This window comes from Mauremys reevesii, linkage group 17, assembly GCF_016161935.1.
Source record: "Mauremys reevesii isolate NIE-2019 linkage group 17, ASM1616193v1, whole genome shotgun sequence".
In the NCBI taxonomy this organism is placed as follows: Eukaryota; Metazoa; Chordata; order Testudines; family Geoemydidae; genus Mauremys; species Mauremys reevesii.
The window spans coordinates 10,139,060-10,189,679 of record NC_052639.1 but is presented as its reverse complement, the minus strand read 5'-3'; the positions used below and the strand labels follow the sequence as shown (position 1 = coordinate 10,189,679).

General features: G+C 52.8%; 7 non-coding genes across 7 annotated transcripts; 4 read left to right on the top strand and 3 right to left on the bottom strand.

Annotated features, from left to right (window-relative positions):
• Positions 1–6,191: 6,191 nt before the first annotated feature.
• On the top strand, positions 6,192–6,273 carry TRNAS-UGA. Its single transcript has one exon. It is a non-coding gene; the product is annotated as a tRNA-Ser (tRNA).
• A 1,516-nt stretch (positions 6,274–7,789) lies between these two features.
• Positions 7,790–7,862, top strand: TRNAF-AAA. The gene has a single exon. It is a non-coding gene; the product is annotated as a tRNA-Phe (tRNA).
• A 15,627-nt stretch (positions 7,863–23,489) lies between these two features.
• TRNAE-UUC lies at positions 23,490–23,561 on the bottom strand. The gene has a single exon. It is a non-coding gene; the product is annotated as a tRNA-Glu (tRNA).
• Positions 23,562–24,214: 653 nt separating this feature from the next.
• On the bottom strand, positions 24,215–24,287 carry TRNAK-CUU. The gene has a single exon. It is a non-coding gene; the product is annotated as a tRNA-Lys (tRNA).
• An 11,289-nt stretch (positions 24,288–35,576) lies between these two features.
• TRNAK-UUU lies at positions 35,577–35,649 on the bottom strand. Its single transcript has one exon. It is a non-coding gene; the product is annotated as a tRNA-Lys (tRNA).
• Positions 35,650–38,157: 2,508 nt separating this feature from the next.
• Positions 38,158–38,230, top strand: TRNAR-CCU. The gene has a single exon. It is a non-coding gene; the product is annotated as a tRNA-Arg (tRNA).
• Positions 38,231–44,726: 6,496 nt separating this feature from the next.
• Positions 44,727–44,820, top strand: TRNAI-UAU. Its single transcript has 2 exons — positions 44,727–44,764; positions 44,785–44,820. It is a non-coding gene; the product is annotated as a tRNA-Ile (tRNA).
• Positions 44,821–50,620: the final 5,800 nt, after the last annotated feature.

The window sequence follows — 50,620 nt, the reverse complement described above, 5'->3', positions numbered from 1 at the left end:
GTCAGAAGACTTTGTGTGTGTGTGTAGGGGGGGAATTGTAATTGCAGTGCATAGCCCACAGTACCATGGTACAGACTTGGGGGCAGGGTCAACTGCAGGGCACACACAGACTGCAGTCACTAGGCACCAGGGTCAGTCTGTGTGGTGTATGCTGCCCCGGGTCTTTCGTTGATGTGTATGCTTGTCCAGGGTCCTGGTGCCTGCCATCCCCGAATGTAAAGGCAGGCTTCCCTTAACATGCACTTCGACCGTAGCCACGATCCTCCCCGCTGCCCTGAGCCCCAAAAAGAGCCCTCATCCAGGGACAGATACTCACCCTTCCCCCACACCCCTCACCCCTTCCAACGCCCAAACCCACAGCCCACAGCCGTCATGCAAACCCCTATCCAAAGACGGCACCCCTCGCCCCTTCCTGCAAACCCACCCCTACATGCACAACCACCGTAAACCGTCCCCCACCCCACAGACCTATGTAGGAGCAGGAGGCTGTCCGTCCTGTTTTGGACAACCGGTCTGTACATCAGTGCACACTGAACCCAGCACAGTATGCTTCCGTGTTTCAACCAAGAAACAAAAATGCAAAGTCAACGAAAGATTTATTATTAATTACTGTAACATTTCATTAGTTTTAAATCGTGCTTTGCAAGTGGGGGAAATTTGGAGAACCGGGTTTGTGAGCTCAGATCTAACTCGACACATACAGACACAGGCCCATGATCAGGCTCTCTTAAAATCAAGTGGACAGTCACAGGTTACCCTGCTCTGCGAGGAAACTAGCTTTCAAAGCCTCCCGGATGCACATCGCTTCCCGCTGGGATATTCTCTCGGCACGGGTGTCTGGCTGATCGTAAACAGCAGCCAGGCGATTTGCCTCAACCTCCCAAGCGGCCAAAAAGGTCTTGCCCTTGCTCTCACAGAGATTGTGGAGCACACAGCAAGCAGCAATAACTACGGGGATATTCTTTTCGCTGATGTCCGAGCGAGTCAGTAAGCTCCGCCATCTCCCCTTGAGACGTCCGAAAGCACACTCCACCACCATTCTGCACTTGCTCAGCCAATAGTTGAAGAGTTCCTTCTCACTGTCCAAGGCGCCTGTATAGGGCTTCATGAGCCAGGGCATTAGTGGGTAGGCCGGGTCCCCGAGGATCACTGTAGGCATCTGCACATCCCCAACCATTATTTTGTGGTCCGGGAAGAAAGTACCTGCCTGGAGGCATTTGAACAGACCAGAGTTCCTGAACACACGCGCGTCATGAACCTTGCCCGCCCACCCGACGAAGATGTTGGTAAAACGTCCCCTATGGTCCACCAGAGCTTGCAGCACCATTGAAAAGTAGCCCTTTCAGTTAATGTACTCGCTGGCCTGGTGGGCTGGTGCCAGGATAGGGATGTGAGTCCCATCTATAGCCCCACCGCAGTTTGGGAATCCCATCGCGGCGAAGCCATCTATGATGACCTGGACATTTCCGAGAGTCACTACCTTTGAGAGCAGTTGCTCAACGATTGCGTGGGCTACTTGAATGACAGCAACCCCCACGGTAGATTTGCCCACGCCAAAGTGGTTCGCTACTGACCGGTAGCTGTCTGGCGTTGCTAGTTTCCAGAGAGCTATGGCCACTCGCTTATGCACACTCAGGGCTGCTCGCATGCGTGTGTCCTGGCGCTTCAGGGCAGGGGACAGCAAGTCACACAGTTCAAGGAAAGTGCCCTTACGCATCCTGAAGTTTCGCAGCCACTCTGTGTCATCCCAGACCCGCAGCACTATGCGGTCCCACCAGTCTGTGCTTGTTTCCCGGGCCCAGAATCGCCGTTCCACACCATGAACGTGACCCATTGCCACCATGATCTCCACTGCCCGGCGTACCCTGCTTTCTGAGAGGTCTGCGCCACTCTCCTCACCGCGCTGCCGGAGCCTCCTCGCCCGGTTTCTCAGCAGCTGACTGTGGAAGAGGTGGACGATAAGGTGCGAGGAGTTGACAACGGCCATAAGTGCAGCGATGATCGCAGCGGGCTCCATGCTCGCAGTGCTGTGGCGTCCGCGCTGTAACCGACCAGACAAGGGCGCGAACAGATTTCCCGCTGGCGCTTTCAGGGAGGGAGGGCGTGATTGACGGTTCAATGACGACAGTAACCCAAAACCACCCTCGACACATTTTTTCCCCCAGCAGGCATTGCGAGCTCTACCCAGCATTCCAATGGGCAGCGGGGACTGCGGGAACTGTGGGATAGCTTCCCACAGTGCACCGCTTCCAAAGTCGACGCCGGCTCCCTTAATGTGGACTCAGAAGTTCGAATTACTGTATTTAGTGTGGATACACAAATTCGACTTCATAAGGTCGAATCCACAAATTCGACTTAAGTAGATTCGAAATAGTCTTGTAGTGTAGACAAGGCCCCAGGCTCCAGCTGTAAACTCTGCTGGTCAGTTCTAGTCTTTGGCCACACGGGGGCGGCACTAACAGTCCCATCTAAACGCTGTTTGGTTCGGCCCTTCGGATCGCAGATTGTAACCCGCAGGCAGATCTCTGAGTGCAGCCAAATCCCTCCCCAAACTGAACATTGAAGCAGCAGCTCCCGTTGGAAAGATCAGGATTTTTGCCTTTAAAAACAAGGGAAATGTCTACAGTGAGAGACTGAAGAAGCTCAATTGATTTCATTGACTCCATGAATGTTCCTCTGTGTCCCCCTAGGAGTCATGCCCCACATTTTGGGGACCACTGAACCCTACTCGCTAATCAGGGGCTAGTGATGCCAAAGCCCAGGGAAAGGGAGAACAAGTGCGGGGCTCCCAGCACTGGAACAAAGGGGGGCACAGGAGGGGGCAGGAGTTAGGGGTGAAGGAGGCGCAAGGGTTGGGAGTGCAGGAGCTAGCGGTAAAGGGGGAGGGGATCGTCCAGGGGCAATGGGGAAGTGCCAAAGTACAAGCTTTGCCCAGGGCACCATTTCCCCTAATGCTGGTCTGAGCAAACAATTGGAAATGACCCTTCAGTGAGACCAGAACCATCATGTAGAAAAGTCCTTTTGTTAAGTGGTGGTGGCTGAGGGCTTAGGGAGATGGGTTAAAAAGCAACAGGTACTTGTCTGTGGAGGTTTGATTCTTGCCTGCTAGGCCAGGCTGGGGTGTGGTGTCTCCATGGCTTTACTTTCAGTGTCTGATCTACCTCAGGGAGCCAAGTCTAGACATACTCAGAGGCTCTATGCCAGGGTTTTTCAAACTTCCTTTCACGATAACCCCTTTTTGCCCCCCAAAAAACAAAAAACTTACTACATGACCCTAGAAAGAGGGACCAAGCCCCTCTACACTGGGCACAGGCAGAGGAGACAAAGCCTGAGCCCTGCCCCAGTTGGGGGAGGGCAAAACCAGAGCTTGAGGGATTCAGCCTTTGGTGGTGGAGCTCAGACTTTTGGTTTCAGCCCCAGGCACCAACAAGTCTAATGCCAGCCCTGGCGACCCCATTAAAACAGGGTTATGACCCACTTTGGGGTCTTGCCCCACAGTTTGAGAACCACTGCTCTAGGCTGATGGGAGAGAGTTTTCCTGGGGGTGTAGTTAATCCACTTCCCAAGAGGTGGCAGCTATGTCAGTGGGAGAAGCTATATCGGTGGGTGTGCAAGCTGTGGTGTTTACCACATTTAAGAAGTTTAATCAAACCCCATTTTGAAAACCACCTGTGGTCTGGGAATGGCAAAGGAGCTCGATGAATCAGGGTTTGTCCTTCAAAGTCCTGGACATCACGATTCCATACTCCTGTTGTCATTGGGGATATTGCTCAGTGTTAGAGTGCTTAACTGCAGTTTTCACGTAGTCCTCAGTTCAAACCCCCATGTTCTCTTATAACCTTCTTTCTTTTTTTAAAAAAAAGTTAAACATTTTCATTTCCATTCTCCATTCTGTTCAGGGGCTCCTCTATACAGGAGTGCTTGATATCAATGTAAACACTCAACATTTTGCTGTCCAAATGCATAAAAACCTAGCAAAGCTGTCCATCAGCTGAAATCAGATCCAATCCTCTAAGTGTCTAGTTTATGTTTTCATCAGTTAAACAAAGGTATCATACGAATGTACATTTGCAGATCCCTCTTCTCCAGGAGCTATGTTGTGCAGAAGAACAAGAACCACATCCAGCTGCAGTTCAGGAATCTGATGACCAAAGAGCCACGAAGTGTTCTGAGGGCTGGAGAAAAATGCCTTCTAGTGAGCTATTGAACGAGCTCAACCTGTTTAGCTTATCAAAAGAAGATTGAAAGGTGACTTCATTGAAGTGTTGAAGGGCCTTAATGGAGAGAAAAGATGGGGCATTAAAGGGCTCTTTAATCTTGCAGAGAAAGGCATAGCAAGACCCAATGGCTGGAAGGTGAAAAGAGACAAATTCATATTACAACTAAGGCACAAATATTCAACATCGAGGAAGATTCACCACAGGAACAATCTCCCAAGGAAAGTGGTGGATTTGCCATGTCCTGATGTCATTTCATGAAGACTAGCTATCTTTCTGGAATGTGTTTGCCCCCAAAGTAGATATTGTGTCATACAGGAGGCCTGTGATATGCAGGGGGTCAGGTTAGATGCTCTAATGGTCTCTTCTGGCCATAAAGTCGACTAATTTCTGAAAAACTGAGTGTAGCATTGGGAGCAGCATCTGATGTTTTCCCGTCTAGCCAGCTTGCTGCCTAGAACAAAGGCTCCTTGAGTGGGGTGATCCACAGGGAGTAGCTCAAACCTCCAAAGTGCCTGGCCAGGGGCAGGACATTAGCACAGCAAGGGAGGGATGTGGCAGTGACATCACAAAGGCCTTTTGCAGGACCTCAGACTATTGGTCAAAGGTGGTGGGGAGGTGGTGACCTCACAGAGAGATGCTGACATCAGCCAGGCAGGACAGGGGCGAGGGGCCAGGGAAACCTCAGAGACCCCTGTGGCTTTGCTTCAGCAAGTCTCCTTCTCCAGGTCTCTCTTTGAGGACTGAGCGAGTATTCGGGTTCACGGACATGAGTGCCAAGAGGAACCTTTTTCGAGTTTTCTCCTTCCCTTTTCCTGATTTTACTAGAAAACAGCCATCCCTGTTTAGAAGGTTGAAGCTTCCTCGAGGTTTGAAACCTGTTCAGTCTGATCCATCTGGTGACAGTTGAATTCTAGGCATGGAAAACACGAACTTAAGGAGGCAGAATTTTATTCCGCACCTGGGATTTTGTCCCTTAGAATCAGTGGGGACATTAGGGTTTGTCCTTTCTGTTTCACCTTTTCCTCCATCCATCCCTCCCTCCTTTCTCTTTGTCTCTTGCTTCTTTTGTCCTTTCACCTGTTCCCCTCCCAACACCAGGAGCGGGTGTGTGTGTGTGTGTGTGTGTGTGTGTGTGTGTGTGTGTGTGTGTTGCAGGAGTGCTCTGCAGCTCCCACTGTGGGAGGTCCACCCAAAATGTGGGGCTGAAATAGTGCTCAGGCAGTGATCCCCACCAGTGACCTGGGCCATCCTTTGGGCTCTCTGGTGAGAACCCTCAGCCTCCCGTCCTCAGTCTCTACCCTGATTGGCTAAGCAGGGGGTTATTGACAGGGAGGAGATTCAGGTCCTTGTTGTTCTCTTTAAAGACCAAGGAAATAAGTCATAACCTGTTATATGTTGACAAATTTTGCTGCTTTGCTGCATTAATGGTCTCTGAGCAGTTCATGATTCTCTCTAACATTGCAGTTCTCCTCAAATACTTGCTGAATAATTACTGTGAACTGTTGTTGGTCTGGAGCTCATCTGAGAGCACTTTATTCAGGTCATTCAGTGTTTGAAATTCACGATCTGATGGTTAGTTTCAAAATCAGGGCTCTTGGGTCCTATTCCCAACTCTGCCACTGGCTGGCTGTGTGACCTAAGACAAGTTGATTCTCCTTTCTCAGCCTTAGCTACTCCCTCTCTCAAGTAGGGATAATGATGATCCGCTCCTACCTAGCTCAAGGTGGGTGGAGGATGGGGATCCATTGGAGAGTGTCACTAGGAGTATCAGAGGGGCTGTGCTAGTCTGGATTTGTAAAAGCAGCAAAGACTCCTGTGGCACCTGGCTAAGCAAACAGAACAAACCCCAAATCCCCCCTGTGCTTTGGGAGCCAGGTTTGCTGTGGGAATCCTGTAGTTCAGATGACTTCACACCTGGGCATTGTGATTCTTTACCAGTTTCTCTGGCATTGGGGCAGTTTTGTGCTCACAGCTGTGATGGCCGAGTGGTTAAGGCGTTGGACTTGAAATCCAATAGGGTTCCCCTGCGCAGGTTCACATCCTGCTCACAGTGAGGCCTGTGTTTTAGCCAGTCCCTCACCCGGGCAATATCTCTGTACAACCCCCTGAGACACTCTCAATTCTCTCCCCACCCCAAGTAAATTCTGTTCTGCTCCTTTCATCGAGATGCCTGGGACACCACCTCACACTGTGTCCCTGAGGGGTCAGGCAAACTCTCAGCACCTGAAGCCTCTGCCACTCACCTGGTGCCCCATAGATCAGCCATAGCCCTGGTTCTGCTCCTCTCTCTAGCATGTGAAAGGAGCTGAGTCAGCGACTCCATGGGAGCTACGGGGCTGCAGAACCAACAGAGAGAAAAAAAGGTGCTCAGTGCCCACTGGAAGCCAGCTCCCCCACCCACCCACTACAGGCCTTGCTGACAAGCTCCTCACACTTGCCAGTGATCAGCTGTTCAGTGGGGTGCAGGAGGCGCTGGGGGGGAGGGGGAGGAGCAGGGAGAGTGGGAGAGGGAGAGGAATGGGGCAGGAAGGTGCAGGGCGGGAAGAGGTGGGAGGGTGGGGGCTTGGGGAAGGGGTGGAGTGGGGCAGGGCCTGGGGAGGAAAGGGGGATTTGTCCCATACCCCGGATCCCTCTAGGGCTGGGCCTGAAGGGAAGCACTGACTATCACAGTGACAATACAACTGACCAGCCTTGTGGGGGAGGCTGAGGGAGATCCGCACTCACCAGGTCTCTTCTCTCCCCCACGGTGAGCCAGACACTGCTCTCTCCTGGCTCTCACTCTAGCAGCTGGACACCAAGGAGCCATTTCCCCTCAGGAAGTGCATTGAGTGCCCCTGTGGTGCTGGGGGGCTGGCGCTGCTGCTGCCTGTGGGGCTGGCAGGGGGGCTGATGTCTGCACAGACTCTCAGCTGCCAGGCCGGAGGGGGCACTTGGGACCTTACCAGACTGGCTCAGTGAAGACGGGGGGTTGACAGAGCTATACAGACGCTCTCCAGAGCACGGAGCAGCAGCCGCCCATGCAGCCAGGCAATGAGCATTTCCCACAGCCTGGAGCCGAGGGGGAGGCGGCAGCTGCTGTTCCAGCTCCTCGGGGACAGGCCCTGTCAGCCAACAGCCACTTCTTACTCCCCACAGCTAAGGGCATTGGGTTCCTCCGGTGGGGGTGTGGAGCAGCCGTTCGTTCTCCTGTTCGCACTCCTCTGCGGTATGAAAATCGGGGAGGGGAGGCGGAAGCCCCACTTCCCTCCCGAAATGACGCCCAGTGGGGGAAGCCAGGACAACAGGGTGGGGCGGCAGGTGGTGGCCAGACTCTCACTGCCACGGTCTAGTCTAGCTCTGGGTCCAGCTCAACATCCTCCCCGCGCCACTGGCCCCCAGTCCCCTTCCACCACCAGGTCAGCCCGGGCACTAGGGCAGGAACAGGGTGAGGCAGCAAGTCAAGCTGAGCAAGGCAGGCAAAAGTGAGTCTTGTCTTCATGGGCACCTCACAATGACGTCCTTTTTGAGTGCGACTGCTGCAAAAACCTCCCGGGCAGAGAAGCAACAGGCCAAACTACTGCTATACAGCTGCCAAAGTAGCTCGATTGCGAGAGCGTTAGACTAAAAATCTAAAGGTTCCTGGTTCAATCCCAGGCTTTGACAGGTTCTTTCATTCTCTTTGTACAGGGGGGCAGCTTGTTCTCTGGCAGCCCAGTAGTACTTGCACCCCAAGGTGAGCAGAGCTGCCATGGGGCAAAGCAATTAAAAAAAGTGGCAATACTGTATTCTCATGGGGCCCCTGTGGGGCCTGGAACAAATTGCCCCACTTGCCTTCCCTCTGGATGGCACTGAAGGTGAGTCTCTGATCTTGGGCTCTGCAGTAGGAAAACATAGAATGGGCTTCTGCCCCTAGGTGGCCCACCTGACTTTTAACGATGAGAGCTGTCTTTCCCAACACGGCAGGAAGAGAGCAAGGCAGGGTGACCCTCAGGAATGGTGCCAGAGGGCTGCTGGGCAGTGACAGGCAGGGATTGGGGATGAAAACTCCTCTGTGCAGCTGAGCAAGGGCAGTGCCAGGGAAGGGGAATCTGTAAAAGTGGCCTTGTGGAAGGTGGAAGGGATTTGGGGGCCCAGGAGGAGGCGCTTGATGTTCAGTGCCTTGGAGCAGCTGGACTTGGCCATGGTGGGTGTTCAGGAAATGCACATTAACAACTCTAGGGTAGCTCAATAGGCAGAGGGTGATTGGAGGAAGGGCCTCCTGGCCAGGGAAGAATGATGGGGCTGGAGTCTTGTTCTTCACATTCGCGGTGCGAGTACAGAAGGGGCTGGAGCTCCGACCAGGGAGGGCATTACTGGTGGGCTTTGTGCTCTGTGGCACTGGTTACTGCTATATTAGTGTGTATGGTCCCCAGTTAAGGCATGAGAGGGAAGATCAAAGGCTCCCTTCCTCTGGACTGCATGATGTTTGGTGTTGGGGGGGATTTTAATTGTGTCAGCCGGCCTGAGCACCGCTGGTCCCGTTTTCCCAACCTTCAGAGGAAACATTTTTACAATGAGCACTACCTGGCGCAGGTCTGTAGTGAGGTCGGCTTAGAGGAGCTCACTCCAGCCACAGAGGGGGTTCACCTTTCTGCAGGGACAGACCAGGACTTGCATTGACCGGATTTATGCTCAGCTTTTGTGTCTTTAGCGTGTTGCTTCTCAGATACTTTCTTGGCCTGACTTGTTACACTTTGACACTTAACAGGCCAGAGTTTGTGCACCTTCCTATTATCCTCACTAGGATCTGATTTCCAAATTTTGAGGAATGACTTTTTGCCTCTAACAGCCTCCATTACTCGGCCGTTTACCCAGAGTGGCGTTCTGCTGGTCGTCCTATTGTCGATTCTGATTTAGGGCAAACGTTTCATCTGAGCCTCTAATTGCAGTGTTTTTAAATGGTCTGCATGCTGCTTGCAGGCACCTAACACTTGTGACAGCAGCTCCTTTTAATTCCCACCTAACGATCTGTACTTATGCCGATAGGTCGACTTTAGGTCTTTAACTTTGAGCGGTAGCTGAGAAGATGGTAAATCGGGCAGAAACCCATTTGACAAACCTCTTCATTTCCTTGTTATTTCCTGACTTCTTCATTCATCCCCTTTTCCTTATTTCCTGGCTGAGGCGGCGGCCTGCCAGGGAGCTCCCTGGCACCTCTGGCTGCCTGGGCTGAAGGCAAGAGGCAGGCCTGGGCGTGGCGAGGGCCTCCTGTCCTGGAATGAGGCTGCACTGCTTCCTGGTCCCCTTTTCCCACCCACACCGGCAGGCGGCTGCTGCGGGAGAACACGAGGGAGGCTCTCGGGATGCTAAGCAGTGCTGTGTGGCTGTCAGGGGAAAGAGCCTTCTTCTCTAAAGATGGCTGGCAGAAAGGTGGTGCTCAGCTCTGTAAGCAACCTGCCCAGTAGCCTCGCTGCCAGGGGATGCAGACATTTCTGTAAGGTGCAGAAAGAGGGTATTTGGCTTCCAAGTTAATATGAGAAATATGCATTTAGGAGATTGAATTTCCATTCTTTCATAGGGCCCCAGTGGCCTAATGGACAAGGCAATGGCTTTCTAAGTCAGAGATTGTGGGTTCACGTCCCATCTGGGGTGAAAAACTGCTTCTATATTGCAAGGAAACCTTGACCTTATTTTCACCAAGGAAGCTGGGAGATGTTTGAACACAAAATACTGGATCTTGGGAAAAATGCCCCAGAAATGGGCATCTTGACAAATGCTTTCTAAACTCCTCAGTAGCAAACAATTAATGCTAGTGTTCGTCTGAGACTAGAGGGAAGGGGAGTGTTTACTCCCACACCTCAGTGAGTGAAACAGACGGAAAGAGCAAGGCCGTCCTGAAAGAGAATGGATCTGTCTGGAGACAAAGCAGCCCCTGAGAATGAGCAATGGTGTGAAAAGAAGGGGTTCAAATGGGTGTTAGATGTAAGTTAGTGTTAGAGGGTTTATCCCTTCACCCTCCAATTACCGCGTCCTTCTTGCGTACACACAGAGCAGCAATACCCAAAGTCCCAAGGTGCAAACAATTAGATGCTTATTGGATTAAACTTGTAGCAAGCAACGATTCCAGTTTCCTTCCTCAGTGTCCCCATCCCAGCCCTGACGCCACAGAGCCTTGCCTGTGGCCCTGTTCCCATTCTCCCCCTTAGCAAGACATAGGACATATGGTGACACATTTCCTGATCGGGCCAGGCATCAAGGTGGAAGGTGCTGATATTCCATTTGTCTCACTGCCCTGTGCGTAGTACAGTGCCCTGCACCTTCTCTCCTACGGACGTGCCACACCTGTTCCAATTAGCGTTCCAGACTTCCCACTATAGTTGGGTCCAGGTTGTCTAGTACAGGGGGGAGGGGCTTACTCCATTACTTCTCGGTTATTTCCATAGGCAATGTAACACAAGTATACTTAGCAATACACCAGCCGCTGTAATAATCCACAGCAACACCGAGAGACCTGAGCACTGCCGCATGGTCCAACATCCGGGCCACCACCGAAACACCTCCTCTCCTCCTTCGACGGGGTCAAGCTCTTAACGTGTCCAGTTGCTGGCAGTTGCAATACGCTGCCGCTGCAGATTTTCGTGCTTTTGTCCATATCATTAGTCCATTGAATGTCCACAAGGAAATGGGTTATTGTCCAAACCAACTTAACCACATGGTGTGGAATCAAGCTGTATGCGCTGGTTCGATTATTCACAGCAGTAAGATTCACAGATCTATCTGTGCACCAAAGCCCAGAGAGCAGTGTGTAGTGTGGAATTTGGTTAGGGGCTGGTGTAATTGTGCCCCCAGTAATATGTACATTTCCAGCAAAACACCTCGTACACAGTACACCCAATTGTCCACCCCTTGCCACGGGCAATTGGGTGTGCTCCTCCATGGCCATCAGGGAGGGGCACATTCAAACATCTTCTCTGGATTTACACCATTTTACACACCCATCCATTGATTCCCAGCGAGCAAATCCCCTTCTCATTATTCCCATACAGCTTGTGAGGCCCACCTTAGCTGCCGATTCACTTCCAGATACCACGGTAGCTATTACACAGGTGCTGGCCTCCTAGTCGAGCATTTTGAATTTCCATACACATCTTCCCCCAGGTCAGCCTTTTGAAGCCATCCTCACCCATGTCATGAGGTTTTCTGTTCATTGAAACACAACAATGCTAACAACAAGACAAACACCACAGACAAACAACACAAAACATAGATTCATGGTATTCTGGGTTAGTCTTTTGCTGGCACCAGCTTGTTTGTAGAGTGTCTTAGAAACAAAAGAAACAATTTCCACACACACACCCCGGTGGGGACAGATAAGTGCTTAATAATAATACCACTTCCTTTTACAAATTTCCTTGCTGATTGCAGGAAAAACAGAAGAATTCCCTCCAGGCTGTCCTTATTTAGTTCTATAGTCAGATAGTGAATTACCCCACTCGCTGGTCATTTATGAAATTCATGAGGTGGTGTGCCTCAGTTTCCCCTCTTGTACAACAGACCCAGTTTGCAATAGTTTCTCTGCTGTACCAAGCTTTAAGTTTATCCTCAGGTAAGAGCTGAGAGACAGCTTTAGATTTAGCTTTAGCACTGTACATACACCCACACACTCCTTAGGGTTAACCTGTCCCCCTTATTTTCAGGCTTGACTTGTTTTTTCACCTCCCTTTCCTGGAGGGCCACAATCTGAGTCTTCCAGTAGCTTTTTTGCTGACCAGATGTATTTATTATTTGCAGATCCTTTGTGCTGCCACTGATGGGCAGTTCTCTCCTTCCCCCATCAGCTAGGTCATTTGCATTCACACTGGCTTTTGGTCTTGCTTTTGGATCCAAAGCCATCAGCAGCTCAGAGACTGTCTTAAAAGGGACACAATCAACTTCCACCGGAGTTCTGATTACTTTCCACTTTCATCTTCTGCTTCAAAACACACAGATCTGAAAAAGAAACCACAACCTATTGTGGCTCCCTTTGGAGCCCTAATAGGGTTTGAATTAAGTACCATGTTTTGTTTGCATTTCTTTTACCCCTTCTCCAATATACACTGCACACTTCCTGGGAAAATGCACATTCCTTCCATAGTTTAACCTTCATAACATTATATTACAAACCATAAGTCTCAGTTTAGGTTTTTAAAACCTTACACAATTACACACAACATTTTGTTTTGTCTAACAGCCCTTGCACTGCAATAATTTTTTTTACACAACTGTACCCCGATTACACGTCCATCTTGTACAACCAGAGCCAGCCAGGGGCAGGCAAGTTAAGTGCCAATAGAAACCCCTGACATTCCTTTAGTGATTTTGCTTACATTACCCAGGAGTCAAATCATTTTGATGAGATTATCTCTCCGCCTGCTGCCTGCAGCCGTCCCCTATAGACCATTTCTGTGGGCAAAGGGCCCATTTCCCCTCAGAATGGCTGTAAAGGCTTCTCGGGACAAAACAGAGTGATGGTAGCAGCCACTTTACCTGACCCTCTTGTATAATTTAATTACTAAGCTTCCATCCAACGTGAATGCACAGAGCTGCACATACAGTTACATTTATATAACTGGGTTTTATTATTAAACCAAAAACTGCCTTCTTGTAACACCACAACTGTTGCCTTTACTATTTCCACAACTCACAAATGTTTACTTTCCTCCTAACTCTGTATTATTAATTTTTGCAAAGCCCTGAGCAGCTGCACTGCAGCGCTGGGGTGACTGCAGGTGGAGAAGCTGCTGTGGAGCAATGTAGAGCAGGTGCAGGAAGGAGACAGGGTCACTATTCACATTCTTAACTGCACAATTTTCGAAATTTGGGAATGTCCGAGAGGTGAATGCAGAGCAGTGACACTGGAGATGCCCAGACCTCCAATGGGGGCGGCATGGAAATTAATAATGGGAAGATCATTTGCGAAATTAGTCGTCACTGACAAGGTTTGTCTCTGTTCTTATTTCACGTTGTGGTGTTATTTAGCAGAACCAGGACATAGTTTTACTGTATTAATTAAACACTTAATTTTATTTAACTAAGCCAAAAACTTAGTGTCACTTATTTTTTCTCTGTCCTAGCAAGAACTAAATGAATTTTGTGACTTTCTGGAAAGTGCAGCGAGATTAAATGTGGAGAATTCAGTCTCTGTGTTTGTGAGCTGATGTTTTCCTCTCACAGGTCAGTGCCTGCATTGAAATACCAAGAGGGATCTAAGGGCTGGTGTATGCTGGGCACTGAACTGGCAGAGCGACGTCTCTCAGGGTGTGACCCCCCCCCCAAAACCCATAGAGTTAAGGTGACCTAAGCCCTGGTTAGATAGTGCTAAAGAAAAAGGAAGAATTGTTCTGTCAATGCAGCTATTACAGGGATGGGAAAACCCCTCCAGTCACTGTCTACTCTAAAGTGCTATAGCAGTGCCACAGCAGCGTTTGAAGTGTAGACAGAGTGAAACTAGATCTGGCTCCAGTTTACACTGTGGATGCTCAGGCACTAAGACTACAATAACCACAACAGCGCAGTGCTTGCGTAGTTAGCGGGATTCTTCAAACCTCGGAGAAGGAAAGAAACTCAGAACAGGGAGTCACCCTCATGGATCCAACCTTCTCCTAGGGAGCACACACCACTCCTGGCCAGAGAGATGATCAGCCCCCACAAATAGCAACATCATCTCCCTTGAAGCCACAGCTAGTCCAGAAACCCACACCCAGGTAACGGGAAGTCCCTGCCTGGAGCCAGGGGGACTGTGACCAGAGCCCTTCCCAAACCAGATACTTCTCTCACCGACAGAGACAGCTACTCTCATCCCAGCTGGGCAGGTCTTGCCTGGCACCAACAGGATTCACCCTGTCACTGCTCTCGCTCACTTGCCATCTCACCTCGGGGCTGGACTCCGTCCCTGCGACTTCTTTTCCCTTGGTAGGAAACACAACACAAAAGAAAAAGCAATGGTGGCGAGGCTCCTCTTCTCGCTACTCCCGCACCCCTGGGCTCCGGCTTCAACCCTCCTCCCATTCTGCCATCACAGCTACAATTAGAAATCTGCAGCCTGGGCTCACACCTGGTTGTCTCCCCAATCCTTGGCGCTGTCCAGCATGTCTCCCTCCACAGAAGTCACCTGGCCTCGTCTTAGACTCCATCTTCATATTGCTCTTCTCCTTCCCAGAGCTCCTGCTCCGCTCCTCAGGCCTGTCTGTCCTCAGCTCTGCAGGCAGAGGGGAAGGGGCATGATGGGAACACACACGCCCCATTCCAGACGCCACGCAGCATCCACAGGGCTACCAAACCACAACACCTTCGGCCAAAACCATCCCCCACCCCGAGGGAGCAAAAACCCTTTGTGAGCTCAGCACACACAAGCCAGGAAAAGATTAACACCCACACCCAGCCCAGCCAAAGTGGGAGCTTCCCCCACTTCCCGGCCACAGGCCCACGGGGCTCATGGATGGAGGAGTTTGGGGGGCTGTGGGGGCCCCTGAAGAACTAGCTCAGCGTGTGAATGAGTGACTGGGATGTACGTGGGGGCCGGACTGTGGGTTGGGGTGTCCAGGAGGACCCAAGGGAAGGGACTAGGGGGATTAGGGATAGAGCAGGGTGGGGTTACCAAGGTACATTGTGGGAATGTGGGATTTAGAGAGCCCAGAGTGGATGGGTGGGGGCGGGTTGGATGACCCCACAGTGGCTGAAAAGGGGAACCCGGCAGGTTTGGGGGTAGCAGAGATTGGAGATGAGGAACCTCACACCCTGGGGATGGACTGGGGGAGTGGGGGGATGGGAAAGTGGGGCCCAGCCATGGAGAAATGGGCTGGAGTCAATTAGGGAGGGGAGGAGGGTGGTGTGCTGAGGTCGGGGAGGAGGAGGTTGGGGGCAGGGCGCTGAGGACGGGGAGGAGGACGGGGAGAGGAGGAGGAGGAGGAGGGGAGGGCGGGGGAAGGGAAAGGCCGGGCAGAGCGGACAGGGTGGGGAGGGGATGCTGGGGCGGGGCTGGCGGGAGGGTCACAGGGGACACTGCAGGGACAGTTTGGGGTTGAGGGCCCCACGGCCCCAGGCTGCCGCTGTGGGGCTGCTCCCAGGCAGCCCAGCCCCACCCCGCTGGGGGTGAAGCCCTTTCACTCCGCGCTGCCTCTGCCCTGTGGCCCCCCCCCCGCAGCGGGCTGGGCCTGGCGCCTGGAACTGGGAGTCTGAGCCCCCGGCCCCCCGTGCAAAGCCGCCACTCACCGTCCCGCCCCAGCGCCCCTCGGACCGGCCCCGCCCCCCGCCCGGCACCCAAGCCGCGTCCCTCGCCCCCTCCGGGACCGCCCCTGGCCATGAGCGGCATTCGAATCCCAACGGCCGCAGCGCGCGCCGGGGGAGGGGGGGACAGCGAAGCCTCGGGGCAAGGGCCCACGCGCCGAGTCCCTGTCCCGCGCTCTCTCCGCCAATCAGGGAGCGGGGAGGGGCGCGGCGAAGTGACAACTTATGGCCTCTCCTCCAATAGAGTCCGCGTGTGAGAGAGAGGGAGAGAACTACGCTTCCCAGTGTGCACCGGGAAGGGGCGCGTTGCCTGAAGCGCCACCAGCCCCATTTCCTGAATGGGAGAACTGAGGCCCAGAGAGGCTGAGTGATGTGCCCAAGGACACTCAGGAAGTCTGTGGCAGAGCAAAGCATGTTTCTCCCCTCCCCCCCCCCACCGGGATCTGGCCTGTTACTGGGTGGTGCAGGGGCGGGGTCTCAGGAGAAGGAGCAATGGGAGGGCGGGGTCTCAGGGCAATGTGAGGGCGGGGTCTCGGGTGAATGGGTGGTGCAGGGGTGGGGTCATAAAGGGAAGGGGCAGTGTGGGGGCGGGGACTCAGGGGGAAATGGGCAGTGTGGCATTGGCTACTTGTGGGGAAGAGGCGCTGTGAGGGTGGGATCTCAGGGCAAAGGGGAAGCATGTGGGTGGGCTCTCAGGGGAAGGGGCGATGCGGGGGCAGGGATTAGAGGGAACCGGTGGTGCAGGGGCACGATCTCGGGGCATTGTGAGGGCGGGGTCCCAAGTGAATGGAGGGGGCTGGGGCAGGGTCTCAGGGGGGAAGGGGCGATGCAGGTGTAGGGTCCCAGGGGGAAGGGGCGGTGCAGGGGTGGGGTCTCAGGGGAAGGTGTGGGCAGGGGCAGGGTCTTAGGGAGAAAGGGAAGCTCAAGGGCGGGAACTCGGGGAAGGGGCCATGTGGGGTGGGGTGGGTCCTTGGAGATAGGGTGCAAGGGAGGGGTGTATTGGGGGCAATGTGGGAGTGGGGAGTCAGGGAAGGGGCAGAGTGAGGTGGGGTGCTGGGGAAAAGGGGCAATAGGAGGATGGTGCCTTGGAGGAAGGGGTGGGGCAGGGCAGGACTTCAGGAAAGGGGCGGGATTAGGGGGAACAGGCGATGTGAGGGGGGACCTCGGGGTTAGGGGCAGTGTGAGGACAGGACCTCAGGGGAAGGGGGCAGGGCTTTGGGGGAAGGGCGGAGCGGGGGGGGCAGGGGCATGGCTTTGGGGGGGCAGGACCTGGGGAAAGGGCGGAGCGAGGGGAGGCAGGGCTTTCGGGAAGGGCACAGCGGGTGTATGCTGACCATAGCTGGTCTGTGAGAGCTGGGGACACTCACCAGTCCACTTTCCTTGCTAGTATAGTGGTGAATATCCCTGCTTGTTACATGGGAGTCTGGGGTTTGATTCCCCGACGGGGAGGGTGACCCCTTTTGAAGGGTGGACAAGGAAATCCCTGGCCTGCCCGCCACATGCCTTGCATTCTCCTTCCACGGCCACTTCCCTTCGCACCCTGCACTGATGACCTTCACCTCCAGAGAGACAATTGCCCCGCAAGCACACGCTTGCCCTAGCCAAAGCCTCCCCCGAGGCCTGCACGTGGGGGCACGTTTCAGAGCGGCAAAGGGAAATAGGCTGGCCAGGCGCATGAGGACAATGGCCCAGACAAACGGGGAGGGACTTGGTCCAGGGGTGGAGGAAGACAGAAAAAGAGACAGGCATGGGATTGGCTTCCTGTCTTTTTTCCTTTGCTCAGCATTTGACCTGTGACTGTAATGGGGAGACTTGAGAAAGACCTGTGGCCGCCGGCGAGGTAGGTGGCCGCCCCGAGAGCGCAGAGCTGAGCATTTTCCGCTGGGTTGCTGGCTGCGCCCCCAGTGCCTGGCCGTGACCGTATAGTGGTTAGTACTCTGTGCTGTGGCCGCAGCAACCTCGGTTCGACTCCGGGTCACGGCATTGCTTTTTGGTGGGGAGGGGCTATCCTGCAGCACGCCTCATGGCTCAGTCTGATGGTGTCCGTTTGCAAAGAGAGCCATCAGCCGGTCCTCAGTTTCTGCCTGGTAAAGGCAAGTCAGTGGGGTCCATCCATCAGAAAAAGAGTCTCAGGACTTCTTGCTGGGCGCCAGGGTCCAAAAGCAGCGCATTCCCTCCTGGAAAGGGCTGTGTTTCGAATGTCCGTCCAGTGCGCGTTGAAGGGAAGGATCTGTGTGCCAGGGAAGCTGCGTCTCTCCAGAGGCGCTTGAGAAGCCAAAGGGGCCGTGGGTGAGTTTGTGATGAGGTGAGTGTGAAGTGTGGAAGGGGGAGGGTGGCAAGAGGAGGTTTTGAGAGGAAAAAAGGTGCTGCTGAGCTGGTAGGTGAGGGCAAGGTCCCAGGCGGGTGTTGTGTGGGGAGCTGTGTAGGCCCGAAAAGGCGTCTTGCTGGGCAAGGGCAGGTGAGGAGGGCCAGGGCTTTTCCCAGGACTGTTGCTGCAGCCAAAGCCTTTGGGAAGCAGAAGAGGACCATCTCTCTTTCAACACCTACATCACATATGGTTTTTAGACACCATCACCCTCATCTAAAGTTTCAGGTTTCCTACAACCCTGTGCCTTCTGAGGTGTTCTAATCTCCCCCCTCACTTATTAGATGGACACTAGGACAGAGGCAGAATAGAGACACTTAGCTTAATCATTCATTCATTCATTCATGCCCGTCACCCCAACCGGGGTATGGGCCAACCACAGATCTCCATAGTCTTCTATCCTGGGCCATTCGCTCTAGCTGGTTCCAGGTATAGCCCATTTTTTTGCTATCAACCTGAAGGTCGCATCGCCAGGTATTTCTTGGGCGGCCTCTTTTCCGCTTGCCTTGGGGGTTCCACTGCAGTGCCTGTCTGGTGATGTTGGTTGGCTGCTTGCGTAGTGTATGTCCTATCCAGCCCCACCTTCTCCTTCTAATTTCTTCCTCTGCTGGGAGTTGATGGGTCCTCTCCAAGAGGTGGATGTTACTGATGGTGTCTGGCCAACGGATCTGGAGAATCCTTCTGAGGCAGCTATTAATGAAGGTCTGGATCTTCCTGGTGGTTGTTTTGGTTGTCCTCCAGGTTTCAGCTCCATACAGTAAGACTGATTTCACGTTGGAGTTGAACAGTCGAATCTTTATTGCCAAAGACAGCTCTCTGGAGCTCCAGATGTTCTTGAGCTGTAAGAAGGCTGCTCTTGCCTTACCAATCCTTACTTTGATGTCTGCGTCTGTGCCACCCTGCTGGTCGATGATGCTACCTAGGTAGGTGAAGGACTGCACTTCTTCCAGGGGGCTTCCATTCAGTGTGACTGGGTCGTTGCTGATGGAATTGATCCTAAGGATCTTGGTCTTGTCCTTGTGGATGTTGAGGCCAACCTGTGATGATGTGGCTGCCACTACGTTGGTCTTCTCTTGCATCTGCTGTTTACTGTGCGAAAGGAGTGCAAGGTCGTCGGCAAAGTCCAGGTCATCAAGCTGGGTCCACAATGACCATTGAATTCCATTCCTACGCTTATAAGTGGATGTCTTCATAATCCAATCGATGACGAGAAGAAAGAGAAGTGGTGACAACAAGCATCCTTGTCTGACTCCGGTTCGCACCTGGAAGCTGTTTGTGAGCTGCCCTCCATGGATCACTCTACAGTGTATGCTGTCGTATGAATTCTTGATCAGGTTGACCACCTTTGCTGGGATGCCGTAGTGCCGAAGGAGCTTCCAGAGGGTCTCTCGATCCACGCTATCGAATGCTTTCTCATAGTCAACAAAGTTGATGTACAACGAGGAGTTCCACTCCATAGACTGCTCAATTATGATGCGGAGCATTGCTATCTGGTCCGTGCATGATCTGTTCTGCCAGAAACCTGTCTGTTCATCTCGTAGCTGTGGATCGACGGCATCCTTCATTCTCTCTAAGAGGACTCGGTTGAAGATCTTCCCTGGCACCGACAGGAGTGTGATTCCTCTATAGTTGGCACAGTTGCTGAGGTCTCCTTTCTTGGGGATTTTGATGAGATATCCCTCTTTCCAGTCAGCCGGAATCACTTCTTCTTCCCATATTTTCTCAAAGAGGGGGTACAGCATTTCCACTGAAGCATCCAGGTCTGCTTTCAGGGCCTCTGCTGGGATATCGTCAGGTCCAGCCGCTTTCCTGTTCTTCATCATGGTGATGGCTTTTCTGATCTCATTTCTGGTTGGTTTATCGCAATTGATTGGGAGGTCCTCGTTGGCTGGGTCGATGTCTGGTGGATTTGGTGGTGCTGGTCTGTTCAGGAGTTCCTCAAAGTGCTCCACCCATCTGTTCATCTGTAACTTAGCTTAATGAGAACCTCAAACTCCCGCACGGTGGGCCACAGAGTCAAGCAGCCAGCACTCACAATCGGTACCGGCCTTGTTTGGGTTTTTTTTTTTTTTTTTTTTCCCAAACTAGCTCAGCACTCAGGGTGTTGAGCCCTTCTGGAAATCTTGCAAAAGAGTTTGGAGCCTGAATGGGTGTTGAGTTCTTAAGAAAACCATGTTTTTGTTTTGTTTCCCCAAGAAAATTGGGGAAAAAAGATTAAACTAGGGTGAACCTGGATGTTTATTGCTGTTTTCGTTCAGCGCCACTAGGCTCTTTCGAAAGCCGGTCCGTTCCCCATTACAGAGGGTCCAAGCAGAGCGAGTGAAGGAACCCCTGTGCTCAGCATCACAACCTGAGCCCGAGGAAAAGCACTGAAACACGCTCAAATGACGCTTTAGGTTCATCCATCAGAATCACAAGAGCAAGACAAAGACATCTCAAGAGGAAGAGTCCTCGGCTTTCATTTACCCCATCGCAACCCTCTTCACTTCTTCTTCTGCCTACCTAGAGGCTCGTCCAGGAAAATCACTCAACTGATTATAATTTGGGCAGAGAAACCCAGGGAGGGCTTGTGCTCCCCCTCCATGTGAGCGGATAGCACTCTGACTTCATCTACGGGGTCTCTCAGCTTTGGCTTCCCCAGTTTGTCAACTTGGTGCAGGCAGGAAGCAGGCTCTCCTCGGCTTTGGCAAGCCACTTTCTGTCCAAATTGGGAAACCGGTCCAGTCTCCATTCCCCTGTGAGAACAAGAGCAGAGAGTTCACCAGCTGAACCCAATCCGAGGCATTGAAAAAAAATGGAATTATGCTTCCCGTTCCTCCGTCAGGATCACCAGGGAAACACACCAAAATCCCAAGAGGAACAACTCGTCTCTGTTTTAGTTACCCCCAACGCAATCCTCTCCCCTTCTTCTGCCTCCCTCGAGGCTCTTCCAGGGACAAAACTCATTGAGCTGATAGGATTTGGGGGATGGAAACGGAGAGAGGGGGTTTGACACCTCCTGAGAGGATGTGGACGCGATAGAACAGCTCTCTCGGTTTTAGAAGCCTCCTAGCCTGGCTCTTTTGTTGTCAATTCTGTGCCATCAGGAAGCAGCGAAAGCAGGGTAGGGAGGGCACCCGGTGACGTTGCACTCCATACGTTTTATGAAAAGATGCTTATAAGTGTGAGTATGATGTAAGTGGAATATGCTTGATGCAAAAGGTCTCTTGTAAGGTATCATAACAAAGGTTCTAACCTACTGAATATATGCCTCCTATTTGTATGCATGTCTCATTCTTGTCTCTGAAGCTGGAAATATGAAGTCTAACTCTGAGGTCCTATTGTAATTGTGCAAAGCGTGGGCCACTAATGGCGGTTTAAAACCTTGACGGCTCCCATTGACAATTGGTTGTAAATGGTTTATTGACCTGCAAACCTTCCTGTGTATGTGTGGGCCAACCCAGGAAGAATGGAAACTAGGGGTCTTACAGAGACCACGATAGTGGAATCCATCTTAAATCTGGTATTTTTCCATTTAGAAGGAAGGGTGAGGACCCGGAGAGACAAAAGATTCCCGGCTTATGCCAAAGCTATAAAAGGGGGTGAAGCAGGACAAAGGGGCTGCCAGTCATGAGAAAACCCCTGCCAGTCATGAGAAAACCTAAGATGTCTGCTGGAAGTAACAAAGACCGAAGCAGGGGAAAGGATTGGGCCCAGACTAGGCAGGAGTCTTTGAAAGAAGCTGATTGGAACACCTCTGAGGGTGAGCTATTCCCTGGAATCAGTTTATTAATGTATTAGGCTTAGGCTTGCGTGTTTTGTTTTAGTTTGCTTGGTGACTTCCTTTGTTCTGTCTGTTATTACTTGAAATCACTTAACTCCTACTTTTTAGCCTTAATAAAAATGACTTTTGTTTATTAATAAACCCAGAGGAAGTGATTAATCCCTGGGGGAGCAAACAGCTGTGCATCTCTCTCTATCAGTGATCTAGAGGGTGAAGAATTTAGGAATTTACCCTGTATAAGCTTTATAGAGAGTACAAGGGATTTATTTGGGGTTTTGGATCCCACTGGGAGCTGGGTGCTGGAGACAGGTGCTGAGCTGTTTTGAGTTAAAGTCTGCAGCTTTGGGGGTGTGGCCCAGAGCCTGGGTCTGTGTTGCAGCAGGCTAGGGTGTCTGGCTCAACAAGGCAGGGTTCTGGAGTCCCAAACTGGCAGGGAAAACGGGCTCGGAAGTAATTTCAGTCCCAAGGGGATCTCTGTGACCGAACCCATCACAGTGGCGTAGTCGAGCAGGATATGTGCACAGCTGATTGCTTTGAGACACTGGTAGTGATTTTTAAGCGTGTTGCCCGGAGGACAGACAAAGTGCTTATTCGGGAAAGGGAAGATGACAACTTTGGTTGCCAAATTGGCTGGGAAAGCTCTGGATATATTCAGTAAGATGCCTATTGCTGATGCTTCAAACTATGGTCTATTTAAGGAATTGGTTTTGAAACAGTTTCAGATTAGGCCCGAAACCTAGAGGGTTAAATTCACAACTCTTTCAACTCCCAGAGCCCTTCTACAGCACAGATGATTTGTATACACCTTCACCGTGAGCCAAATTGGCAGGTTTCCGGGAGCCCTGTGAGTCCGATGTTGTTTTAGTCTCCCTGCTGATTTATTAGGAGACTAAAAGATGGACACCAGAACTGAGGCAGACTACGGACACCGCATTCTGAGAAAACACTGGTGAACCTCCAACTCCAGCAGTGTGGGCCACATAGACAAGTAACCAGCACCCGCAATCTTTACAAGCTTTTTTCCAAAATAACTCATCTTTTGGAAAAATAGGTTGAGCCTTTTTGACAATCTGGCTAAAGATTTTAGTGCCTAACTGGGAGCCTAGTTCTTCTGAAAATCGGGCCCTAGCGGTGGGTGTGAGACCTTCTGAAAATTCTGGCCAATGTGTCTGGAAGCTCCAAGAACCATCGCAACTTTGAGCATTTACTAGAACAGGATGAACAAAACCTTCCTTCCTTGACCTACAATCACCTTGATTCCAGGTTGAGGTTTCAAGAGAATTGATTTGATTCTTAGATGCAATGCGAAACAAACACCCTCCTGTAGACATTGGAAGAGGGAGGCTGAAATGGATCTGCCACTAAACCACATTGCCTTTCATCAGTAGCCACCTGAGCAAGAGGGTAACCACTGGCCTAGAGGTGAAAGGCCCATAGCCCATGCTCAGAAGCCTTCAGCGGCTAGATCTTAGGAATGGAAAAGCTTAATGATCTTTCTCCGGGGTGGTTACTTCCAAAGACTTGTATATAGCGCTGGGTGAAAGGTTTTGGGATGAATATTATATTTAGTGAAATATTTTGGTGGACCCAAAATGATTGTTTGGTTTGGTTTGGTTTCACCAAGAAAAGTGAAAAGAAAAAAAAAAGATCTTGGGTCAAAGTGCAATGTTGTTCTAATTTAGGTTAGGCTAGGTAAGAAGGAAAAACTAAATTGTTTGCACAAGTAAGTGTATTTGTGTAAAAGGGTGCAGAGGCTGGGCTTTAAAGGGCAGAGAGCCATATCGTAGTAGTTGGAAGCTTTGCTTTCCCCATGGCCTCCAAAAAGTTTCCAAGCATTCTGAAGGAGGCCAGGAAGTTGCATTCTTCCAGTTGAATTGCAAGCGAGGAAGGCAAGGTAGGCTTTTGTTGAAGAGAGTAACTCCCTGACCGGGAATCGAACCCGGGCTGCGGCAGTGAAAGCACCAAATCCTAACCGCTAGACCACCAGGGAGATTGCATTTGGGGAGTTGGTCTCGACTTTCTAGGCCTACTTTCTGTCCAACTGAGGCCATTCGTTCGTCTTCAAAGAAGGTTAACACAAGCTCTGAGCTCTTCGTTTCCTTACGGTTCCCTTCCTATTTTTAGCACTGATATGAAAAAGAAACAGAAAACATATTAAAACAATTTCCAGTATTGTTATACATTGAGGCCACGTCTTTTTTTTTTTTTTTAAACAGTTTTATTGCTATCTTGTTTTACTCTCCATGGGCTTACAGAAATGTACGAGGGATGAATAAGATGTGGTTGGATTCGTCAGCCTTAAGCAATCTCCATCCCAATGAAGAGGGCTGGTGGAGGATTTGAGAAAGAAGCAGTTATCTCAACTACTGAGCGCTGGCGAAGATATAGAAATAAGTAGAGAAGCTCTAGATGGCTGCTCAGGGGGTGGGGGGCAATCAGCTTCTGAAAGGTTATTTTTTCCCTCTCTTGCCTGGGCTAGAAGAGACTCAACTCTCTTAGGACCATGGAATTGTCAATGTGTCTTGTCTTCATGATGTACTAAAGGTCCAAGACCGCCTCAGCTGGTTGAGAGGACAAAGAGTGGATTCCGTTATGCTCTGAGACTCAAATGGAGAGAGTGATGTCGAAGAGTGCAAGATCAAACGCCCAACGTGGGGCTTGAACCCACGACCCTGAGATTAAGAGTCTCATGTTCTACCGACTGAGCTAGTCAGGCTAGGCCTCAAGGGGTCGCAAAGGCGCAGACAGTGCAAAAGAAGAGCGAAGGAAGTTTCTTTGCGTGCTGAGATTCGTTTCCTGACATTTGCCTTCTTTCCTGGTTCCTTCGCTCTCCAGCTAGCAAACAGGGCCCGTTCCAAGGCTAGTTAGATGCTGGTGTCTAGACCAGAGAAGTGGGGTTCATCTAGCAGCTGCTCAGAGAAACCTGGGTGGGAGGGTGGAATTTAGGATTCTCCCACCAGGAGGAGGTGCTGTTTCTCAGAAAAAGCTTCTCAGCGCCCAAAGAGGGGGCAGAGAAGACAGTTCCCCGCCGGCCGCCAGACACATCTTTTCGCAGGGAATCAGAACCCCCTGGGGTAAAACTCTTCCAAGGATGTGCGGCTCCAGGAATGTCAGAGAAGGGAAGGACTGTTTGCTTTAGGAGGTGGGTGCGGGAACCTGCAGGTCCTTAGTCCCTCCAGCGTCCAAAGAATGCATTTGGGGGGAAGGGGCCGGGATAGACAAAGACAGGAAAGACGGGCTTGCGGCTCCTGTGCAAACACCATGTTGCCAGCGGTCCAAGAGAAGCGGGTGGGGGTTCGAGCATTTTGGCTGCTTCCTGAGGGCACGGAACTCACAACCTGGCAATGCTCAGACCCCCGTTCCTCGGGAGTTTTCTTTGTGTTGGTCTTGTGATGCTGAGGGAGGAAGCTGAAGCATCATTTGAGTTTGTTTCAGTGCCTTTGGTTGGGCTAAGGTTGTGACCCATTCATATATATAGTATGAACTATATACACTAACTATACTATAAACGAATAAAGTTAACTACAACTATATAAATCTGAACTATATATACAAGAATTAACGAGAGAAACTACGAGTAGCTAGGAAGTGGAGGTCAGCTAAGCCGCTCCACTGTTCCAACGACCGACACGGGCAGTAAGAAGGAACTGAGGGGCGGGTGGGTCAGCAGGGGTATATATCTGGCGCTATAGCGGCGCCACTCCAGGGGGCTCCCAGCTTATGCACCGAGTGTTGCTAGGGTAAAAATCTTCCGACGAACGTGCACACGGCGTGCGCACACCTAACTGGAATGCATATGAGCAATCACTCGAAGAAGAACTCCTTCTTTCTTGTATATTGCAAAGAAACCTGGTGTTATTTTTCACCAAGGAAGCTGGGAGATGTTTGAACACAAAGTATTGCAGCTTGGGAACAATCCCCTAGAAATGGCATCTTCCACTCCACAGATCAGTAGCAAACAGTTAATATTAGTGTTTGTCTGAGAATAGAGTGAAGGTGAGTGTTTACTCCGACACCTCAGTGAGTGAAACAGACAGAAAGAGCAAGGTTGTTCTGAAAGACAACGGATCTGTCTGGAGGCAAACAGACCTTGAGAATGAGCAAGAGTGTGAAAAGAGGTTCAAATGTGGGTTAGGTGTTAGTTAGGTTGGTCTGACAAATTTCAAGAAAATACCAATGCTCATAGACTGATGCAGACACGGCCTTACAACTCCCCCACTGCCAGCTCCCGATCGGTGTCAGAAGCTCTCCCTTTCCTGCTCCCCAGCCCTCAGCCCCAGGAACCACTGTCCTCTGCTTCCCCCTCTGGCCCCACCAACTTTTCCTCCCATTTCTGGGTTCCTCGACCCAGGGGCCAGACATGGGGTCCTACTCACCGCAATGCTCTCCACAAGGGCTGCTTTGGAGACCTGGGGCTCCAGAGTGTCCAGCTCCTGCTGCTGTGCCAAGAAGCACAGACGTGGGACAGCATGGAGGAAGCCGAGCTGTTGGGCCCTGTCCTCCACCAACTAGGAGTGGGGGAGAGAGAGAGAGAGAGATGGTTAGGTGAGGACCTCCACATGGGCGCCAACTTATATGGGTTCCTGGGGCTTTAGCCCCAGGAATATTCACAGTCAGGGGCTCTGCTCCACCAATATTTGGAGCTAGGTTTCTCCCCTGCTTGGAGCGCCCCGCCCCCGCCCCCCCCCCCCCCCCCCCCGCCGCCGCCACCGCCAGGGCTGCAGCTTCCCCCCCGCCACCCCAGAGCTTCCCTGCCTGACCGTAAAGAGTGCGCAGCGAGCGTCTCTCTCCCTTGCTGCTGCTGCCGCCGCCTAAGGGCTACAGCATAAGAGCAGTGCTAGCTGCTGTAGCACCTCAGGAGGGGAGGGGACCCTGCCGTTTTTGGCAGCCCTCCCCTCCCGCTACCTGGAGGAGACACGAAGGGGACTTCCGGCCAGGAGACGGACATCACTCTCCTTAGCATCTGCTGGGGCTTCTGTGAGTGTTTGCCCTGCAGACAGTCTGCACCGAGGGAGAGGAGGCTCCCCAAAGTCCTGCCTGGCTTGGTGGGGAGCAGTTCCAGAGCAGCGCCCAGGGACTCCATGACACCCGGTACCCACCACAGGGGAGGCGAGTGGGCTTTCTGGACCTGAGAGAGTCCCTAGGAGCATGTGCAGTGACTGTGGTGCAGAGTGAGTGTGCTGACGGGGAGCGGGGCGAGGAGGGGTCCCTCCCCTGGAGCTTGTGGCTGCCGGTAATGGGGGCAGGGCGGGAGTCCTCTCTGGCCATAGCCCTGGGGCAGCCTGTCTGCATCCCAAGTTCCTTATCCCCAGCCCTGCCCCACCCCAGTCCCTGCACCCCCAGCACCCCAGCCCTGAGCACCCTCCTGCACTGTGAACCCCTCATCCCCAGCCCAACCCCAGAGCCCTCACCTGAGGGGAAAAACATGCAACTTAAATTTGGTGGTCAGTTTGGAGTATCATTTTGTTTAGCATGATACTTGACTATTTTACACCCCTTTAAAGTATATAACTAGTCGTATACAGGTGTTACAAAGTGGGAATGTTCTTCTCTGAATACAGTGTGGGTGCCTCAGTTTCCCCTGTGCATTTCTCAAGGATCTAGATGGTGGGATAAGGGGGTGTGATTGTTGCAGAGCCCTAGAGGGACAGTGTGAGCTGTCTGCACAGAGAATGGCTGCAACCCTGACTCCTGGTAACTGATGGCCTGGGCCCTCCCCTGCAAGGTGCCAACTGAAGGTGTTGGAGAACAAAGAGATCAGGTGGCCTCCTAATGCCTGGAAAAGAGACAAAGGCCAGAGGAGGGAGTGTCAGTGCCTGTGTGGACTTCTGGGAAGTGCATGGGGTGGAAGGGGATGCTGGGATGCTTTGGAACAACTCCATACAAAGCCAGTCAGGACTCTGGGGGAGCCTCCTCTCTCGGAGCGTACTGTCTCCAGGGCAAGAAGCTTACACCTTCCTGGGTCTGACCTCGGAGCATTCAGCCCTTCCACACCGTGCGCTTTCCGCAGTGAGTCTGCCCAGGCAGGTCCTGGGACAGCCAGAGGTCCCTGCACCCCAACTCTGCAGTCAGATGTGACTCTCAGCCAGATAGTAAAACAGAAGGTTTATTAGATGATGGGAACACAGTTTAAACAGAGCTTGTTGGTACAGAAAACAGAACCCCTCTGTCAGGTCCATCTTGGGGGGTGGGGAGCCCAGAACCAAGTTCTGGGTCTCTCCCCATTTCCCCAGCCAGCTCCAAACTGACACTCCCTCCTCTGGCCTCTGTCTCTCTTCCGGACAAGGAGGCCACCTGATCTCTTTGTCCCCAACACCTTCAGTTGGCATCTTGCAGGGGAAACTGAGGCACCCACACAGTATTCAGAGAAAATATTAACATTCCCACTTCATCACAACAAGTGCAACAAAGTATAATACTGTATATTGAAGTAGGCAAGTGCTGCTTCTGACTTTCCACTTTTAATTGACCCTTGTAATCTTGTGGCACTGACGCGTTGTAGCTTCATTTTATATCGGCTTACAGGGCGGGAGCGGGGGGGGCACCACCATTTTGGGCCTCACCAAAAATTATACAAACCTGCCGCCTATGGGTGGGCATGGGGGTTTCTGGCAGGGGAGGGAGAAGGTGAAAGGAGGCGAGTGGTGGGGGGGGGACTGACTAGGAGGGACGCAGCAAGCCAGCGGGGGGCTAGGGGGTGAAGAGGGGTGTGATGGTGGGGCTGAGCAGGGAGGGGGCAGGTCCTAGTTTACTGCTGTGATCTGGTCACCCCATGTGTGCCGTTTCTTCTTCCCCCCCCCGAACCTTGTTTCGATGGGGCGGAGCTGGGGAAGGAGGGTTTGTTTCCACGGGGCCGGGCGGTGCTGGGGGGGGGACCAGGGGGCACTTTTATATTAATAAGGAAATATTTTATAAATTTTAATAAAATAAACATTAGTGAGGAAAATCAGTTGTACAACTATCAAAACAAATTATTTTCCTGATATGAAAGTGCAAATCAGCTAATTAATATATGATGCAATGTATGTAATAGATAATTTTGTTATTATTTATATAGTCATGGAAAGTAAATAATACATGGAAGAAATGAAAGGGGTTTTTTAAAGGGTTTTTTTTGTTTTAGTCATCCCTGCCGGGGCCCCATCGAAACTGTTCGAATTGGGCCCCGCACTTCCTGAAGCCGCCCTGACAATGAGGCTAATCATCTAGTGGAACAAGGGACGTGGTTAATTCCCCATCACTGCCCTGTGTAAATGAAGACCGCAGCTCTTGCTGCAAGACACATGGTGTGTGGGTGTCCCTGTTCCCCCTTCAGAACCTCTGGTACATGGTGCTTCCCTCCTCCCAGTTCAAGATCCCCATCATGTGGGTGCTCCCATCCAGGATCTCTGGTGGGTGTCTCTGTCCCCCACCCCATGAACTAGCTCCCGTGTGTGGTTTCCCTGCCTGCCCCATCCGGGAACTGTGGGTGTCTCTGTTCCCCTTTTCAAGATCTGTGTTGCAGGGGGGCATCCCTCCCCCCAAGTCAGACTCCCCATCGTGTGGGTGCTCCCATCCCCCCTTCCAGGCTCTGCGGGGGATGTCTGTATAAAAAGAGACTGTGTCTCACTGTCTTGCCCAGGCTACGCTGCAGGGGCTATTCACAGGCGTGATCCCACTACTGATCGGCACAGGAGTTTTGACCTGCTCCATTTCTGACCTGGGCCAGTTCACCCCTCCTTAGGCAACCTGGGGACCCCAAGCTCCCCCAGGATCACCATATTGATGCCAAACTTGGTGCGGACACCTGATCGGTACAGTCCCCTGCAGCCCAGAACTCCTGAGCTCAACCAATCCACCAGCCTCAGCCTCAGCCTCAGCCTCCCCAGGAGCTGGGAATCACAGGTACCAACTACGGAGCCCGGCTTGTTTTGTGACCTGGCAGCTCGAGCTTTAAACTCTGCTTGTGAGCTCTGTGCCTGGGCCAGACGGGGACAGCCTGGAACTGGGAAATGCTCCTGCTTCCCCCGCCCCCATCTCATGTTGAGCTGCAGGCGCCGCTGTCCTCCCAGATAAGATCCCGGATGTTTCGGTGCCCCCTTCCCCCGCCCAGGTGTCCGGGTACCTCTGCCCCCCCCCATACAGAATCCTGGATGTGTGGGTGTCCGTCCCTCTGCAGAGGATCCTGGAGTGTGGATGCCCTTGTCCCCCCCCACAAGATCCTGGGTGTGTGGGTGCCACTCTCCCCCCCCAGTAGATCTCTGGTGGGTGGGTCCCCAGGGTGTGAGTGCTCCCATCCCCCGATACAGGCTGGGGGGGTTATAACTGGCTCTCTCTGTCCTGCCCAGGCGGTGCTACAGCAGCTGTTCACAGGGGCAGCAACCCCACTGTCAACCTGCAGCTTTAACCTGCTCCAGGGGTGACCTGCTTCACCCTCCTGTGGGAGCCCGGGGACCCCGAACTGCCCAGAATCACCTGATTGATGCCGAGCTTAGCACAGACACCGGCTCAGCCTGGCAGGGAGCTGCCCTGAGCCCTGACAATCAGCTTCCCTCCGCCTCCTGCTGCACAGCGAGGATCCCACGCGAGAGGCTTTGTGCCCAGTTTGTTCAGGAGCGTCCCAGGCTCCAGCTGGAAACTCTGCTGGTCAGTTCTAATCTTTGGCCACACGGGGGTGGCACTAACGGTCCCATCTAAATGCTGTTTGCGTTCGGCCCTTCGGATCGCAGATTGTAACCCGCGGGCAGATCTCTGAGTGCAGCCAAATCCCTCCCCAAACTGGGGAAATGTCTACAGTGAGAGACTGAAGAAGCTCAATTGATTTCATTGACTCCATGAATGTTCCTCTGTGTCCCCCTAGGAGTCATGCCCCACATTTTGGGAACCACTGACCCCTACTCGCTAAGCAGGGGCTAGTGATGCCAAAGCCCAGGGAAAGGGAGAACAAGTGCAGGGCCCCCAGCACTGGAGCCAAGTGAAGGGGCTGCAGGAGAGGGGCAATGGCTGGTGGCCCAGGGAGTTAAGGGCAAAGGGGGCACAGGAGGGGGCAGGAGTTAGGGGTGAAGGAGGTGCAAGGGTTGGGAGTGCAGGAGCTAGCGGTAAAGGGGGAGTGGGGATCGTCCAGGGGCAATGGGGAAGTGCCAAAGTACAAGCTTTGCCCAGGGCACCATTTCCCCTAATGCTGGTCTGAGCAAACAATTGGAAATGACCCTTCAGTGAGACCAGAACCATCATGTAGAAAAGCCCCTTTGTTAAGTGGTGGTGGCTGAGGGAGATGGTTTAGAAAACAACAGGCATTTTTCTGTGGAGGTTTGATTCTTGCCTGCTAGGTAAGGCTGGTGTGTGGTGTCTCCATGGCTGTACTTTCAGTGTCTGATCTGCCACAGGGAGCCAAGTCTAGACATATTCAGAGGCTCTGTGCCAGGGTTCCTCAAACTTCCTTTCACTATAACCCCTTTTTGCCAAAACAAAAAACTTACTACATGACCCTAGAAAGACACACCAAGCCTCTCCACACTGAGCAGAGGCAGGGGAGACAAAGCCTGAGCCCTGCCCCAGTTGGGGGAGGGCAAAACCAGAGCTTGAGGGATTCAGCCCTCGGTGGTGGGGCTCAGACTTTTGGTTTCAGCCCCAGGCACCAACAAGTCTAACGCCAGCCCTGGCGACCCCATTAAAACAGGGTTATGACCCACTTTGGGGTCCTGACTCTCAGTTTGGGAACCACTGCTCTATGCTGATGGGAGAGAGTTTTCCTGGGGGTGTAGTTAATCCACTTCCCAAGAGGTGGCAGCTATGTCAGTGGGAGAAGCTATATCGGTGGGTGTGCAAGCTGTGGTGTTTACCACATTTAAGAAGTTTAATCAAACCCCATTTTGAAAACCACCTGTGGTCTGGGAATGGCAAAGGAGCTCGATGAATCAGGGTTTGTCCTTCAAAGTCCTGGAGATCATAACTTTTGTTATCATGGGGCTATAGCTCAGTGGTACAGTGCTTAGTTGCACCTCAAATAGTCCTCAGTTCAAACCCCTGTGTTTTCTTATAACCTTCTTTCTTTTTTTAAAAAAAAGGAAAACATTTTCATTTCCATTCTCCATTATGTTCAGGGGCTCCTTTATACTATACGGGCGTGCTTGATATGAATGTAAACACTCAACATTTTGCTGTCCAAATGCATAAAAACCTAGCAAAGCTGTCCATCAGCTAAAATCAGTTCCAGTCCTCTAAGTGTCTAGTTTATGTTTTCATCAATTAAACAAAGGTATCATACGAATGTACATTTGCAGATCCCTCTTCTCCAGGAGCTGTGCTGTGCAGAAGAACAAGAACCACATCCAGCTGCAGTTCAGGAGTCTGATGACAAATGTTCTGAGGGCTGGAAAAAATGCCTTCTAGTGAGCTATTGAACAAGCTCAACCTGTTTAGCTTATCAAAAGAAGATTGAAAGGTGACTTCATTGAAGTGTTGAAGGGCCTTAATGGAGAGAAAAGGTTGTGTATTAAAGGGCTCTTTAATCCAGCAGAGAAAGGCATAACAAGACCCAATGGCTGGAAGGTGAAAAGAGACAAATTCATATTACAAAAAGGCACAAATATTCAACAGTGAGGATGATTCACTGCAGGAACAAGCTACCAAGGAAAATGGTGGATTCTCCATCTCCTGATGTCATTTAATGAAGACTAGATGCCTTTCTGGAATGTGTTTGCCCCAAAAGTAGCTCTTGTGTCATACAGGAGGCCTGTGATATGCAGGGGGTCAGATTAGATGCTCTAATGGTCTCTTCTGGCCATAAGGTCGACTAATTTCTGAAAAACTGAGTGTAGCATTGGGAGCAGCGTCTGATGTTTTCCTGTCTAGCCGGCTTGCTGCCTAGAACGAACGCTCCTTGAGTGGGGTGATCCACAGGGAGTAGCTCAATCCTCCAAAGTGCCTGGCCAGGGGCAGGACATTGGCACAGCAAGGGAGTGGTGTGGCAGTGACATCACAAAGGCCTTTTGCAGGACCTCAGACTATTGGTCAAAGGTGGTGGGGAGGTGGTGACCTCACAGAGAGATGCTGACATCAGCCAGGCAGGACAGGGGTGAGGGGCCAGGAAACCTCAGAGACCCCTGTGGCTTTGCTTCAGCAAGTCTCCTTCTCCAGGTCTCTCTTTGAGGACTGAGAGAGTATTCGGGTTCACGTACGTGAGCGCCAGGAGGAACCTCTTTCGAGTTTTCTCCTTCCCTTTTAGTGATTTTACTAGAAAACAGACGTCCCAGTTTAGAAGGTAAGAGCCTCCTCAAGGTTTGAAACTTGTTCAGTCTGATCCATCTGGTGACAGTTGAGTTCTAGGCATGGAAAACACGAGCTTAAGGAGGCAGAATTTTATTGCGCACCTGGGATTTTGTCCCTCAGAATCAGTGGGGACATTAGGGTTTGTCCTTTTTGTTTCACCTTTTCCTCCATCCATCCCTCCCTCCTTTCTCTTTGTCTCTTGCTTCTTTTGTCTTTCCACCTGTTCCCCTCCCAACAGCAGGGGTGGTGTGTGTGTGTGTGTGTGTGTGTGTGTGTGTGTTGCAGGGGAGTGCTCTGCAGCTCCCACTGTGGGAGGTCCACCCAAAATTGTGGGGCTGAAATAGTGCTTGGGCAGTGATCCCCACCGGTGACCTGGGCCATCCTTTGGGCGAGAACCCTCAGCCTCCCGTCCTCAGTCTCTACCCTGATTGGCTGAGCAGGGGGTTATTGACAGGGAGGAGACTCAGGTCCTTGTTGTTCTCTTTTAAGACCAAGTAAATAAGTCAGAACCAGTCATATGTTTGATGAATTTTGCTGCTTCTCTGCATTAATGGTCTCTGAACAGTTCATGATTCTCTCTAACATTGCAGTTCTCCTCAAATACTTGCTGAATAATTACCGTGCACTGTTGTTGGTCTGGAGCTCATTTGAGAACACTTTACTCAGGTCATTCAGTGTCTGAAATTCAAGATCCAATGGTTAGTTTGAAAATCCGAGCTCTTAGGTCCTATTCCCTACTCTGCCACTGGCTGGCTGTGTGACCTAAGACAAGTCAATTCTCCTTTCTCAGCCTTAGCTTCTCCCTCTTTCAAGTAGGGATAATAATGATCCGCTCCTACCTACCTCACAGTGGGTGGAGGACGGGGATCCATTGGAGAGTGTCACTAGGAGTAGTGAATAATATGAGGTGTCCTATCACGTTTACTCCGATCAGATTATGACATAATAGAATAGCTGAAATAGTCTATTTGATTTGTATTTTTTTATTTTGAAATTGTTAACAGCAGCAACTACTTAGCTCAGACTGAAGCATCTTATCTAATGTTTGTGATCTAAGTGTCTCCCCTCTGTGTGTGACGAGACAATTTAACACACTCTGACAAACAGGAGATGCTTTTGTTTGGCAACAAAATATTTTTGCAAAGAACTTTCATCCCACTTGTTTTGATTTTGAGAAACAAACTGGTTCTGAAGGGGATTTTCTGACATTGAGCAGGTGCAGTGTGTCCTGTGACACCGCCCGCTATACGGTGGCCCCTGCTGAGGGCGCCCTTGCTGCAGCTGCAGCTGGTTCTGCTGGTGCCCTGTGGTTGCCCTCGTTCGGCCAGGAACAAGCCTCAGGTGAGCTGAAAAGAATCCTGTCCAACTGAGTCTGGCAGCTGCCATCATGTAGGCAGAAGTCCCCACACCTGCCGTGGAAACAAACCAGCCACCAGAAAGTGGTCCATTGTTTCACGCGGGGACAGAGCCTGACACAGCGCCCGTGGGCAACCATTGCTCTGCACACGCCGGCCGTGCAAACACCGGCCGGTTCCCATGAAAGATGTGTCACTGCACATCTCGGTACTTAAAAGGTACCTGTGCCACTGGCAGATACTTTAAGGCTCCCGGCAGTGAGTTCTGGGGACAGTTGCTCACTTTCACTGAATGTAACTGTATGTGCAGCTCTGTGCAGTCACATTTGATAGAAGTTTGGTAATTAAATTATACAAGAGGGTCAGGTAAAGTGGCTGCTACCACCACTATGTTTTGTCCCGAGAAGCCTTTACAGACATTCTAAGGGGAAATGGGCCCTTTGCCCACAGAAATGGTCCATAGGGGACGGCTGCAGGCAGCAGGCGGGGAGATAATCTCATCAAAATGATTTGACTCCTGGGTAATGTAAGCAAAATCACTAAAGGAATGTCCAGGGTTTCTATTGGAACTTAACGTGCCTGCCCCTGGCTGGCTCTGGTTGTACAAGATGGACGTGTAATCGGGGTACAGTTGTGTAAAAAAGAGTAATCGCAGTGCAAGGGATGTTAGGCAAAGGAGAACTTTGTGTGTGATGATGTAAGGTTTTAAGGACCTAAACTGACACTCATGGTTTGTAAAACTCTTGTTTTGAAGGTTTAAGATGAATTGGTTTGGTTTTGCTTTGTTACATTTTTTTATAATAATGCCACTGAAAATCCATTTGAATCATTCAAAGTGGCAAAACTGCCAGACACCTTTTGCCAGACACAGGTAACTAGTGTTGTTTGGGTTTGGGATTTAGCATTTAACCCTTAAGGTACCTCACTACTCTATAAAGTTCAAGACCAAAGTTATGGCTGTAGTAAGGGGCAGCCAGAACCAGAAGGATGAAGAAAGAAACATTGGTTGGACAGACGGACGGATGGACAAACCGAATAATTAAGCCTCTGTTTAAAAAATCCACAAAAACGCTTAAAAACATTAAAAGGAAAAAAGGGGCAAAATGTTTCCCCGTTTACCAAAATACCTCAGCCTAGATCTGCCCTTGGGGTTTCGGGGTGGGGGGCGCTGATTGTGGGGTTTGCCTAGGGTGCCAGGTGCTGGCAGCTAGTCTAGGACTGCCCCTGCCCGGAGGCCTTTATTCCTCCAGCCTGCGAGGACAGAGGGGCTGTCAGGAAGTTGCCCCTTCAAACCCCCACACAAAACCCCTTCTTAGGAAAGGCAAAATCCTGAAGAGAAAAAGTCACATCAAGAAGGACTCCAAAGACAGGGATTTTTAAGACCTTGGGGAGTAGTTAAGTGCCTGACCAGGGACTTGAACCCTGGATCCTCAGATTAAAACTCTGATGCTCTGCCCACTGAGCTAGCCAGGCTCACAGAGAAAGGGAGCAAGTTCATGCAAAGGAGAAACTACGGAGGAAAAAGGGCGCAGCAAACACTAGAGGAAACCTGCTGGTCTCTCTCTCTCTCCCCCCAGCCCTAGCCCTGGCCTGCTCCTCCCGCCAGCGCCCTGAGGCATTTTGCCAGCACCATGCCCCAGTCAGCTCCACCCTCCCCAAACGCTGGCAGGCCCAGCTCAGGGACCTGGCCACTCTCACAGCCGCCTCTTCTGCCCTGACCCAGAGGGAGGGGGATTGAGTCTCCCTCCCTCAGGCCTGTGCCTCAGCATTCCTGGGGAAAGACCAACGCCGCCAAAGTGACTTTGGGCCAGTAGGTCAACCAAGAGGGCGGCCTCCCGTGCCTGGCTGCAGGACTCAGAGTAAACCCAGCTCCCATCCTTCCCTACAGGGCTCCAGGCAAGGCCAGCCTGCTGGATCCGGCGTCCCCTCTGGTGCACAAGTCACAACAGCCAGCAGGCAAAAGACCAGCTCCCGAGTCATTTGAAAGAGCAAGACAAAGCCTTGAAACTCCACCTATGCTTAGGTCTGAAGCAACAGGTCTCAAAGTCCCCCTGAGATCTGAGCTCAGCTGGCACTAGTCAGTGTTCTGACAGCTGAACTGGCCTGCACAGCAACTTAAAAGCCAGCTGCTAAAACTAGGGCTCAAACACTGGACCCCCCCTGCAGTTAAAAGCCTCATGTTCTTCCCACCAACGGTTTCCTCTCGCAGGATTCTCTTTCCTCCTCCATCAACTATAATCCTGATCTACCGCATCCGTGGGGCCTGCCCTGAGTCCCCGCATCCCCCTACTTTGTCTTTGTTCCCTGAAGGCTGCAAAAATGTCAGGGGAGTCTGCTCCTCCCTTCACTCGGTGCTCCCGCTCATATCGGCCAGCTGGAGCCTCCTCTCCTGGAACTCGGGCAGTTGTCACTTGATCCAGTCGTACAATCACACGCTGACTGGCTCCCCTGCCTGGATGCTCTTGTGGGAATCCCACAGGCGCCGCTGCAGGACTTGGCACTGTTGGTTTCTTTAATGTTGTGGTGTTTGCCCGACCACTGGAACAAAGCCACCAACTCCTCCCTTACCGACTCCCACCAATCCCCCTGGTTACCATAGGACCCTCTGATGCTTTCCCGTTCTGCCAACACCGCCAGGCCTCCCCCTCTGCTCCTTTATCTTGCAAGCTCTGGATGTTCAGCTTCCAATATCCTCTGCTGTGGGTCAGGGAATTGCCCACACTGAGCACACAATGAGAGTTGTGTGATCCGAACAGTCCATTGGCACCACCCTGCACTGGGCTGTCGACGTGCTCTCCTTCATGTAAATCCGATCAGTGCGACTCCTGGCCTGTCCCCGCAGAAAGGTGTATCCCCTCTGTGGCTGGTGTGAGCTCGGGTCAGAGGAATAGGAGGCAACCGCCCGCCCTCCACTGGTTCCATTACGGAGAAACACGTCCTCTAAGCCGACCTCACTACAGACCTGTGCCAGGTAGTGCTCATTGTAAAAACATTTCCTCTCACGGTCAAGAAAACAGGACCAGTGGTTCTCAGGCCAGCTGACACAATTAAAATCCACCTCAACACCAAACAGTCCAGAGGAAGGGAGCCAGTTCCTACCATAGATATTTCCTTTCACACCTTAACATCAAGTTCCTCCTCTTGGGCCTCTGAATCCCTGCCGCGTCCCACATGCCCCTTCCCCAGCACTGTTGTCACTCAGCTTTGCAGAGGAACTTTCTTCCCAAGTCCCTTCCCCATCTCCAAGGGCCATCCTGCCTCACTATGTTCTTGCCATTTTGGGTTGACAAAGAAGTCATGTGGGAAAGACAGGTACCGCATCCTTATAGGTCAGGTGGGCCAACTAGAGGAAGAAACTCATGCTCAGGAGCTCAATATCAGGTATTTGCCTCAGGTCAAGGTGTTGTTGCTCTTCCTGGGAGCAAGCCACCCCTGCACAAAAAGGATGAAAGAATCTGCCAAAGCCTGGGATTGAACGAGGGACCTTTAGATCTTCATTCTAATGCTTTCCCAACTGAGCTACTTTAGCAGCTATTTGGGAATATTTTGGCCTGCTGCTTCTCTGTCCAGGATGTTTTTGCAGCAGTTGCACACAAAAAGGACGTCATTGGGAGCGGCCCATGAAGACAAGACTCGCTTTTGCCTGCCTTGCTCAGCTTGACTTGCTGCCTCACCCCATTCCTGCCCTAGTGCCGGTTGACCTCGTGGTGGAAGGGGACTGGGGCCAGTGGCGCGAGGAGGACGTTGAGCTGGACCCTGAGCTAGACTAGACCCTGGTGGTGAGAGTCTGGCCACCACCTGCCGCCCCACCCTGTTGTCCTGGCTTCCCCCACTGAGTGTCAGTTCGGGAGGGAAGTGGGGCTTCTCTTAGGTTGGTCATTTCTGTAAGGCGATTAAATGGGGTATTTGGCTTCTGAGTGAATGTGAGGAATGTGCAATTATGAGAGGGAATTTCCATCCCTCTTTCATGCACAGTTAAGAGCCCCAGTAGCCTAATGGGCAAAGCATTGGCTTCCTAAGCCAGGGATTGTGGGTTCAAGTCCCATCTGGGGTGAAAAACTCCTTTCTTCTTGTATATTGCAAAGAAACCTTGGTGTTATTTTCACCAAGGAAGTTGGGAGATGTTGGAACACAAAGTACTGCATCTTGGGAGCAATACCCCAGAAATGGCATCTTCCACTTGACAAATGCTTTCTAAACCCATCAGCAGCAAACAGTTAATACTAGTGTTTGTTTGAGAATAGAGTGAAGGGAAGTGTTTACTCTGACACCTCAATGAAAGAGCAAGGCTGTTCTGAAAGAGAATGGATATGTCTGGAGGCAAAGCAGACCTTGAGAATGAGCAACAGTGTGAAAAAAAGAGGTTCAAATGTGTGTTAGGTGTCAGTTAGGTTGGTCTGACAAATTTCAAGAAAATACCAATGCTCGTAGACTGATGCAGACACTGGCTGTTTCTGATCTTTTACTGAGAGTTCATTGAGAAATATTTTCCTTAACTATGTTATGGAATATTGGGTGGGCTATGAAGGCACCATTCCTCCTGCTTTCGCCCTTTGAGACAACATGGCTACATGGCATGCGGCCAGTGCTCACCTTCCAGTCAACTGCTAGAGAAGACAACACAGACAGGGATGGCAGCAGGGCAGACTGGAGCTCCATGGAGATGGTGGGACCAGGTCTCATCAATGGGGAGGTGGCCACCCCAGCATGCACAAGGCTGAGCCAGCAAGTGTGGTGTGTGCTCCACGGTGCCCTTACTCCCTGCATGTGGTGGTGGAGGGCAGTTACTGAGTTTGGTTGGTCTGGCAAATTTAGGGCTTGGCTACACTTGCAGATGTAGAGCACTGGGAGTTAAACCACAGCAGGGAAACCGCTGCCGTGTGTTCACACTGACAGCTGCAAGCGCACTGGAGTGGCCACATTAGCAGCTCTGGCAATGCCACAGAGAGCAGTGCATTGTGGTAGCTATCCCAGTGTGTGAGTGGCTGCAACGTGCTTTTCAAATGGGGGCGGGGGTGGAGTGTGACAGGGAGTGTGTTGTGTGTACATGGGGGGGGGTGAGACAGTGTGTTTGGGGGGCTGAGAGTGTGTCAGCATGCTGTCTTGTGTGTTTGGACAGCAGCAGACCCCCACCTCCCGTCACACACACTCACCGCAGCAGCATTCCACACTAATGGTTGCTTTGTCCCAGAGCAGATAAGCAGCCGGCTGTCAGAAACGGAGCTTTGAAAGGGGATATCCGCATGCCTGCAGCCGATTTCAAAACAATGACCAGAGTGGGCACTTGACTTCAGGGGATTATGGGACATTTCCGAAAGCCAATCACAGTGCAGTGATGCCCGGGCATTTCAGCCGAGGCGCAGTGAGCTTTATGCTTCTCATGGAGGTGGATTACCCAGAAAGCTCCAGCTGCAGAGCCCAGGTTCTCCATGTGCCTTGCCAGTGTGGACACCTCAGGAGTTTGGGCTGCTTTAATGCGCTCAAACTTGAAAGTGTTGCCAAGCCCTTAGAACAGGGACAGGCGCACACTTGGAAGAGGGAAACTGCTCCACACGCTAGCCCGGGCAGCTGCCCATTTTCTTTGGCAAGTGAGGAAGGGCAAAGGCGAGACTGGAAGCACCTGGGGCTCATGCCCCAGCCTTTGTGACACCCAACCCCCAACTCCTTCCTGGGGCTCTAGCTGAAGCCAGAGTATTGGCAGGAGCTGCCAAGAAGAGGTTCCAGCCCTGAAGGGAGCAGGACTTGCAGCACAAAGTGAGCACAACCACGAGGGGACTCAAATCCTGAATCATCCGATCCACAGGGAGATGCCTCATCCTTTAGGCCACATGATGAGGGGGTCTAAACACTTCTTTGGAAAAGCCGGACACTGTGTTTCTCAGGTCATCTGCTGAGGGGGCCGAGACGCTCTGGGCACAAGAAGTCGAGTTCCCAGCGAGATGTGAGACTTAACTGTATGGGGCCAGGTGCAGGGTTTTGGCAGGGAGGCTCAGGCATGGGGGATTGGGGTGCAGCGGACGGACCGGCTGTCTAGGTGTGGAGATTTAGTCGCACTGAGGCACAGGAGGGAGGACGAGGAGGAATCCTGCTGACAGGCAGTGGCTGTGCAGAAAAAGAGGAGGGGTTGCTGGGAGGTTTTTTTGCCTCTATTTACCTGCCTGCTGGTAAAAGGAGGAGACTCTGCCAGCGAGTCTGGCTAGCTCAGTTGGTTAAAGCATCAGGCTCTTAATCTAGGAGCCCAGGGTTTGAGCCGCCCCTCTCTAAGCGCTCAGCTTTTAAGTTGCTTCGTGTGCCAGGAGCCAAATGATTCCTGGTGGTATCCGGAGCCACACATGGATTCCCAGAAGCTGTAGTAATTTCCTGGAAAGGCCCCTCTCTCCTGCCGAGTCCTTAGGAAGCAGGATAGAAGCCCACATCCACAGGAGCAGGCCTAGAACACAGTGTCTCTGGCTGGCAGGAAGCGCTGTGGGTCCAGGTGCTGAGAAAGCCAAGGGGAGAAGAGAGCGGGAGCAGCTGCAGAGAAGCTGTGAGTGCAGAGTGCAAACCTGCCAGCTGAGGGTCACAGGTGTCTAGAGACTGTGACACCATCTGGTGCCCTGGCGTAAAGTTCAGCTGTCAGAACACTGACTAGTGCGAGCTGACCTCAGATCTCAGGGGGACTCTGGGACCTGTTGCTTCAAAGTTGGAGTTTCAAGGCTTTGTCTTGCTCTTTCAAATGATGCGGGAGCCAGTCTTTTGCCTGCTGGCTGTTGTGACTTGCGCACCAGAGGGGACACTGGATCCAGCATTTCATTTACATAAGCCACATTACTGAATCCAGATCCCCTCTTAAGACTCCTGAATTTAACCCTGTAGGTTTCAGGTATCATCTGAAACTGTTTTAAAACTAGTTCCTTACATCTACCATAGTTTGTAGCATCATCAATAGGCATCTCATTCAATATGTCCATAGCTCTTCCAGTCAATTTGGCTACCAATGTGACCATTTTTTGATCACCAGGGATTTCACAGAGGTGCAGAGTCTCTCAAAGGTGATGAAATATTCAGCAGTATCACTGGATTCATCATACAGTGGACATAGTCACGCCCATTTGTGGATTTTTGGGGAAGTGGAGCCAGCTGCTGGAGGGTTTTGTCTCTTCCCCTCCATAACAGCCAGTCCATGCTTCTGGGCCTCAGTTTGGGCCTCTATTTTTCTGTCTCTTAACTCCAGGGCTCTTGTGTGAGCAGCTCCCTCCCTGGCTGCCTCTGCTTCCATAGCCCTTCTGTGCACAGGTGCCTCTGCTTCTTTGAGCTTCCATTGAAACTCCCGGTCCTTTGCCTTCTCTTCTGCTTCCAGTCTGGCCAGCTCTAGTTAAGTAGCTGCCTCACTGCTGGCAGGGGCGGCTCTAGAAAATAGGCTGCCCCAGGCAGCGCGGTGTGCTGCGCCGCCCTTCCTCGGTCCCGCGGCGGGTCCCCTCTTCCCGCGGCTCCGGTTGAGCTCCCGCGGAGCCGCGGGAACAGCGGACCTCCCGCGGGCACGGCTGCGGACGGTTCGCAGGTCCGGCGGCTCCGCTTGAGCTGCCACAGTCATGCCTGCGGGAGGTCCAGCCGAGCCGCGGGACGAGCGCCCCCTCCGCAGTCATGCCTGCGGCAGGTCCGGTCGTCCGCGGCTCCGGTGGACCTCCCGCAGGCATGACTGCAGCAGGTCCACCGGCCCACCCTGCCGCCCCCTAGATTTGGCCGCCCTAGGCAACAGCTTGCTTTGCTGGTGCCTAGAGCCGCCCCTGACTGCTGGTCATTTTCCTGCTTTCTTGTGCTGAGACACACCCTCTGCAGTTCACTGAAACTGGGATGCACTCAGCTCAGGGGCTTCTTAGTTACAGAGACTTTCCCAGCGCCCAGTGTTCAGCCTTTCTGGGCAGCAACTTGTGCAGTTCTAGCTTCTTCTGTTCTTCACTCTTCATTATTTTGCTTATTTTTCTTTCCCTATTTCCCTTACCTGAAAGAAGCAAACAGAAAATCATAAACCAGTAACCACTTTGTCTGTTCTCCAGCCACCACACCCAACTCACTACCAGTCTCTCAAAGCAATCAGCTGTGAGTCTGGAGGTCAGGACTGGGATAGCAAGGGCTGCGTGTCAGGAGTGAGGGGCACCGTCAGAGCTGGAGGGAGCCCAGGGGCCTGCGAGTCGGGAGTGAGGGGCACCGGTAGGGCTGGGGGAAGCCGAGGGGCTGCGGGTCGGGAGTGAGGGGCACCAGCAGAGCTGTGAGTCTGGAGGTCAGGACTGGGATAGCAGGGGCTGCAGGTCGGGAGTGAGGGGCACCATCAGAGCTGTGAGTCTGGGGGTCAGGACTGGGATAGCAGGGGCTGCAGGTCGGGAGTGAGGAACACCAGCCGCTCAGTGACTGGGGAGCTCAGCGGGGAGCCCAGGGGGCTGCGGGTTGGAACTGAGGGGCACCGGTAGGGCTGGGAGTGAAAACTGTGCAGTTCAGAATGTGAATAGTGACCTTGTCTCCTTCCTGCACCTGCTGTACATTGCTTCACAGCAGCTTCTCCACCTGCAGAGTCACCCCAGCACGGCAGTGCAGCCGCCCAGGGTTCAGCAGGGGCCCCTGGCAAGGACCGTGGGTGCAGCTAACAGCCCGGTGTGCCTGGCCGTGAGGCAGCTGTTAAAAAAGCAACACCCCCCCCCCAGAAGTACAGAGACTGAATTCCCCAACTATAACATCATGACCCCCTGTAGAAAGCCACACGTCAGTTGTATTTTCACAGGGAGATGCAAAAATCAAGTGACATCAATTTTCAAGTTGAGTAAATAAAGTTGAGGAGATAGTTATTAACCTCCCAAAAATATACTAAAGATCCCTCAACATAACACCTGAAGGTGAAATATGAACAGAAACAAACCTTGTCAGCAAAGGCTCATTTCCCAAACGATCCTCAAACTGTTACTAATTCCCACCCCTCCTCCACAGGAGCTCTGTGCAGTGTCACTGTTCTGCAGGCAGCTTCCCATTCAATGCTGTTGTGGGACATTCCCAGGCCTGGAAATGTACCAACGACAGAATTTGAAGAGCAAACCTGGCTCCCTGCACCAGGCGGGATTTGAGTGTTTTGTCCCTGTCACTTAGTCTGTGTCAATAGTACAGACGCCAGGGGCAGGACTCCAGGCTCTGCTTGACGGATCCTGGCACAGGGGCTGCAGGAGGAGGGGGCAGAAAGGATTGCAGGTTCTGACCTGTGCTCTGGAGAGGAGGTAATAAGAGAAGGGGTGTTTTTGACTATTCCCTGCCTCAGGGTCCCCAGGGCTAGAATTCTACATTCCACAGGGCCAAATGAGGGGGTGATGCCATGTGGTCAATGAAAACCAGTGCTCCAGGTGAGGTTTAAACTCACAACCTCAGCATAGCTCCTCTCAGCACTGCCCTGTAAGTACTGCGCACTAACCAATTGCACCATTAGAGCACCTGTTAATTACAATTCTGAGACCCCCTAGGCTGATACAGGCAAGGAGTGACCCCAAAACAGTCTCAGTGGAGTTGAGAGCAGGTAGCGACAAGTGTTGTACTCGTTGGGGTGGATCCTTCTTAATGGTTCCAGGCACCATTTGACACCTTGTGGTCCCACCAGGAGCAGAACAGGCTCCCTAAAAGCAGGGCCGCCCAGAGGATTCGAGGGCCTGCAGCAAAGCGGGGGAGCAGACATAAAAAAGGTGCCACCCGCTGTGGCGCTTGTACTCACTGGGTGGCGTCCGAGTCTTCAGTGGCAGCGGGTCCTTCACTCGCTCTGCGTCTTCGGCAGAACTGAAGGACCCACCGCTGAAGTGCTGCCAAAGACCCGGACTGCTGCCGGGTGAGTAAAAATTAAAAAGGCGCCTCTAGCCAGGGAAGGGATTCTTGGCCAGGGCTTGTGGGGCAAATTGCCCCACTTGCCCCCCGCACTTGCCCTGCCTAAAAGTAGCAGCCACCAGAGCCCAAACAGTAGCCCCACCCCTTCCACTCGAGGCCACGCCCCTGCCCCACCCCTTATTCCCAAGGACCCAGTCTTACGCTGCCTCTTCCCCCAAGACCCCTCCTCCCGCTCACTGCTCTCCACCCCTCCCCCCCTCACTCGCCCTTACGGTCATTACAAAGTGGCAAGGCAGAGCCCTCCCATTTTTAAAAGCCCTGGGGTGTTGTTCCCCCCTGTTCAGGCCCCCCTGGGGCCCTGCACGTCACACAGCTCTCCCTGATTTCAGCTGTTAGTGAGGGAGCCTCACTGCTAGCGCAGACTGGGCAGTTCCTTGCATGAGAGACACTGTCCCAAAGCAGGACTAATGCTTAGAGCTGGTTATCAGTGATTTCAGATCTGTTGGGCTGCAGCAAGACTCTCCATTGAGTCTTAACCAGCTCTGTTATTACACAGGGAAGAACAAAAGGGTCAAATGGGGCCTGGAACCCTTAAGAAGAATCCACCCCACCGAGTACAACACTTGTCGCTACCTGCTCTCAGCCCCACTGAGAATGTTTTGGGGTCACTCCTTGGCTGTATCAACCTAGGGGGTCTCAGATAAGCATAGTTAATAGGTGCTCCAGTGGCACAATTGGTTAGCGCACAGTACTTATAGGGCAGTGCTGAGAGGAGCTATGCTGAGGTTGTGAGTTCAAACCTCACCTGGAGCACTGGTTTTCATTAACCAAGTGGCATCACCCCCTCATTTGGCCCTGTGGAATGTAGAATTCCAGCCCTGGGGACACTGAGGAGGAGTCAAAAATGCCCCTTCACTTATTACCTCCTCTCCAGAGCACAGGTGAGAATCTACCATCTTTCTCCCCACCAGCCTCTGTGCCAGGATCCCTCAAGCAGAGCCTGGAGTCCTGCCTATCCTTGACCCCTGAGCCTGGAGGGAGAGGAGCAAGGAGCCATTGTTAGAGGGCTTTCCCTTCCCCCGCCCACTTCCCTGGCTCTTGTCACGCAGGCAGCAAGCAGCAAAAGACCAGAAGTCGGAAGCGCAGACAAAGGGATGTTTACTGGGGTTAGTTTCCCAGCAAGCAGATTCCGAAGCCCTTCACACCAGTCGGGCTTATCTCTATAGACCGACAGAGTCTGTTCCCCAGTGTCCCCCTTCCCAGCTCTGACACCGCAGTTCTGAAAGTCTAGGCCTGTGCAGGCAGCCTGAATATCTCTATTCTAACAGCCATCGGTCCCTGTGGGAAAATGATCTATTCAGGGTTGTCCCTAGACATTTTGGTGCCCTAAACCGCACCCCTGTCCCCCAGGCCGAGCTGGCAGAGCGGAGCAGGCTGGGGCCAGGTCACTCCACTTCCCGCTGCCCGGTAATTGCAGGGCAGGCCTGACCCCACACTCACGGGGCGGCGGGAAGTGGAGTGATCCGGCCCCAGCCTGCTGCACTCTGCTCCTGGCCTTGGCACTTGGGGGTTGGGGGGAAAACAGCCCCCAGCACTCACCAGTGGCGCGGCTGGGAGCTGGTGGAGCAGAGCAGGCTGGGGCCAGGTCGTTTCACTTCCCACCGCCCGGTGAGTGCCGGGTGCACCTGATCCCTCCTGCAGTGCACCGGGGTGTAGCTCAGGGGAAGGGGCGGAGTGCGGGGGGGATGGGGTAGAGCAGGGGTGGGAAGAGGGGGGTTGGGGCAGACCAGGGGTGGGGGCTGTGGGGAAGAGGCAGAGCAGAGGCAGGGGCAGCTTTCCTGGCCGGCTCAGCCAGCCGGGGGATCGGGCTGGCCGCTGGAGCAGTACGCAGCTGCGTAGGGCACCAGGAAATTTGGGGCAATTTGGTGCCTCACATTTCCTGGCGCCCTACACAGCTGCGTAGTTTGCGTATGGGTAAGGATGGCCCTGTATCTATGTAGCTCACTGAGGGGTTGGTGGGCTGAGCTTCCCCCTCCTGGAGCTTTTCAGGGATGAGATTTTGATGAATTGCAGCAAGAAGAAAATCTCCCCTGTTCCTGTTTGTCACCTTGGCCCCTTCTTGTGCCCCCCTGAGCCTCTGTTCTTCCTGCTGGGGGAGATACAGAGCCAAGCCCCCATCTGCCTGAGTCTCAGAGTCTGTGGCCACCTCTGAACTATTGCCACTGGCAGTGTGGCTCCACTGCTTCCCCAGAGGGGCTGCAACAGCAGCTCCCCAGCTGGGTCTGGGGTGTCAGAGATCCAGGCTGTAGGGTGCAGGGATCCAGGGCCTGTGAGTCCCCTGCCTGAGGGGAGGCCAATGCGTGTGGTGGCCATAAGCACCACAGGTTTAACCCCGCCTGCTCCCTTCCCCACGGCTCTGAGTTTGATGACACTGACGTCCCCCTGTGGCTGGGGAGATGGATTTGTGGGCCCAGCACAGTGCAGGGGGCTTCCAAGACAGCCTGTAATTCAGCAAGCGCTTTGCAGCTGGGCCTTGGGCTGGGGGTGATTTTCTCCTCGCAGCGGATGGGGATGCGCTGGGACCAGCTCCTGGCTCTGTTTCTGGGAGCTGGTTTCCCGTGAGGACACACCAGACATCACTGCTCTCTGCCTAGGGGAGAACCACCTGGGAATGTGCTCCTGGCCCAGCCGATCTGGAAGGGTAAACGGGATCGTGGCCAGCACAGCAATGTGGGGCTAGGACCCTGAGAAAACAAAGGGGGTGGGGTAAGAGCAGAGACGAGAACTAGAGATGGGGGAGGAGACAGGGTCTCGAGGGAGGGAACAGCTGGAGAGAAACAAGGAGCGCAGTGGACAAGTCTGCCCTGTGAATACTAGTGGTCACAGGTGTTCTGCAGAAAACCCACAGCCAGCTGGTCCCATGGGGTGATGGTCGGCCCTCGGGACTCTGACTCTCACAGTCCCAGTTCAGAGCTTGGTAGGATCTGCTGGATCTGCGTCGTATTGGAACGAAGCCCTGGAGACCCTACTGCTCAGCATCCTCATCGCACAAAGGTCTCTCTTGTCCCTCCTGCTTGGTTACTAATGCCTACTCAAGGGAGATCTTTGGTCCAGATGGCCCCATGCTATTGAACCTGAGAGTCCAGCTAGAGATGCCTTCCCTCCTTTGGGCTGTCTCATTGCTGCATTCCTGGCTGCCTCAGCTGATGACCACAGGCTCTTCGGCACCCCGGCCCCTAACCCAGGGCAGGTGGAGGGTTTGGAGCTCCCCATAGTGGCTTGGGCTCCCAAGGTGGCTTTTACCGCGGCCCGGCTTCAGCGTCTGTCCTGGCTTGGGGGCAGGGCCTCCAGGGGAAGAGGAGAGTTGGGGCCATGGAGAAGGGCAGGGCCTCGGGGCTCCCCCACTTCTACCGAGGTTCTGGTGCTTTTGCTCAGGAGCAGAGGCTGCATCATTGTTTAAATCTAAACCAACCCCAGATGAGGATGGAGACATTCCCCAGGGATCTCAGTCCGAACTTGCAGCCCTCAGCTGTTGCTGCTGGAGGGCGTGAAGCCCTTTCACTCGTATTGCCTAGTGCCCCTAGCTCTGAGGCCTTTCTCTCGCCTCGTCCTGAGGGACCTTCCACTCCATTCCCAACCCACCTCCTAATTATCCAGGGGCTCTTCTCCCAGAAGGGGATCACTCAGCGGCTGGATCCCTCTTTGCCTTTTCTCTGTGTCTAGCACAGTTTGAGGTGCCCATGGGTGGGGTGTTTGATCACAATGACCCTCCGTGGAGCTGCCATTCAGCTTCCCTCATTTGGTCTCATCTTTCACTGAGTCCAACATTTTTTTAATCCCTCATCACCACCCTCCCAAGCACATTTCAATTGCCTCCACATCCCTTAACCAGGCAGCGTCCCTGTGGTGTGGGCTGTCTGCATAGGCCCTTTCTCAATCTTTCTCACCCTCTTGTCTCCAGTCTCCTGTGTCTGCTTTCTAAGCACAGACTAACTCTGGCTGTTCAGAGGAGGGCAGGACCATGCCTATGCGTGGCCAGCAGACAGTGACAAAGACCCCTAGCCAGCCTGCTCCCTGCCATGCCAAACCCCACTGAAGGCCACCCACAGACCAGCATGTGGGGCGGCTGCTGATGCTCTGTGGCCAACATCAGAAGATGGTAGGAAAGCAGGGCCAGCCCCCCCCCGGTGGGGCCTCTTACCGTTCCCACTCTCCGTGCTCACTTTGGCAGTGGGGCAGGAGATTTTACCCCAAGAGGCTTTTCCCCAGCTGGCGAGAAGCAGAGAAACACCCAGGCTCCCAAGGTGCTATGTAGCAAGTACCCTCCAGCACAGGGACAGGCGCACACTTGGAAGAGGGAAACTGCTCCACACTCTAGCTCGGGCAGCCGCCCATTTTCTTTGGCAAGTCAGGAAGGGCAAAGGCGAGACTGGAAGCACCTGGGGTTCATGCCCCAGCCTTTGTGACACCCAACCCCCAACTCCTTCTTGGGGCTCTAGCTGAAGCCAGAGCATTGGCCTGAGCGGCCAAGAAGAGGTTCCAGCCCCGAAGGGAGCAGGACTTTCAGCCCAAAGGTAAAACTGGACAAGCACAACCACGAAGGGACATGAACCCTCAATTGCCTGATCCAGGCTCAGATGCCTTATCCATTAGGCCACATGGTCACATATAATTTCTCCACGTACTTCTTTAGAGAAGACGGACACTGTGTTTCTCAGACTCGGGTCATCTACTGAGGGGGGTTGAGACTCTCTGGGCACAAGAAGTCGAGTTCCCAGTGAGACGTGAGACTTAATTCTCTGGAGCCAGGTGCAGGGCTTTGGCAGGGAGGCTCAGGCATGGGGGATTGGGGTGCAGCGGACGGACCGGCTGTCTAGGTGTGGAGATTTAGTCACACTGAGGCACAGGAGGGAGGAGGAATCCTGCTGATGGTCAGTGGCTGTGCAGAAAAAAGGGTGTTGATTCCCCCATCCTAAATGGGCTGGTTGGCTTGACCCTTCTCCCCTCTGCAGAGCATGGTGGGGACTGCAGCTCACCCCTTGTGGGGCAGGAGGGCACAGGTGCAGGGCGCTGGGCTCCGATGCACCTGGAGGGCAGCTCTTGTGGGGTGGGGCAGGGCAGGGCCTGTGGTGTCCGTTCTGCGTTGCCTGGTGCTGGGCCATTGCACAATCCCCAGCCACGCCGCACAGCGCACCTCGAGAGGGGGCAGGGGGCCAAGCAGATGATCCAGCACAAGTGGGGAGAGGATGTGTGGTTGGGGGGAGGAAAGGCCTGTGGCTGCACTAGGGGAGTGCAGAGCAGGGGTGACATCCCAGAAACCTGCAACAAAGGGATGGACAGGTGGCCTGGGTGGATAGAAGAGGCAGCGAGCCTAAAAGGGGAGTGGGGTCTAGTGGTCAGAGCAGGGAGGGGGCTGGGCACCAGGCGCCAGGGACCTCTGGGTTCTATCCCTGACTCTGGGAGCAGAGGTGGGTCTAGAGGTCATAGCAGGGGGACTGGGAGCCAGGACTCCTGGGTTCAATAGTGGCGGCTGCTTTTTCCTGTGTCTCCCGCCCTACAGTTCCCAGCCCAGCCCCCTAGCAGAATCTGACTGGGGGAGGGGGTTGCCCTGCCACTCCAGACTCGTGATTCGAACCCCTCTCACCATAGGCTCTGACATCACGGAATCTCCCCCCCAAGACAGAAAGTAGGAGCCCCTCCCTTCATGTGGAGGAAGCTAGTGAGTTTCTTGGGGGTCTCTGGCAGAGGTGACGGCACCCACCAGACACCCACTCATGGTTGCAAGGAGACCCCCCTGCACAGCTCCCTGCTATGAGGGGCTGGGGGTGCCCAGCCAGGGTCAGGAGGTGAGATGGGGTCGCAGTGGCAGGAAAGGGGCAGAGCTGGGGGTGGTGCCAGGTCTGGTGCTGGCTACACGGGGAAAAACCACACTGCTCCCCCATAACACACACACACACAACTCCTGGTCTTGGGAGGGGAACAGGAGAAAGGACAAAAGAAGCAAGAGACAAAGAGAAAGGAGGGAGGGATGGATGGACGAAAAGGTGAAACAAAAAGGACAAACCCCAATGACCCCAGTGATTCTAAGGGACAAAATCCCAGGTGCAGAATAAAATTCTGCCTCCTTAAGCTCGTGGTTTCCATGCCTATAATTCAACGGTCACCAGATGGATCAGACTGAACAGGTTTCAAACCTCGAGGAGGCTCTTACCTTCTAAACAGGGACGGCTGTTTTCTAGTAAAATCAGGCAAAGGGGAGGAGAAAACTCGAAAGAGGTTCCTCCTGGCACTCAGGTACGTGAACCCCAATACTCCCCCAGTCCTCAAAGAGAGACCTGGAGAAGGAGACTTGCTGAAGCAAAGCCACAGGGTCTCTGAGGTTTCCCTGGCCCCTCGCCCCTGTCCTGCCTGGCTGATGTCAGCATCTCTCTGTGAGGTCACCACCTCCCCACCACCTTTGACCAATAGTCTGAGGTCCTGCAAAAGGCCTTTGTGATGTCACTGCCACACCCCTCCCTTGCTGTGCTAATGTCCTGCCCCTGGCCAGGCACTTTGGAGGTTTGAGCTACTCCCTGTGGATCACCCCACTCAAGGAGCGTTCGTTCTAGGCAGC